This window comes from Indicator indicator, chromosome 1, assembly GCF_027791375.1.
Source record: "Indicator indicator isolate 239-I01 chromosome 1, UM_Iind_1.1, whole genome shotgun sequence".
NCBI classification, from domain to species: domain Eukaryota; kingdom Metazoa; phylum Chordata; class Aves; order Piciformes; family Indicatoridae; genus Indicator; species Indicator indicator.
In genome coordinates this window covers 93,159,220-93,220,167 of record NC_072010.1, presented here as the reverse complement: position 1 = coordinate 93,220,167, position 60,948 = coordinate 93,159,220, and the positions used below count along the sequence as shown (strand labels likewise).

The window sequence follows — 60,948 nt, the reverse complement described above, 5'->3', positions numbered from 1 at the left end:
TGGCTCCAATCCATACAGCTGCAGCAGACTACAGTGAGTTCTTCAGAGACAACCATTCTGAGCCAGGGTTACATGCTAGGTTATACCACATGAGGAGAGGACAGCCTTTGTCCTAGAGTCCCATCATCGCAGATGTTCAGTCACAAGAAGGCTTCCATGGCCAGCACTAAGGTTATGTGACCCTCACCCAGGTGCTCTGGGTCTTGGGCAGCAAATGCTAAAGCACTGCAAGAACCATCTTCTCTTTCTTCTTCCTCTTCCTCTTCTTCTCCTCAAAACGGTCAGTAGCATCAGTAAAAAACGTCACCTCATCCTTGGCCTCTATCTCTCTCTTCAGGAACTGGAGCCCTGCCATGTTGAATCCCAACACATCCTGTAGAGACAGACCAGCACCACACAGTTGAGCACAACTGAAGCTTGCTCCAGGACAGAAGGTCCTGCACTGGGCTGCCCCAAAAAAACTTTCCCACTGGACACCATAGGCAATGTACACTGCCAGCCACTGGCCCACCCTATTACTCCAGATTTTGGAAAACAGGAAGGTGCAACACTCACCCGGGCCTCACTGACTCTCGAGATGGTGGTTTTCTTCAGATTTTCTATCACTGTCACCAACATGTGGTTGCCTGTGATCTGTCCAAAATGTATCCTGGGAACATAGCAAGCAGCATTTTTCTTATGAATATCAGACAGCCCCTCTCCCAAGCTTCTCCAAGTTCTGGACATAGCATTTTTCTTAAATTGGGCCTCTCTAGACCAGCCTTGTGTAATAGGCATGAGCAGATTTATCTGGAAATGCTCTTCTCTGAAGGTTCCCTTTAGGACACAGTAGTTCAAGGGAAGGCCTCACTGAGGCATTTGCTGAGGGCATGGGCTCTACAATGACTCCATGCCATTGAAATGTGCTGCACTGCATCCAGTCAATCCATTCCCATACACCATTTGCTGTGGGTTACAGCAATTCCTTATCTCTGGCAGAGACCACATCATTACTCCCAAGGACACTTTCCAAGAGCTTCAGACCCAGAGATACGAGGAAGCCAAAATTTCCCCCTTGCTCTCATGCTACACATGTTCACAGCAAGCAAGGTCACCTTTGCAGCTCCAGGAAACACAGTATGTTCTCCAGCTCTGCGCTGTCCCTAAGCCCTGACTCACACCACCCTTCTGGTCACATAACTGGCACAAAATTAGTTCAAGACATGCACCAGCATGGGGGGCCCAGAGGAACCAACAGGCCCACTGCTGACCAGAGAGCCCTGTTAGGCCTTCCTCAGGTCCAGGTTCTAAAACCAGCAGATCTGTCTGTGCAGGTAAAACTCACTTGAGCAGGAAGAGGAGAGCTCGGCACAGGAGTTCAACTTCTGAACCCAGCTGAATGTATTCATTGAAGAGTTTGAGCAGGTCAGGGACATAGGAGAAGGGCAGCACTAGGAGAGACTCTTCCAACTCACTGAGGAAAAAGCAAAGGGACAGAAGCATTAGCTTCAGCAACTGCACTGCTAAAGATGTGCAGGAAACACTTCCATATAGGTAGGCTCTGCTATAAAAGCTGTGCTAAGGATTCATCACTGTGGGTCAGTGCATGTGCAGACTACAACCCAGGCCAGCAGACGACATCTGTGGCATGGGGAACAGGCACACAATCTTCCTCTTCACACAGCTTCCTGAAGCTGCTCTTCACGTACATACGCATCTGCAAGCAGCCAGCCCACACGCACGAGCTTCATCCAGCACTCCCCATGAAATAAACCATTCCCATTCCCCAGTTCCATGCACACTCCAAAACAGGCTGCCAGTAGAGCTCCAGACTTCTCAGCACTGCCCACACCCAGCATCAGAGACTGTTCCAAGACCTCAGCCAAGTCCTGGGCCCAGAAATACAATAATGAGTCACCAACTCGTTTCAGCAATAAAGCTCTTGGGACTCACCTTGACTTGACCTTCTTGAAAACTTCTAGCACATATGCAGAAGGCTGTAAGAGAGGAAAGATATCAGCTGTCCTTATCAAGAAACATGCCAGGACTAATGTGTGCCTTGAGGTCCATTTCACACAGGTAAAACCATGCAATTTTTTCTTGTGAGATGGGCAGATCAAGCTGAATATAATAGAGCAAACCCCTTTGGCTTCAATCAGCTGCCAGTCTGGCAAGTTCTCCCTCCCCAAAACATAAACCCAGCCTCCTTAGGATAATCTAACCTGGTGAAGAAGACTCTGAAAAATCTGATTTATATTCAACCAGAAAATCCTCTCATATTCACTTGTACACTGGATAAAAAGCTTGGTGAAACAGACAAGTTAGACATAGAAAGCTTTACACAAACTCAACTTCCAAAAACTTAATTCCTGCCGCTCCTGTTTGGCAGATGCAGCACAGAGCTGGGAATCGCCAAAGAAAAATGCCTAACTCCTAAGTCAAAGGATTTCATTCACTTCTGTTCAGTCTATTCAACTTTTAATTAAATTCACCTCTAGTAATGGAAGAAAGGACAGAAAAGGTCTTGTAAGGTGATTGCAAGTGGTTAGGAGGAGGATAAAAGGGAGAAAAAAACCAGGGATCTTCCTAACAGTAATTAAAAATGCAGTCTAGGAATACCCCTTGGAATAAATCAGAGAAATCAAAACTGATCTACTCAGAGGAGAGTATTTTATCAGTGAAATCCACACATCCATGGATGTATTATGAAAACTCTCAGAATTTAGTGAAAACTCTTGTTTGACAGGATGACACAAGTGAGAAATGCACCAGCTCTAGCCAGCAACACCTGGATGCTGAACTACCACGCAAAATATTCTCCACATAAATTCTCTAAGAATAGAAACAGAACCAGTAACTGCTGCCCCAACGCCACAGAAATAAACCTGCAGCAGCTACAACACAACCCTGCCTCGCTCAGACCTGCCCTGATGTGCTTAAAGCTGCACAGGCAGTGATCTAGGGTCAGGAAGCCTTCAGGTACTTCCAGCTCCTGCTTCTTGACTCAAGGCAGCATAGTAGGTATGCTGGGACAAGTGTTCCACAAGCAGAGCTTCTCCCAAGAAAGAGAGTAAGTGACATGAAGTACTTTTGTTCATGGTCTGACATAGTGAATGCTCATCAGATAACAAGACAAGTCATAGCTTGCAGCTACACTTTCAGCTCTCAGCCAAACACCTGGACTAGCAGATGGTTCCAAGACACAGTGACTTTCAGCCAGTTTGCTGATGATACAGAACTGGGAGGAGTGACTGACATCTTGCTGGGCTGTGCTGCCATTCAGTGAACCCAGTGTTTTGGCTCAGCCAGCAAACCAACCAGCCCCACTCCAGCTGAGAGGGGCCCACAGTGGCCTGGTCATTCTACTTACTGTGATATTTCCATAGGCACGGAGGATGGGATTGACAGGAAACGGAACCTGGAGACAAAGAAACGGTTAGAATGAGGCAGGTGTGCGTGTACAAATATGTATTCAGAGAAAACCTGGTAGAACCTCTCTCTACTGTGGGTTTGAGTGTCTTCCTGCAATGCCCACACTTCTGCCCTTCCCAGATCTTCACTGAAGGCCTCATTTGCAGCCACTATATAATCTCAGACTTACGTGACTAACTCAAACACGTATGAACTTTCTTCCATCTACATGCAAATTCTCCCACTTATATCACAGCCCCAGATTTAGCAGGGAGTGTCAAGATGAAAGCAAAGAGGTGGCTTTGGGATGAATTTGCAGCAGCATGCTCCCACAGGGACAAAACGGTGGCTTTAAACATGAAGATGGTTGGAAAGAACAGACCACCAACCATGCCCCATTGCACAGTGCCATTTTGTTCTCCGAAGGATTTCAGCAAATCTCTGCTATTTCTAGCTGTCCCAATTTATCTGCATGCTAAGCCTTTCCACCTGAGCTGGAAGAACACACCCAACACATCTTGGGATTGGTACATTTCTAAGTCTTTTACCTCTTTTCCTGCAGCTTTGCATATGGCCTTGTGTTCCTTTAGTTTCGCCGTTTCTTCTCTGTACAGCTCGACAGCTTCCATGATCCGCTCAGCCTGTGCAGGATAAGAACAGCACATCAGTGACACAGAATCACAGAATTACCAAGGCTGGAAAAGACTTCTGAGATCATCAAGTCCAGCCTATGACCTAACCAAGACATCAGCTAAACCATGCCACCAAGTGCCACATCTAGTCTTTTCTTTAAAGGCCTCCAGTGATGGCAACTCCACCACCACCCTGGGCAGTCCATTCCAGTGCCTAATCAGCCTTTCTGTGAGGAAATGCTTCCTAATATCTAACCTAAACCTCCCCTGGCATAACTTCATGCCATGCCCTCTTGTTCTGTCACTAATTGCCTGGGAGAAGAACCTGTGTGATGGTTTAAAGACTTTTTAATTTTTCTTCATAAAGTTCAAGCAGAGAAAGTGAAATAATGTAAATAAGTCACTATTGGGTGTAAGAAAGCAAAATAATGATTATTCTAAACACTTCCATTGGAGAGAGAGAAATGTTTAAGTATCTCTACTCAAAATAAGGCTGGGGAGTTGGGCAGTCTTGGTTCTCACCTTGTTCGGCTTCTGTCTGTTTCTTCTTTTCTGGCTGAAGATAACATACTGACCTTAACAAACTAAGCCTAACAGCCTCTCTGCTTCTTGACTCTGCCTTCTGCCAAGGAGGCCTGGGGGGATTCCTTCTGGCTGGGGGGGAGGCCTCTTGGGGGAAGCAAAGGGGGCTTGGTTGTGTTTTTCTGTTGATTGTACATATTGGTAAATGTTGTGAATAGTGTATATTTGTACATATTCATTGCATTTCATCATAGATTGTAGATTTGCTGGTAAATACAGCTTTCATTTGCTTACAGACTGAGCTAGCCTGGTCATTATCAGTGTGAGGGGATTTCAGCTCTCACACTGTTACAGCCTGACACCAGACAAGTCAAAGCAAAGCTCAAACCCAGCTGGCCAGAGGCGGAAGCAGAGAGGCTGATGAGGCTGACATGGAGCACCAGACGATGTCTCGCTCAAAGATTAACCTCTACTCCAGACTGCACCACTACTTTGAGCACATCAATCATGCCCTGAAGATGTCACACACCATCCACATCCTCCCTGCCCCAGGTAGTATCTGCTGGAGCTTCAGTTGTTACCTTGGCATTGAAGTCCCCCCACAGCAACCAGTACTCCTTTGAAGCACAAGCCAAGGTCAGGATATTTGACTTTTCAGATTAAGGACTTCCTCGGTATTTATAATGGGTACCAGACTTGAAATCTGCAGCCACGACATCACCTACTCCCACACCTTCCTGGTACGCCTCCTGACTCAGGCATTGCGATACATTTCCACCTTCCACAGATGCCCACGGGACTGGGCAGCTTTTCAGAGAGACACTTAGAGAACACTCTGGCTGCCTTGTACTCCTTTGGACTACAAACTCCAAAGGGAAAGAGCAGCCCCCTCTGCCCCACACATGACAGTCAGAAAATATGCAGCTACAGAAGCCTCACACCTGGAGCAGGACAGACTGCTCTTGCATGCTCTTGGAGGAAAAGGGAATTTGCCACTATGAGACTGCACAGGTTAGTCCTCTTCAGAGCAATGCTGTGACCCTGTGACAGGTCCTTCTCCTTGAGAGGTTGGTAAGACACAAAGTCATGCTGGCAGACCCACACAATCTTACCGCTTTGATGGTTTCAATGGTCTTCTTTCCTGCCAGCCCCGTCTCTCCTTGCATCTCTCCAGCCACCTACAAAACACAGTTTGCAGCTCCATCCTTCTGCAGCTGACACACACAGGCTCCCTCTGCATCCTACCACATCCCATACTAAGAAAAGCACCAGCCCCATCCCCTAGGCTGGTCATTTATCTGGAGAAATACTGGATTTCCCAAGTGCACAGCTCTTCCTCAGGAACAGAGGTACCGCATTAATGCTGAGCTCCAAACACAGCTCTGCCAACAGAGGTTGAGTGACCCGATCAGCAACACAACCCAAGCATCTGAGCAAGAGGGATCAGGTTTCCCCACCCATCCTGACTACAGGGACCTGGAAGCAGCTATCAAAAGGCAGGCCAGCCTTTGTACGCTGCTGGTGTGGACCTGAACTGGGAAGATAGGAAGGGGAACAGCACAGCAAGGTCCGCAGATACTGTGTAGCAGTTTGACGAGCCCCACAGGCTCTCCTGAAGTTGTCCATAGGTAGTCAACTGTGCCACTAGGCAACCACAGCTTCAGCAGCATCTTCTCCCCTGCACCTCCCCAAACCAAGGAGATTGTCAGTCCTCTCTGACAACTCTTCTATGCCTCCCACAGAAACAGCTCTTCCAGACTTTGTACAGTCCAACACTCAGATGAGGCAACTCACCACAGGCTGCTCTTCCTTTGCCACGCTCTCTTCATATTCAGCTTCTCGTTCCTACAGTGGGTAAGAGAACACAACATACAACATATTGGCACATGTGAGCAGCAAGCAAGCAAGGGTACAAGTCCCTCCCACACTGGTCAAGCAAAGGAGCCTTGCAGCGTTGTACAGCCCACTGCCAAAGCAGGACAAATCACCAGAGATCAACAATGCCAGTGCAAAACGTCTACTTGTCCCTGGTCCCAAGCCCACAGAAATCTCTCAGATCACAGCAATCTCCCAGACAAATCGAGGTCTCAGCTCTGGATGCAGGGGATAGCCCTTAGGCAGCCCACCAAGCTGAGATAGAGACAACGGTAACTCAACACCACACCTTCCAGTCTGGCACACATCACGAAAGAAACATGCATGGAAAAGTCCCAGGGTTGTCCTAGTGTGCAAGAGAAAGAGCTTCCCATCAGGTAATTCACTGCTAGTGTATTCATGCCCACCTTGTTACTTGACCCAAAACAGACTGGCACCTGGGAAAGGAGCTGTCTCTATCTCTCCTTTAACCACCATCATTCCTAGCACACCAACCACTGGGCAGCAAGATCCTGCCTATAGGTCACCTCAGCTCACTGCAAACAGGCTAGGACAAAAAAAAAATCCCCCCCAGTTTATTGCAGGTTTCTCATCCACTCCTGCTTCTACACATTTCTACATCCTTCCCCCACTGTTTCAAAACTGCTTTAAGGGGAGAGCCAGATTCCTCTGAGGGACAGTAAAAAGACAAGAGTTAGAAGTTATTCCAAGGGAATTTCCAGTTGAATAGGAGACAATCCCCGCAGTGGTTCAGCATAGGTGCTCAGGCAGCCTGGAAAATCTCCTTCCTTGGAGACCATCATGTATGAAGACAAGTCTCTGAGCAGTCTGATATAGCTTTAAGGTTAACCTGCAGTGAGCAAGGGGTTGGACTCAAGATCTTCATCTTGAATTCCTCCTGTGAGTCTGATTCCTCACAATACTGGCTCAAATGGAGTAGGAAAGGGGTTCTTCCAGCATCCCTGGGCTACTGAGACAGAACGGACCTCTCAGTTGCCAGAGAGCAAATCAAGAATAACTGCATGCTCTCCATCACTCCAAAACAGCCACTTGCATTGAAAGGAGCACGAGAAAATAAGAGAAGGTCAAAGACTGTTGCCAACAGAATTGCAGAAAACCACAACTACAGAGGACAGACTGGGAAGCAAGAGAGAAGCAAAACAGACAGCAGTTCATCCAGGCATCTGCAGTGCAGTACAGACAGACAAAGAACTCGCAATATCTGCAGTGGTGCCTTCAGACAGCTCAGAGCACCAGTACCATTGTGCAAAAGATGCCAGTCCACCCTGGGCACCTCAATACCAAGCTGCAGTTAGTAATCAGCAAGTCTGCCAAGTGTGGAGCCAGACTCTTCCACAGCGAAAAATACCTGCTGGAGAGAAAACAGCTCTGGAAGTTGTATTTGACAGAAAAGACGTGACTCTCACCATCTCCCTCTCCTCTTCCAAAATAAGTGGCTCCCTCGTCCTTTCCCAGAGGCGCAGGGACTTGTCATGGGATGATGACACCACGTAGTCTCCATTGGGACTGAGTGCCAGACACCACACTTCCTTGTGATGCCCCTGCATGACAGAAGAGAAAAAAGTTGTGAACATGACCCAGCTCCCAACCCCTGAGGGACAGGCTGCCCATTCAGGGATAATGCTTCAAGAGTCTCCATAATCTCCTACCTCCAGCGTCTGGATGTGCTCAAATTTATCTGCATCCCATTGCTTTATCTTGCTGTCCTTCCCAGCTGTGAAGAAGAGATGGGATTTTGCCACAAACTGCAGATACATCACACTGGAAGGAAAAAAAGCTCAAATTCACTCACTTGGAGAATACTGCAGACCTCCCCGACTCCGTGCTGGACAAAAGTGTTAATTGCTGGACCACAACCCTGGAGGTAAGACAGTCCCCAGTCCAGAGATGCTGTAGGATTTGACTAACCTGTCATCATGGGCAAAGAGAGAGCGGTGACAGTCCCCAAAATCCAAGCCCCAAATCTTCACATTCCTGTCAGCAGAGCCAGTTGCAATTAGAGTCCCATCCTAGAGAGCAACAAGCAGACAAGAGTGTGGGCAGCTGGCTGGCAGCCCCAAGAGGAATTGCTGCTGAACCAGTGATAAAGCAGTGCTGAGCAGACAGGTATATATGGCTCTTGAAAGATGCCCTCCTGATCCCTTTACGTCATCTAACTGAAGTGGATCATGCTTATGGTATCAGCACAACCCACTGACAAGTGAGCACCCTGGCTGTCTTCTGAACTTCTGCAGGCATAAGACCTTAGCTGTATCCTGAAATTTTTGGCTTCCAATCAGTCTTATTCCAAGGACACTCCAGAGCAAAATGCAGCCCAAGAATGAACAGGCATGAAGAGGCTGCTTCACCTCAGCACCTGCTCTCTTCTCCCACTAACAAGAATTGAGGCTCCTCTCACACAGCTGGTACCTTTAGCAGGGCAAGCTGTACCTCTTTCAGAGGAGTGTGAGGAACCACCACAGCATTTTGATTTCCACCTGCTCACAAAACGCCCTGGGCAGTTCTGTGATGACTGCTAATCTGTGGCCTCTCCCAGTGAGGGCAGGACTGTGGGATAAGGAGGGCCTTTTGCTGTGTCCCATCAAGAAACTGCTAAGTCAGGAGCAAGGAGGTGACAAGAAACCATTATCTCAGAGGCCTTGCTGCCAGCAGAGGTTCTCACAGTCATCTGTATCACCACAGTCCCATCTAACATAAAGCCCTAATACTTACATAGGAGATGTCCATACACAGCACTGGCAGCTTGTGTCCATACAGCGAGAGGAAAAACTGAAGCAGAAGAAAAACATCTCAGTTATATATGCTGGGTAGAGATACAAGAAACTCTCAAGCTCCAGGCTAGTTCTGCTCTGCTTCAGGAGCTTTTTCTAGCACTGCCCAACTTTCAGTCTCACCCTGAACACTGTTAGCAGCAGGGCCATGATCACAGAGAAACACACAGAATAGTAGGAATTGGAAAGGACCCAGTGTCCAGAACTGGACATAGTACTCCAGGTGTGGCCTTACCAGAGTAGAGAGGGAGGAGCACCTCCCTCGACCTGCTGGCCACGCTCTTCTCAATGCACCCCAGAATACTCTTAGCTGCCTCGGCCACCAAGGCACATGGCTGGCTCATTGCTGTCCACCCAGTTCCCAGGTTTTTCTCTGCAGAGCTGCTTTCCAGCAGGTCAACCCCTAACCTGTGCTGGTGCAGGGGATTGTTCTGGGGCAGAACTTTTTGAGCTTCGTGAGGTTCACCTCTGCCCAACTCTCCATCCTGTCCAGATAAAATGATGGCAAAACTGGGAGAAGGTGAGAGCATCCAAGCAAGATGAGCTAAACTCCAGTGCTAATCACCACCGTTTAGAGAGTTTACCTCTGTTTCTTGTTGCTGGTCTGTCTTATGTCACTCCCTAACATCCATGCACTAATACACAACTCATAAACCCACCACACACCGCTCACAAGGAAGATGTTTCTCCCTTAAGCTTTGCCTCTGCTATGCTTTATTTAATCCCAGGTGTGGCACATCCATCCCCATCCTTACAGCGCCTCATAGCTCTGCAGTACCATCACACCCACAGGGCTGAATGAACCTTACCACCTGAAGGTTCACAGCACTTTCCAGATGGAAAATGCATCCCCTTCCCTGCGCAGGCCAGTCATGATTCTGACAGCCTTTCTAGCAAAGAGGCATCTGAAGTGGGATGCGTGGTCTCTCTTTGATTCTTACAAGTGTCCTGCAATAAACAGACACTTTTCCTATGTATTCTTAAGCTTCCACTCCCTGTCCATTTGGCCTCACAACCCATTTGGCCACACACCTTGAGTGTATCAACGTAGAAGATCTTCACAGTGCAGTCCAGTAAGGAAACAGCCAGCAGCTTCTGGTTGGGGCTGTACCGCACGCAGAGAACATCTTCATCGAGCTGCAAAACGCGCACGTGTTTCATGCAAAGCCTGGGGACAAGAAGAGGGGAAAAAAAACAAGTGTTATCCCAAACAAACAAGCTGGGAAGAGGCACGAACACAACTCTCACACTGCACCCTGGGAAAGCAAGTTAATTCTAACACACAGCAGCATCTCATTCCTCCTGACAACCTGAGCAAGACTAAAGCTGAATACAGCCTAGAAAGGTTTATTTTCTTACCTCTTCTGTACACTGCTCTCATCCTTCACAAGCTCAAACTCCCAGAACTTGACACATTTATCAGCACCTCCTGTCACAAAGCCATGCTGCAGGGAAAACCAAAAAATAATTATTGTGAAACCAGCTCTGCTGTAAACCAGAAAAGTTCTAGAGCAAGGAGTCAGCCACACACAAGGAGGCTTATGACATGCCCCTCATTTCTGCAGTATTAGTGATTAGGTGGACGCCACCAGAAGCACTTGCTCTGGCTGGAGCACACATTAACCATTGACTGAACAAGAACAAAAATGTCAAAACTAAAAAGTTTAAACCAATAAAAGTAGAACATTCAGAGGCTTTGGAAAGGAAGTCTAAGACAAAGATTCCAAATGCAAATCAAGACATGGACTGAAACTTTGGGACTGAAAGCAGTCATCTCAGCTGCAGGCAGCTGTGAGCAAGCTGACACTGCTACTTCATCACACACACCTACACACCTTGCCACCACCCCACAAGCACAGCCTTCTAAAGGAAGAATGCTTCAGCGTTATTCCTTTTGCAGTAAGAACACAAATAAAATCTGTCACACGTTTTAATCTGTACCACAGATAAATCTCAGGCAAGTTTCTACTTGTTTTGATTTGCTATAGTTTTGATTCTACTAAAAACCACTCCAGTTTCTAGTGCAATGAGACCATAAATGACAAAGGCCAACACAACAAACAGAAGGAAGTGAAAATTGATTGAAACCAGGATGAACCTGAACTGTGGCAATGGAGAAAAACTGGTATGAGGAGTGAAAGACACAAAGAGATTTCTATAGCCAGATGTGTCGGTGTGAGCTGAAATTCCCCCCCCCCACCGACAATAACCAGGCTAGCCCAGTCTGGAAGCAAATGAAAAGCTGTATTTACAAGCAGAGTCTAAAATCTACGATGAAATGCAATGAATATGTACAAATATACAAAATTCACAACATTTACAAATATATACAATCAATAGAAAAGCACAACCGATCTCCCTTTGCTTCCCCCCAAGGGGACCCTCCCAAAGGGGCCTCCCTCTCCCAGGAGTTTCCCCCCCAGACTCCCCTGGACAGAGAAGCAGAGTTTGTTAAGCAGAAAGTTGTTAACTTAGCTGCCAAGGTCAGTACGTGTTATCTTCAGCCAGAAGAGAAGAAGAAACAGCAGCCAGACAGCCCAGCAACTGCCCCCACTGCAGAACGCAGAATGTGCAGGTGCCCACTTTGTTTTGGGTAATAGTTCTTAAACATTTCTATCTATCCAATGGAAGTGTTTAGAACAATCGTTATTTTGCTTTCTTACACTCAATAGTGACTTATTTACATTCTTTCACTTTCTCTGTTCTGAACTTTGCAAGGAAAAATTAAAAAGACAGTTTCAAACCATCACACCAGAGTGGTTACGCTAAATAGAGTGAATGTGCATGTAAAATGGGAACATTAAAAACAACTTAAAGTATGTATTTTCCGTAGTACTGACCCATTTATAGAGGCAAGCATGACTACTGTTAAGCAGCAATGGTCAGTAAACATGAGCTCAGTAAACATTCCTGATCTGCTGTGATTATGGTACATTGTTTTTTCCTGGACATATTACAATACAGCGATGAAAAAGTGCTCCAGAAACTCACAAAGCTGTCAAGCCATGACTACCTAATGCCAGACATTATACAATATCTCAGATCTCTCAAATCCAAGACTTTTAAAAAGCATAATGAGGCACTCTCTAAACTATCCTTGTCCACTCTTAGCAACTTTGGAAGTACTGGAGGAGATCTAGGGACAAACTAATGTAGCACCGTAATTCAGACAGAAGAAACAGGCAGGCTTGGTCAATGTAGCCATAGTCAACAGAAGTAATAGGGAACTGCAGTTTCTCTCCAACAAACAAAATAAACTGAATATGGAGAAAAGATATTATTAATTAATAATAAAAAATAATTTGACTGGGATTATCAATTTCCTTAAGATTAAAGCTGTAGTTGATAGCAGTAACTGTGTTGCTCAGGCAAGGCATACCTCTTGGTCTGCATGGTACATTTTCATTACAAAACTAGGATAATATTGAATCATAAAATTGTTTTGATTGGAAAAGACCATTAAGATCATCAAGTCCAAACATTATCTAACTCTACCAAGGCTGGTGCTAAAACACGTTTCTCAGCACCACATCTCTGCATTTTTGAAACACTTCCAGGAATGGGGATTCAACCACCTCCCAGGGGAGCCTATTCCAGTCTTTGAGAATACTTTCAGTGAAAAGGTTTCTTCTAATAGCCAACCTAAACCTCCCCTGGTGCAGCTTGATGCCATGTGCTCTCATCTATCCCTTGTTACCAGAGAAAAGAGACCAACAGTCACCTCACTACCATCTCCTTTCATAATTCAATAGAGCCCATACTTGTTAGACTAAAGAAGACCAGTGAAGAGGTTTCAAAGCTTCATTTTAAACAAGAATCATCTAATGACACTATGCTGCTTACAGACTTTATCAATTACTAGAAAAATAACCAATTAAATATATCTAGATAATGTCAGAGCGATTCAATCTATCTGAAAGAGGGCCCAAAAAGCACCAAAACGTTAATGTGTATGTTAGGAAGCAAGAATCTGAGCCCCATGTAAACAATTTCTGTGAAGCAGTGCCCCAAAACAGGCTTTGAAGGACAGAGTGGATTATCTGAATATTACACTCTCAATGTAGAGCTATCACCAAGAGAGATAATTTAAGTTCTTGTATGGATTCAAAAGGTACTGGTGCACCTGGCACTGGTATAATTCCTATTACACAGTGCACCCAAATTCTGGAACTACCAGCAAAAACAAAGAGACTCCAGTAAGTATCACAAGCACAATTAAGAGTCTAGAAAGCACATCCTGCAAGGACAGAATTTCATCCTAATGGACATCAGATAGACAGGGAAGGTGATTTGGTCACTTCTTGAGTGCCACACACACACCCCCAAAAAAAAACAAAACAAAATACATCACTATTAAACAGGTAACTTCAGCAGACAAGCAGCAAATTTAAGGAGGAGGATAATAAGCCATTGCAGCAGCTGGAATGCACCCACAAGCTATGTACTGCTACACACACAGACTTTATCAGGGAAGTCCAATTGTTCTCAACCATGCAGAAATATAAGGCAATGCAGATGGCCCCACTCAGCCCAAATGGTGATTGCCATGTACCACACAACTAGAAAGGTATTTCATCAAGCTGTGTGTGTACCCACAGTTAAAGTTCTTAGACACTACCAGCTGCATCCTCCACCTCCCAGAATGAGGAGACCCGACACTCCCACCAGTAGTGCAAACAGCACTACAGGGAAGGAGCTACATGCAAAGATGTGCATCAGGTGATACTCAGCAGGGTGGCTAAGTTACCTGGTCTGGGGAAAGAGCAATAGACCACACCGCTCCATCATGAGCATCCAGTGTCTCTATCAGACTCCCAGAAGCCAGGTCATACAGCTGCAGCTTCCCAGTCTGTGGAGAAAGATAAATCACAAAGGACAAATCAACCCCCCTTGCCTTCACAACACACAACAGCTCCTAGCAGAAGAGCACCCCTGCCACCCACCTCCCAAACAGTCAGCCTCATTAGATGGCTATTACAAACAGATAGCCAAACTCTGAATCTCCTTTAGGGGTTTCCCAAACTCTCCCCAGGTGTCCAGGTCAAGCCACAGGAGCTACACAGAGCCTGGGAACAGAACAGAACCTGACTGTCAGAGATGTTTTTCCACCTCAGTGACGTTTGCAGAACAGAAGGAGACTGTTTACCTTGGTGCCAAGGATGACCTGTCGGTCTCCTGGGACAAACAGCGAGCAGAGCGCGTACTCGCAGTCCATCGTCCGGATGCACTGCAAGGTCGATCTGTGGACAAAGGCAGAGCCCAAAACCTCATCACACACAAGATCTGGCCCACTACGTGAGAATCACAGAATGGTAGGGGTTGGAAGGGACAACCTCCAGACATCATCTAGTCTGATTCCCCTGTTAAAGAAGGTTCACCTAGAGCAGGCTGCACAGGAACAGCTGGGTTTTGAAAGTCTCCAAAGGAGACTCCACAGCCTCTCTGTGGTCCTCTGGCACCCTCAAAGTAAGAAAGTTTTTCCTCATGTTTAAGGGAAACCTCCTGCGTTCCACATGCACAGATTGCATTGGGTTGGAAGAGACTCTTCAAAAGTCATCTTGTCCAACACCCCTGCAGTGAGCAGGGACACCTCACTTCCAATGAGATTAGGCTACCCAGGGCCACATCGAGTCTGATCTTGAATGACTCCAGGGACAGGGCCTTAACCACATCCCCAGGCATCCTGTTCCAGTATTTTACCACTCTCATTGTAAAGAACCTCTTCCTTAAGGTCCAACCTAAACCTACCCTGCTCCAGTTTAAAACCATTTCCCTTCACCCTGCCTCTACAAGCCCTTCAGAACAGCCCTTTCCCAGCCTTCCTATAGGTTCCCCTTCAGATATTGAAATGTAGTTGTATGGTCTCCTTGGAGTCTTCTCTTCCCCAGGCTGAACACTCCAAATTATTTCAGCTTGTCTTCAAAGGAGAGGTGCTTCAGCCTTCTGATCATCTTCGTGGCCCTTCTCTGGACCCACTCCAACAGGTCCCTGTCTCTCTTGTGTTGGGGGCCCCGTAGCTGGAACAGTACTCCAGATGAGGTCTTACCAGAGTAGTGGCAGAATCACCTCTCTAGATCTGCTGGCCACACCTCTTTTGATGCAGCCCAGGATGTGATTTGCCCTCTGTGCAGCAAGTGCACATTGTTGGCTGATGTCCAGCTTCTCATCCACCAGTACCCTCAAGTCCTTTTCTGCATGGTTGCTCCCAATTTCATCATTCCCCACCCTGTACTGGTATCAAGGGTTGTCCTGACCTAGGTGCAGGACCTTACACTTTGCCTTATTGAACCTCATGAGATTCTCCTCAGCCTACCTCTCCAGCCTTTCCAGGTCCCTCTAGGCGTCCAGTCCTTTAGTCTTCTCAACTACAGCACTCAGCTTGGTATCATATGCAGACCTCCTGAGGGTGCACTTAGTCTCGCTGTCTCTTATCATTGAGGATGATATTGAACAGCACCAGTCCCAATAGAGACCCCTGGGTGACAACACTTCTCACCTGTCTCCATCTGGAGATTGAACCATTGACCACTACCCTTTCCTTATCCACTGAACAGTCCACTCACCAAATCCATCTCTCTCTAGTTTATAAAGGATGTTGTGGAGGACTGTGTCAAAGGCTTTACAAAAGTCCAGAGAGATGACATCTCTTGATCTTCCCTTGTCCACTGGTGTAGTCATTTCATTGTAGATAGCCACTAAGTTGGTCAGGCAGGACTTGCCCCTGATGAAGCTATGGCAGCTGTCTCAAATCTCCTCCCTGTCCTCTGTATGCTCCAGTATAGCTTCCAGGAGGATCTGCTCCATGATCTTTCCCAGGCACAGAGTTGAAGCTGACAGGTTGGTAACTTCCAGGGTCCTCTCTTTTACTCTTTTTAAAAATAGGTGAATTGTTTCCCTTTTTCCAGTCTCCAGGAACTTCACCTGACTACCATGACTTTTGAAACATTATGGAGAGTGGCCTTGCAACTACATCAGCCAATTCCTTCAGAATTCTGGGATGCATCTCAAATTTATGTAAGTTCCTCAGGTGGTCCTAAACTTGATCTTTTCTTATGATGGGAGGCACTTTATCCCACTGGTCAGCACCTAGCAGTCCATTGACTCAGGAGGGGGATGGAGCAAGACTGCCAATGGAGGCCGAGGCAAAAAAGTTATTGAGTACCTCAGTCTTCTCCTCATCTGCTGACACCAGCTCTCCATTCCCACTCTTCAGAGGGGGAACACTCTCTAACTTTTCTTTGCTGGTTGATATACAGAAGCCCTTCTCCTGTTATTCTTTGCATTCCTTGCCAGATCCAGCTCTAGCTGTGGCTTAGCCTTTCTGATGCCATCTCTACACAACCAGGTGTTGTTCCTATACCCCTCCCAGGTTACCTGTCCCTGCTTCCAGTGCCTGTGCAGTTCCCTCTTACTCTTTATTCTGACCAGGTCTCTATTCAGCCATGCCAGTCTCTTCCTTTCCTTGCCTGATTTCTTACACATGGGAATCGAGAAGTCTTGTGCTCTAAGGATAACGTCCTTAAAGATCTGCCACTTTGCTTTGGTCCCCTGTCCTTGAGGATCTTCTCCCATAGGGCCGTACAGACTAACTCCCTAAGGAGATGAAAGTTTACCTTCCTAAAATTTCATGTCCTGACTCTGGTCCTTGCCTGTCCCATAATCCCTTACAACTGCAAACTCCACCAGTGCGTAATCACTGCAGACAAGGCTGCCCCCAGTCTTGACATCAGTGAGAAGTTTACTTGCATTTGTGACCATCAGGTCCAGTACTGCAGTCCCTCAGGTAGGACTGTCTATTATCTGGCTCATGAAGCCACCACCAAGGCACTGCAGGAGTCTCCTCAATTGCCTACAGCTTGCCACGCTGTTTTTCAGGGTAGCTGATGTCAGGGTAGTTGAAGTCCCCCAGGAGGACAAGAGACTGCAAGTGCGAAGCCTCCTCTAGTTGGAGTAGGAAGATTTCATCAGTGGGCTCCCCTGGATCAGGTGGTCTGCCACAGATGCCAACTACAAGGTTCTCTTTGTTGCCTTTTGTCCCTAAATTTATCCATAAGCTTTTGACCTGTTCATGGCAGTTCTATTTTGTACCCATGTTCCCCTGTCCTAAAACTGGGCACCAGTGAAAAGACCCCAGTCCCATCCTCTTGACCCCCACCCTTTAGATAGTTACAAGCATTGATAAGATCTCCCCTCAATCACCTCTTTTTCAGGCTAAACAGCCTCATGTCCTCTCAGCCTCTCCTCATAAGAGAGGCTCATCCCCGTTGCTCTCTGTTGGACTCTCTCCAACAGTTTCCTGTCTCTCTTGAACTGGGGAGTCCAAAACTGGACACAGAACTCCAAGTGTGGCCTCACCAGTGCAACAGAAGAGAGGGAGCTGCTTGCTGTGGATCTTCTGGCCATACTCTTCTTAATCCACTCCAGAATACTGTTGGCCTTCTTGGGCACAAAACCACACTGCTGGCTCACAGTGAACTTGTTTTTTAACAGCACTTCCAGGTCCTCCTTCACAGAACTGCTTTTCAGCAGGTCAGCCCCTGATCTGTACTGCTGCAGGGGGTTATTGCTCACCAGGTGCAGGACTCTACACTCGCCCTTGCTGAACTTCATGAAGTTTCTCTTTGCCCATTTCTCAGCCTGTTGAGGTCTTGCTGCATGCAAGTGTCAGCCACTCCTCACAGTTCTGTATCATTAGCAAACTTGCTAATAGTACCCTCTGTCCCTTCATCCAGGGCACTGATGAGTATGTTGAACATGATTGCACCCAGTACTGATCCCTGGGGAACACCACTAGCCACAACCCTCCAACTCAATCCTATACCATTGATCACAACCCTCTGTGCTCTGTCATTCAGCGAGTTATGACAGTAACATGCTCCAGAGGGGCCTCAGCCTACAGCTATCTTTTAAACTGGGGCTAGAAGATACACCACCACCCTGTGATGACCCAAATGCCATCCAGCATTACTGCTGAGAACATTGACCACAAAACCATGTCACGACATAGCTCAGCATCACAACTTATTGTTGTAATGAGCAAGGACAGAGCTCCAGTTCTCAAACAGCAACTCCTGTCATTCAGGAGAGGAGAGCAGTGTAAGATAGCACACCTGAAAGGAATAGAGCTTGAAATCGCACCACTGGGCAACCACCAGAACATTACTCTAGATCAGAACAGCAGCCTACTCAGTCTAATATTAGATCCTTCAGAGAAGAAGCCAAGAAACCCACACGCTCCCTAAAGAACAGGCAGTAGCTAGTTTAGGTTAACGGTCAGTACCACTTATTAAAAAGGAGAAAAACCCCAAAACCCCAACAAAATATAGTCTGTATTACACTGCTACGTGTGACCTTTGCATTTAGGGATTTGGTTTTCCATACTTGCTACTAAACTCAGCCTCTGTGCTGCTTTACAGCAAACTCTATGAATTAGTTACATAGCTTTAGCTCTTCAGCTTCTCAGTTTCCCTAGTAAGGAAAAAAAGTCAAATAGTTTTCCATTTTCTTCCTTTACTTCATTCACTATTTCATATTTCTCCATCATCCTTTCTTCCTTATCACTGCCTCTGAACAGAACAATCCACAAGTCCTGTGAGACTGACACACATAGGGCAGGGGGGCTGACAAAACTGGACTGCATACCTGTTCCAAATCTTCACAGACTCTGCAGCTGCTGAGAGAATGGCAATGTTGTCAGAGCTAAAAGCCAATGTCCTGACATCACTGCGGTGGCCTCCAATGGTTATCTTGGATGCACGGACAGCCTGTGGGACCTGTACTGACAGGTTCAGGTTGTATGACTCAATGACATTGTTCTGGAGCAGCAGTACGATCTTCAGCTCTCCTTTTGGAGAGAGAATCAAGTCGAAGGACCTATTTTATCAGACAAAAATCAGAGCTGTACATAGGGGAAATAAAGACAAAATGTAGGAGGGATCAAGCATCAAATACAACTGAGAAGACAGAGTGCATGCCACCAGCAAGTGCACACTAAAACACAGAGGTGTGTAAAGGGACCACTTGTGGAAGAGGTGTGAACGGACTGGAGACCCTGCTAGGATTCTTGCCAGCTCCAAGCTGTACAGATGTGGACGGGGAAACTAATCCTACACTCCCTATACTGAGCTGTGCAGGCATGCTCAGGTAACTGCATAATGTCAGCTCAGACTCTACAACAGGCTTTCCACTCACTTGATTTTAGAAGAAGCTTTGATGTTAGTGACCCGTTGAATCTCCTCCTGCAGGCTCAGCTCCACACTCCTTTCAGGCTCCTCCTCAGAGTTCTGTCTAGAAACGTCAAATAATGGAGAAGAGTCAAATAACACAGCTAGCTAGCATAGAGAACAGCATAAGGAAACCACTTAACCTGCTGAAAACAACCACCCTTTTATCCATCAGTGCTGACTATTTAAGAACAGAGTGAGACAGTGAAGTTCAAGCTGTTACGCAGACTGCTGAAGAGAAACTGCCTGAACAAAGAAACCTCTTCTAGAGCCAAATCACTTGAATGAGGCATGCCAGAAAGACAGATACAAAACTGACAATAGAATACTATGTTTGACAGGGGGATCAGCTTTTGTCCATCTATTCACAAGAAGTCCTCAGCCACTGCCAAAAAGTATCTCCAGATTTACATGGCCTGTGCTTCGGTTTCTACCCTGGAGCCAGACCTCTCCCTAAGGGCTGTTGTGAGGCTCCTGTTAAGACCCAGGATATCCAAAGAGCCACTCAACACAAAGTAAATATTAAGAAAGCTCTTATTAAGAAAGCCTGGATCTCTGCTTGCTGTAAAACAGGAGATGAGGTATCAGAGTCACTCTGACGTCTTGGATGAAGCTCTCATTCCTGTATGCCCTATCAGGAACTTATGTGACGCACCAAGAGGTGTAAATATGAATGTCAGATAGAAGCAAGTGGCTCTGAAAAAAACATTTATGTTCACTCCTTTGCATACATTAGCTTTTTTCACAGGGAAAAAACACAGAAAGGAAGGCATTTCCTTAGTCCCCAGAAGCAAGCATTGCTCAGACAAGGATCAAGGATACACAGGAAGAGTAAGCCCAAGACACAGGAACAGTAAGCCCAAAATACAATAGACAGAATGACCAGTAGCTTGGAGTTCAACCACCGTGTCATCCTGCTGACAGGCTTTTCTAGCAGTTCTCTTGACACACACAGCACCCAAATACATCCAGCAGACTGCTTACTTGGCTTTTTTCTTCGCTTTCTTCATTTTCTTTTCCAATTTTTTTTTGACTTCCTCCTCAGAAAGGACAGAGAACACTTCCAAAATAGCATCTGTTCCCTAGAGGCAGAGCAAACAAAGTCAAAGGCATGCAAAGTCCTGGCTGGCCCTTGCAGAAATTATACAAATTCTCTAACAGCCTCCTCTACAGCTCGAGAGTAGAGGCCCCCCATTACTCACATGGCAGGCCAAAATCTTGCCAGTTCGGTCCGTGGCGAGAGTCACTACTCGGTCTCTCCCTTCCCGCATGATGGACCCAACTTTGCTGCACTTTACAAGGCGCTATGGGGAAACAATGAGAAGCATTTTGGTCTGAAAGGTCAAATGAACTTCTCAAGCAAACTCAGAAGCCCATTGGCAAGGGAAACAAAGAGCAGAAAAAGGAGAAAAAAAACCTACAGGGTCCTGGTAGAACAGCCACCAAGGATAATCTAGGGACAAAACAAGCATTTGTGTGAGCTATAGGCTTGTATCCTTATTCTATTGTATTTTAGGGGAAATAACCATTGATTGTCTCAGTGGAAGAGTAATTTTTTTGGCAAACCATAGTCATTTAAGAGAGAGAGATGAATTTTTATGCTACAAAGACAACAGAGATCAGCTCCTCTCTCAGAAAAGCATAGGTAAGAACAAAGACTCTTAAATGCGGCTGAAGGGAGAGAATTCTCTGGAGAGGAAATTGGAACAGTACTTAAGAAGGTCAGGTATCTACCATAACTACATAAAGTAAGTTTGACATCTGAGCTGGTCCCCAGAAAGTTCCACCAGAAAGCAGATTCAGTTAAGTCTCCACCAGCAGCACAAGTGGGAATGGCTTTCTGCAACAGGATCTCATACACTGTTTCATTATGGTGCAGCACTGAACTCAGCAGCTTTTCACCAGCTAGTAACTATTTTATTCCCATGCTGTTTAATGGAAGATCTCTGTCAGCACTGTCAAACTTTAAGGAATTGCTAGTCCTCCCCAAACAGAAGGCAAAGAAATAGCTTTCCATGGAGAATAAAAGTTTGGCACACATACTTCTGCTGATGTTTTGCAGGTAGATGAGACAACTTCTGCTGAGGAAGATGTTACAAAGCAAGACATGAATTGCCATGTTTTCCTCAACAGGCTAAAAATGACATTTGGGGTATAAACCCAATACATAGCAGCAATGTGTGAGCAACTCTAAAACTCGTGCTGGCTCTGCAAGCAGCACCATGCAAATGGTCTTAGAGACACCATCCCACAGACAGTGTGGGAAAGCTGAGCTTACATCTTCAGGCTGCTCATCCAACTCTAGGGTCTCATCCTCTTCAGTGTTTTCTTCTACTCCAGGTGAAGATCCTTTGCTTTTCTTTGATTCTGGCTCATCAGGGTCTTTTACCTATTCACAGACACACAAAAAACCCCAGAAGGAGTATTTTAAACCACAAGAGCTACAGTGTTTGGGTTTTTGTCTCACACTTCATTTCCCTGGAGGAACAAGTGGTTAGCAAACACTGCAACAAAGAAGTAGCTTATAGCATGATTTTAGACACCAAAAAATTGTGTCCCCCCCTGCTTATCACAGAATATATCTTTTTGGAAGAGACCTCAAAGATCATTCATCATTTACCCATACGACTGTCTTCTCTAGTGCTAAGCCAGATGGCAGGAAGATCTGATACACTCTGGAAATACTGTTCTGGAAGTGCTCACAGCTTCACTTGGAAGCTCACAACATAAAAAACAGCCAAGTCTACCCTCAGAGCAGTTTCTGGATCTCTCAAACAGCAAAGACACTGCTTTGGTTCTGTTTCCCAGAACATCAATTAGATTTAACATATTCCAGTCCCCTCTTAGCTCAAAGACAAGTAGCTGGACTAGACTGTGAGGGGATAGAGAGGGAATACCTTACCTCCTGGATGTAAGCAATATTCCACACCCTCAGCTCACTGTCACCACTCCCAGTGATCAGACGCTTCTCTTCAGATAGCAAAGCCATCCCCCAAACCTGTGCAAAGGCACAATGTGAAGAATTAGCTTATGGTGTCTTTAATTGTCATACCACCAAAGAAGCATCTTTGATTTATTTAAATGGCAATTAAGAGGAGATTGGATCTAGCCAGGACCTTTTCCAGGGACATTTGTATTGGAATCATCACTCCCTACATGTTGATGACAGCTCCTGGAGAGTTTGAAAGTTTCTTGCCTGCCTAATGACAAGCGAAATAGATTACAGTGCCAGTTCATAATTCCTGAGAGCAGGAGTTGCCGGGAAAAGCAGAGCTGGTCATGACAACCTGAAGTCCCTGCACCCAGCAACTCCCCATACATCCCCTTTACCTCAGTACGGTGTCCAACTAGAGTTTTGAAGCAGTGCTGGGTATCCAGATCCCACCATTTCACCAAGGTGTCTTTGCCACTGGAAGAAAAAAGAAAAAGTTGAGACATGATGAAAGACTGCCAAAGCTTGTATACTTAGAAAAGTGGTAGATATACAAAAAAATCTAAACCATGCCACAACATTATCACAGAGCAGCTGCTCAAACACTGAATTCTCCAAGCATTCCCATATGATTTACACTAGGTGATCCTGCTCTAGCAGATGGGTTGGACTGGATGATCTGGGGCACATCATGAAAAGCGTCCAGCAAGTCCAGGGAGGTTCTCCTCCCCTCTTCTCTGCCTTAGTGAGACCACATCTGGAATACTATATCCTGTTTTGGGCTCCCCAGTTCAAGAGAGAAAGGGACCTACTGAAGAGAGTCCAATGGAGAGCTACAAGGAAGATTAAGGGACTTGAACATCTCTCCTATGAAGAAAGACTGAGAGACCTGAGGTTGTTTAGTCTTGTGAAGAGAAGGCTGAAAGGAGATCTTATTAATATCTCTAAGCTGGTGAAGGGTCTGGAGAACAGGTCTTGTGTGAGGAGCGGCTGAGGGAATTGGGGCTTTTTAGTCCAGACAAAAGCAGTCAAGGGGAGACATTCTCACTCTCTACAACTCCCTGAAAGGTTGGAGTGAGACAGGGGTCAGCCTCTTCTCACTAGTAACAATTGATAGGATGAGTGGAAATGGTGTCAAGTTGTACCAAGGGAAGGCTGGATTGCATATTAGAAAGAACTTCTCTGAAAGGGTTCTCAAATGCTGCAACAGGCTCCCCAGGGAGACAGCTGAATCCTCATCCCTGGAGGTGTTTCAAAGATGCAGAGATGTGGTGCTGAGGGATATGGTCTAGCACCAGTCTTGGTAGAGTTAGGCAATAGTTGGACTCAATAACCTTACAGGTCTTTTGCAACCAAAACGATTCTATGACTCTATTTGGACTCAAGCACCAGACTTAAGAAATATAATGATGTGACAAAATCATATTCTGACATGGTGGTGGGTCTGAGTATCACAGGCCAAGAAGGGAAATACAAATGGCAGTAGCACCTAGTGTAAATTGCAAGTAAAACCACAGCTGCTTTCCTCATTGACCACTACACTTACTCTGACTCACCTGGTGACCAAGAGGTTCTTCTCCTTCAAGAAAAGGACTTGAGTGACTGAATCCTTGTGTCCTCTCAGCCGATACAAGCCACTCTCATTGATGACATCCCACACAATGACATCTGTATCCTGGAACAGAAAAGAGAGTCTCCCAGGGACTGGCATTTGTTTCTGCAAAACACCTACCTCTGAGACTGAAAAGATTTCTCAGCTTTCTCACTTTGAATTTTAATGCCAGGGATGACAAATGCAAATGACATTCCTTCCCCAAAGGTGCATAAATGTAGCTCTGTTGTGGCTTGACTGGCTTTTGCTGTTCCTGATCTCACAAGCTTCTTTACCTCAACAGCTCTACTAGGACCCTACTCCTGCCCTGTCTCCTCCCTGACGCTCTCCCAGCCCCTGGCTCCCCAACTCTGATGCCATCTCATTGCCATCCTCTGGCTATCGGCAGAACCCACACTTCAGACATCAGACATTACAGTGCAGGTCAATGCTCTCCACAGAGCGTCTCTGAAAGGACTCTCCCCTAGATGTGCAGTCCTCACCTTTGAGCCAGATACCAGCCGGCCACCCAAATGGTCATACTGCATGACTGTAACTGCAGCCTTATGTCCATTGAAAGTGACATTTGCTTCTCCACTTAGAAGGCTGAAGATACGGATTGATCCATCTTCATACCCAACAGCCAAGTGCAACCCATCTGGAGAAGGGCAGAGGCAACTGACCTCCTGCTTGAGACCTTTAAGGATAAGAACCTGCAATTTTTAGGAGACAGAAACAAACATAATGTTGATAAACGACATGTCAGAGCCAGATACGTACGCAGCAGAAAGAATATTCTCTGCTCTTCTACTGAGCTTCCAGCTGAGTGCTTCTGACACTTCAGAAGTTCACTTTTCAGCTTCCTGCACCAAAGAGTGTCATTAGCTCGATTTTACCATGGCAGACAGCAGGTAGAAGAGAAGTAATTTATCATCACTGTGGTGGTAGGCCATGACACATGGCCCAGTACATATCCAGACAGGCCTCAAGATTTCTAGACAGGTCCTTTCTCTCCCCTCCTTCCTGCCACAACAACAGGGCAACGCGGGAAAGGAACAAAGGGGACAGGACCTTGCCTGTCTGGTTAACGATGCCCATCTGGGGTCAGAGCAGGTAAGCTCCCCCAGATACGAGGTCCTGGCCTCTGCTTTTTATGGTCATAACCTGGCAGAACGCTTTCCATTGGGTGGCTACATGTTAGCTTTAATGCCCCTAACTCAAATCTGTCTTGCTCACATCTGCTGAAGCCTCGCCTCACTTCAAGCCTCGTCGTCTCGAGTGTCCTGCCTTGCTTTGGGCGTCTGATCCATAGCCCTGGGATAAAGCCTGAGCCTCGAACTGGATTACAAACCGACGGTTTCTGGAGCCTGTCAGCAGAGAGAGCGAACTAGGGACCATCTCCAAATTCCCACTCTAATCCTTGTGAGTAAACCCTGGCCTGCTCATATTTTCCTAAGGGTTATTGGTTGGCCTTTGGTTTATAAGTGGGTGAAGCTATTTGTGTCATAGCTTTTTCCAGTCTCTGAACTCTCTAAATTGTATCAAAATTGCCACAAGCATCCCGGAAGAATTCAGGACCGAATAGAACCTGTAAATAATTCTATCAGTTTTTGTACATAGTTTTGGGGTGGGGTTTTGGGAAAATAAAAATAACTATATTTTATAATTCCCACCTCGTTAATTTAACCCCAAACTAATACAATCACCAAACAGAAAACTGGTGCAGAATGAGACCCGGAACTCTGAAGTCCACATTTCTGCCCCTGTATTTTAAGTGCCAGAGAGCAAGGGACATTGGTTGAGAGTAAAGGCTCCCTCTTTCACTGCACTAAAACTTGAAAATAACAAAAACACCTCCAAAACAACATGCCATCAGCCACCATCTTAGTGGCTGTTAAAGCAAATCCGGAATTCAGTTGGTAGTGGACAGTAAGGAGTGGCTACAATGTTTTCAGAATCTAACAGAAGGAAGCATGCATTCAAGTCCTTAAACTTCCAGCTCACAAACCCCATATAGGATACAACATTCACATGGGAAAAAGAGTTCCACAGCAGAAACAAACTTCACAACACTCCTGTTTCCTCTCTACACACTACTGCTGGTCACCAGCTAAACAGGGAACAGCTGTCACAGAATCGCAGAAGAGTAGGAGTTGAAAAATACCTCCGGAGATAATCTAGTCCAACCCCTTGGTAACACAGGTCGCACAGAAACATATCCAGGCAGGTTTCAAAAGCCTCTAGAGGCAACTCCACAGTATCTCTGGGCAGCCTGATCCAGCCCTCCGGCACCACTTTCCTTATGTTTAAGTGAAACCTCCTGTGTTCAAGTTTCCAACCTTGTGGCAGCAACTCCTCTTCCCCAACTGAGGTACCAAACACGAACCTCAAAGGATCAGCAGCGAGATTCAGCCAGCGCGTACCCACAGCTGCAGACTCGCTCCACAAGCAAACCTCGAGGTGTGCTCAGGCTACAGAACAGGGGAGAAGCTGCAGAGACGACACTGCCCTTGAAACGCAACCCCTAACACCAACAGTTATGCATGTGACAGTCCAAAAGCGCCGCGCACTGCAGCCCCCCCGCTCCTTATCAGCCCTGTCACCCGCCTCCGGGGAGGGCTGCCTGGACAGTCCCGGCACTCACCTTCTCTCCTTTCCGCGTATCCCAAACAAAGACGTGCTCGCAGGCAGGCACGGCCACGCAGCGGCCCCGCTCACCACGCAGCGTAACGAAGACCACGTTAGCCCTGGCACTGGCCACCAGCCCGAAGAGTGCGGCCGGCCCGTAGCGCAGATACTGCCGCGTGAGGCCCATAGCGGCACCGAGGGAAACGCTGGGCTGCGGGGGGAAGGGGCCGAGAAAGCCCCGGGCCGGCCTGTCCCGCCGACGCGGCTACTGCACCGCCTGCCACACGTGCGGAGCAGAACTCCCCGCACCGCCGGGACCGGAAGTGCGTGCATGGGCAGAACGGGGCCCCACCGGAAGTGAGGGTGTGAGGCCGGTGGGCGGGTAGCCCTTGGTAGGGCCACGCCGGGGCAGGAGCGGGGCTACTCCCGGAAGCGGAAGCGGGCGGCGGCCGCACCGCTTTTCTGGGTGATGTCGCCAAAGCGGTGCCGATTGAGACCCTGTGGCCGGGCGGGCCAGGCAGCGGTGGCACGATCTGCCGGTGAGTTCTTGCTCGCCGTTGCTGCTTCTGCCGGTGTTTCTGCGCTGGGGGGGCTGCATGGTAATGGTGGGGGAGGAGAGCGAAGCAGCTGACTGCTCGCCGGCCTCGCCTCCGGCGGTGCATCTTACCGGCAGCTGAGGTGCAGGCGGATGATGGGCGTGAAGGGCTTCGTGCTCCTCATCTGCCGCTCGCTTTTTTTCCGCCTGCTGAGTCTTCCGTCCCTGAGGGGATGCCTGTGCCGTGGGGGACCTCGGGCAAAACCTGGGGAGAATGTCAAAGTGGAACTTATGTGCATCCCTTTTTGACTGTCTGCCTCTTACTCTTGTACGAAGACCCCTGGTTTTGGCTGTTAATCATAAGAAAGATGCCGTCGTAGATGAGCTTTTGGGTGGAACCACTCTAACCACTTCTTGTTTGTTGCCTCTCTCACGGTTCTTCGTGGTGAGAATTCTATTTAGGTGCTCTTATGGCTGTTTTGGAAGTAGTGTCAGCTTTTATTACCCTCCGTTTGAGTTTAGATGGTTGGTTGGTTGGGGTTTTTTCCTAGCTAATGAATTGCCATTTGTGAATGCTATATTTTGAATTTGTTATTGGTTATGGGCCTGTAAAAAAATATTAAACAGTAGGTATGTATGTGGCAAACTGAAAATAGCAAGGCAAGCAAGACCCTCTACTCAGCACTGGTGAGGCCGCACTTTGAGTACTGAGTTCAGTTTTGGGGCCTTCACTACAAGAAAGATACTGAAGTGCTGGAGCCTGTCCAGAGAAGGGCAGGAAACTGGTAAAGGGTCTAGTGAACAGATCTCGTGAGGAGTGGCTGAGGAAATTGCTGTTGTTTAGTCTGGAGAAAATGAGGCTGAGGGGGGAGACCTTCTCACACTCTACAATTCCCTGAAAGGACATTATGATGAGGTGGGTGTTAGTCTTGTCTCCCTCATAACAGGGAGATAGGTTATGGGGGCATGGCTTCAAGATGCACCAGGGGCAGTGTAGGTTGGATATTAGAAGAAATTTCTTCATAGAGAGGGTTCTCAAATACTGGAACAGCCTCCCCGGGGAGGTGGTTGAATCCCCATCCCTGGAGGTGTTTCACAGATGCATAGATGTGGTGCTGAGGGACGTGGTTTAACACCAGACTTGGCAGAGTTAGATAATGGTTGGACTCAATGAGGCCTTTCCTAACTGAAATAATTCTGTGATTCTATGAAGTCACTTAAGTGAGTACATTTGTGCTAGCTTAATGGTATAGTTTAGTAGTTACAATGAAAATGTAGAAGCCTGAGTATTATGTGCTGGCAATTGAAAGGCATGTGTCAGCAAGTTTGAGTCTTAATCTAGCAACCAGTGTCATCTCGGTTTTAAATAAAGAAGGTCAGATGGCAGAGTTCAGTCTGCAGGCTCACTGGGCCAACATTCAAGTGTACAACTTTGTTCTCTTTCTTGGAAAACTTATTTGGGTGAATGGGTTTTGTGCCTAAGTGCATGACTGTAATAACTAAGGAACTGTAAATTCTTACTTGCAGTGCTTCAGAAGTCACTGAGCTGCAAGGGCTGTATCTGAGGGGAAGGAGGGTGTTTTCATTAGAATGTTTGTATGGGTGTTTTGGTTTTTTTTATTTATAGATCTTTGGGTTTTTTGGGGGTTGTAGTGGTTTAGGACATGATTTGTTGTTTTTTGTTGGTGAGAAGTTGGTTGGTTGGATTTTGGTTTTTTGGGTGAGGGGGCATGTTTTTAAAGTATAACCCAAGGCTAAACCAAAATCGCAGAAGAGGTAATCACAGAAAACATCTGTTTGGAAGAGACCTCAAAGATAATCCAGTCCAACCTTCAACCCAGCACTGAAGGGTCAATACTAAACCATGTCCCTAAGTGCCAGGTTCACACGCTGCTTAAACACCTCCTGGGATGGTGGCTCCACCACTGTCCTGGGCAGACCATTCCAATGTTTGATAACCCTCTCTATGAAAAAGTATTTCCTAGCATCCAGCCTGAATCTCCCCTGTCACTTGACCCCAAGGAGAAGAGGCTGCCTCCTCCTCGCTCCAACCTCCCTTCAGGTAGTTGTAGAGAGCGACAAGGTCTCCCCTCAGCCTCCTCTTCGCCAGACTGAACAACCCCAGCTCCCTCAAACGCTCCGCACAGGACATGTGCTCTGCTCCAAGGCCTTCACCAGCCTTGTTGCCCATCTCTGAACACACTCCAGAACCTCGATGTCCTTCCTATAGTGAGACTACAAATTTGCTTTTTGTTTAATCTTTCTGAAAAAAATATTTTTTTTGCCTCAAGTCCTTTGTACACTTGGGAACTTGTGTTCAGCATTTTCAAAGTGCAAGATCACAAGCCAGTTGGACCAATAGAGAACATGTTTGAACTGTTTGAAAACATTTGTCTGACTGCAAGTATTTGCATTGCCTTTTTGCATAGATGTAACAAAGCAGAAATTGGAAGCAGTTGAGATGAAAATCTGTTTTTCTGTTTGCTACTAGCTGTAGTTACATTACAGTCCTGAGAAAGGGCTGGCTCCACAGGAATTTTAGAGAACGGTTGGTGACCTTGTCTTATTTTCTTCCTTTAAAGCACCTAGAAGACTCCAGTGAGAAGTGGAGTGTGTCAGATTACCAGAGGAGAGGAGTTCTTTTTTCCATCCCATGGATCCCTTGGGTGCTCCCTCCCAATTTGTGGATGTTGACAGTCTGCTGTGCTGGACTGATGCATATGAGGATACACCGATTGACTCTCACCAAAATACTGCTGAAAAAGCTCAAGTTGATGTTAGATCACCTTTTCCATACAGGAAAGACATCAATGCCAAAATAGTCTTATGGTAAGTTCCACATGTCCCTGGTGTGTTTGTCATCACTTTTCCATTTACTGTGTGATACAATTATTGCTGTAGAATAAAGCCTTCAAGCCCTCTTTCCTTGAATCAAACGTTACATGGTCTGGGAAGAAAGTTAATCTCTTTGTTCACTGTAAATCTTCAAGTCTGAGATTTGCTCGGTTACAAACTGCATGTTCATAGACGTTGCTTGATGCAGCAGACTGGAGCTGTGCTGTTTACTGTCATGCTGTACACTTAATACCAAAAACTAATTGTGCCCATTGATACTTTTTTTTTTTAATACTAAAAAATATATTTGCTGTCTAATAGCTTTTTTCCTTTCTTTGCTGGTTTTAGTCTACTTTCATTTTTCTAGTGTAGATCCACGATTTCTTTTATGTGGGCCTTGCAGCTTGCTTTGGGTCCTTTTTTAATATTTTTTCTCCTTCTTTCTCCATTCTGTGTTCTATCTCCATGATTTTCTACCAAAATTTATCGACAGAGTACAGTGTGCTGAGATGAACTTACTCCATTGGTTCTTCTTCCCTGTAACACAGATATTTGAACCTGCTCTCTAGATGAGTAACAATTTGTTAATCAATGTGAAGAGAGAAGGATTTCTCAGGGATACAGATTCAGGGATCAGCCTGGTCCTCTTTCTGGTTAATACATGTAGGAAATGGGACTGTTCCTGGATTTCCTGAACCTGACTAAGTAAAGAGAAGTAAAAGGTTAAATATTTCTTGTGACTTGGGCTTGGGTGTAATAAATGTGTGCTGTTACTTGAATCTCTCCCTGTGTGTGGGAATCATTTGTTTCCCTTTCTGTGCTCTTTGATCCTAAAATCTCTAATGGCTTGCTGCTGTGACAAAAAACAGGTCAGAGTTCTGCTACTCTGTTGTCTCTTGCACATCACTTCTTTGGTTATCTTCTGCATGTCTGATCCTTGAACAGCAGAATGAAATTGCAGGTTCACGAATTCAGAACTAAAGCAGTGAAGCTGTGTTTAGCTGCAGCGTCACTCTAGATTCTCAGAGGTATGAGGAAGAGCAGTAGCAGTAGTAGGGTGCCCTGAGTAGTCTGTATACAGACAAACAAACAAAAGGTACATTGAGAAAACTGTTAATTTTGAAAGTAATGCACCACAAGGACTGTCCCCTTATCTCCAGGGGACATTAGATGTTTTTTGGAACACATCTGACTTCCATCAGTTCAGCATGTTGCTTCACATACTCTGCTATACAAACTGCACTACTTGCAACTAACAACACTGTCTTTGTTCCATATGTCACTAAGTTACTGTTGAGGGTGGAAGTTTTTAAGGAAGCAGAATCGTTTAGGTTGGAAAAGACCTTTAAGATAAGTCCAGATGATGTGTTGTGTGCCATCCTTCTTCATCAGTTAGAGGCAAAGGATGATTCTGCATGGAGAGCATGTTAGGATATGCTATGCTTTTTGGGCACTGGAGTACTGTTAATGATTTTCCTTTAACTTAGCATTTCCCTGCTTGCCAGCATTTAGTTTGGAATATCCTGCTAATCTTCCATTTAGCTCAAAATAAACCGTTTTCTTGTTTCCTCAGGAAAGGAGATGTAGCATTATTGAACTGCACAGCCATAGTAAATACTAGCAATGAGTCTCTCACTGATAAGAATCCAGTATCTGAAAGTATATTCATGCATGCTGGGCCTGACCTGAGGGATGAACTCCAGAAGCTCAAAGGTAAGTGGTCAGAGATGTTTGTATTGTATTGAAACCTACTGTCCCTGCATAGTACAAAGGATCAAGATTTGGACAAAAACTAAGATCAAGGTATAGCTGTTTTGTTGTGGTTTGGGTTTTTTTCCTGACATCTGATAGTGATGTGAAATACAAACCAATCTAGTCTCTTCTCTTTTTGCTATTCAGATTCTAGATTGTTGAAAATCTGTGGCAGATATTGGAGTCAATGAGCCCATACTTTGTGGTACAATAATTCCCATTGTTATCTGAAGCCACTTAGAGTGCTTAGCTTATCAGAGCTTTTACTCCAGGGGCCTGTCTTGTATGCACTTTGCTCTTATCCTGTTCAGTATGTATGCACTGTAGAAGACTGGAACTAAACCTGACCATTGCAGAAATTAAGTAGGTTCTAATGTATCTTCTTTCAGGCTAATAATAATAATAATAATGAATAGCTTCATAAAACACTGCATATCTACATAAAGTCTTAGTGACTACTTAAATTGTCCAATTCCCTTGCCACTTCTGCACAACAAAAGAGTTTATTAGTAAGTTACAAGACCATCCTTAATGGAAGGCCGTTCTGGAAATGGATGACATTTGCTTTACCTGGATTCTTCATTACCACAGTTTATGGCTGTTAATGAAATTTAGAAATGCTCAGGTTTTATTTCCAATCCCCTTTAGATCCAGACTTTCCTTATCTTGTGTGTGAGAAGCAGAGCTCATAGTAATTCAAGGTAATACAGAAGTCTGATATAGTTTGCAATTAAGAATTCACATTGCTAAGAACTGTGATGCTGAGCTGAATTTTGAGACCAAACTGATCCTTGAGTAGTACTGCTCACTCTCTTGGGTAACAGCTCTATCTCCTTATTGTGTAGTTAAAAATGGATAAAGAGCCATATTTTTACACAAATTCTCAGTAGTTTAAACTACAATTGACTAGATAGTCTCTGGTTTTATAATATTTTGCTGATTCATCTTCATGGCTTCTTATGAGCAACCTGGAAGTAATGAGGGAGGAAGAGTAACCATTCCATAGGAGAGGGAAAATTTAGTGTGTCCTCCAGGTGGAAGCAACTGTTACAATACAGCAGATGTTACTGAGTAATTAGAAGCCTGCTATGTGTTCTATGACACTTCTAAAATAAACGAGGGTGTCTTTTGTGTACTGAGGTGAAGAAAAGGGACAACGTTTCAAGGAGTCCTTAAAATATGAGATCAGTCAGCTTTGTAGGGAGTTATTTATCAAAGTTGAGCTTAGCTTCTTAAATTTTCCCTGCTGAGTTAGATGTAGTTTTGCATTCTCCACCGCTGTGGTGACACTGATGTCTTCTCTCTGTAATGCATTCTGTAGGTTTCTGACTCCCAATACAGGACAGTTTCCTTTTAATCTTGCAACAAGAACTTTTCAGAAACCATTTTTTCTGTGACATCAGTTCTAGGCTCCCCAGTGCAAGAGGGACTAGAGAGTGTCCAATAGAGGACCGTAAGGTTGATTAAGGAACTGGAAGACCTGTCTTAATGAGGAAAGGCTGAGAGACCTGGGGCTGTCTATCGTGGAGAAGACTGAAAGGAGATCTTATTAATGTTTGTAAATACCTGAAGAGTGGGTGTCAAGAAGAAGGTGCTAGTCTCTTTTCAGTGGTGTCCTGTGATAGGACAAGGGGCAATGGATACAAACTAGAACATAGGTAGTTCCATCTCAACATGAGGAAAAAATTCTTTACTGTAAGGGTGGCACAGCACTGGAACAGGCTGCCCAAATAGGTTGTGGAGTCTCCTTCTCTGAAGGCTTTCATGACCTGTCTGGATACATTCCTGTGTGACCTGCCCAAGCTGATTGTTCTTTGGCAAGGGGGTTGGACTTAATCTTCAGGAGTCCCCTCTGGTCCTTACCATTTTATGACACTCTCTTGCTCTTGCAGGCGGGTTGGACCTGATGATCTCTTGAGGTCCCTTCCAACCTCTGATATACTGTGATACTGGCATGTTATGTGGAAAAGGAAAAAGAGGCTGGGTTACAGCTTAAGCTTTTTTGCACCCTTAATGTGTACGTCATGGTAGCAGAAGTAGAAAGGGCCTTACTTAAGTCAGTTTATGATTATTTTGTCACCTATGCCTCCTTTTCGCACCATTTCCTGTTTAAATTTGAACTGTTTTCGTTAGAGAATATTCTTGGGAAGAAGTGAAAAATCTATAGTCTTTGTTCTGAAGCTGTAAAATGAGTGCAGTGGTGATTTTCAGTTAGTTCTCTCCTGCTTTATTCCTACTGCTTGGTATATAGTCATATTTCATAGGCTGCAAGAAAAATCATAATCTTACAGCATGTGACACGCTGACCTTTCAGAGGCCTGTGCTTTCTTTAAGGCTAAGCTAACTCGTGGGTTCCTAGGAACAGTCTAGGTTTGATTAACACAGAAATACTACAGCCAAGGGTCTAGGCTTGCAATCGTTGTTACAAGCTTGCCAATCCACACATTTGTTTCAGTCTAATAAAGACCTTCTGTAACAACAATTCATAGTACTCTTCCAGCTCCAATGGAAGCTGGAAGCAGGCTTTCTCTGCTGCACACTTTGTATAGAGGATTCACTCTCCATTTGAAACTTGGAAAGCAGCTGTTCTAATGTTTGAAATTTCATTGAATAAAAAAAAAAATGATCTGGACATTTTCCAGGTTTGATACAGACTTTGACCTGTGCAGTGCACTCTTCCAGTCTCACTTCACCCTGTATCTTAAAATAGGAACAATACTTGCTGCTCATTGTAGTTTTGTAAACATCTATGTAGAAGGCATTGGGAAGTACTGTGTGATATAAGTGCAGGTAGAGATTACTGACTGTCTGAATTTCCTAGTTCCTCTGCTGAATTCACAACTGTGTCTTAGTCAAACTTGCTTCATTCTTTTTTACAAGGCAGTTTTTCTTACAGGCCTTTGCTTCCTCTTTTCAATTTGTGTAACTTGGATGGGCCACAGAGGAAGAATAGTGAACTTGATATCAAATATTAAGTGTTTTGGGTTTAGCTTCTACTTTTTCCATTATTGTGCATATTTAATTGCTTTCTTGAGCTGAGGTGCCTTAAAGGATGTGCAGTAACTTAGAAGAAAATGCTTAGTTTTTGTACGCTGATACATTCTGGAAGAAACAAAGATGGAGCTCTGTAGAAGTTAATAATGTGATTGATTAGATCAAAAAGTTTAGAAGATACTGGCTGAAAGGCAACATGTTGCCATCAAAAAGACAAGCCTAAAGTTTTCAGTAAGAGAGATTCTCAGCCTGGAATGCTTCTTGCTGTAAAATATACTTTCATGCATGCTGATAGCCTGCCTGAGCACTACAAGGAGCAAAGTGGAGTGGGAGAGGTGAAAGCTCCTGTTGAGTGGGCACTTTCAAGACTTAAGCCAAGCTGCTGCAGTGTTGCTGCCTAAAAGGTGGTCACAGCCACTCATTCCTGTATCATTCCTTTTTGTGGGTACTAGCACAACCTGTAAGACCAGGTTGAAAGCTTCCAGTGAAAGTAATAGTTTTCTGCCAGATGAAAAAGCTAAAGTGCAGCTGTGCAAGCAGAAGAAAGAAGGTGGAAAATTATTGTCTTTGCAAGTGGGGAAGGAGACTAGTAGCACTTCTTCAGCTGTCCAGAACTGTAGCAGACTAGATTTGGGTGAGGAAGGGGAGAGATAGCAGACATCTCCAGGCATCAAAGAAAATCAGGCTTCAAACACAGTAGCTGTTCCTGGATTTTAATGTGTTGACAAACTGAGAGGAATGGAGTGGTCTATGGATGCCATTGAGGGTTCTGGCAAAGAGAAAAATGACAAGAATTAAGTATGAGTAACTTTCAGGGGATAGCTGAAGAGCAGTTGAACACAAACAAGGTAAGGATGTAAAGTATGCTAGCCTGGAATAAATGATTCTTAAGTATGTAACTGGAGGGTGCTGTGAGCAGAACAATTAAATGTGTTGCTTGAACTTCATTACCTTGAGACTAGACATGCCTGTCAAGAACATATAATCTCCACGAGGATCATTCTTCTGCCTTGTGGACATGATAAAACTTGAAGAGCGAAGAAAACTACCTTGTTCTGGGAGAATAGATCAAACACAGTTTTGTTCTATGTTTTAATAGCTTGGTGAGCAGCTCCTGGGATTTATAAAGGAGACTTGTAGTCCAATTATAGAATTGTTTTGGTTGGAAAAGATGTTTAAGATCATCGAGCCCAACCACTAACTCTACCAAGTCTGGTGCTAAACCATGTTCCTCAGTACCTCATTCTCTGTGTCTTTCAAACACCTCCAGGGGACAGGGATTCAACCTGGGGAGCCTATTTCAGTGTTTGAGAACCCTTTCAGTGAAGAAGTTTCTTCTAATAGCCAAACTAAAATCCAGACCTAGTTTGTACATTCAGAAGGACTTTTATTGCTGGTTGTATAACATTTGTGCATCAGCTCTTCTGCATATTATTAAATCATTTCTCCCATGGCCCTGTATGTAGCATAGTAAGCACTGCAATTAAGACAGCATTTCTAGCCATTGCAGGTTTGGCCATATATGCATAGCTTTAAAATGGAGAGGAATGAGCACAGTTAGCCTGAATGTTAGAAATATTTCTTCACTGAAAGGTTATCAAACATTTGGATGGTCTGCCCAGGGCAGTGGTGGGGTCACTGTCCCTGGAGGTGTTTAAGCAGCGTGTGGATGTGGTGCTTAGGGACATGGTTTAGTGTTGACCCTTCGGTGCTGGGTGGGGGGCTGGACTGGATGATCTCTGAGGTCTCTTCCAACCAGATGTATTCTGTCATCTCACCTCCTCTGCTCTGCTAGGTGGTATTAAGGAGCTGTTCTGAGACAGTGTTTTAGACATCAAATATTAAAGATAGCAGTCTGACTTCTATACATGGAGTGCAGTGGTCTGACACTGGAGGAAGTTAAGGGCTTGAATACTTACAGCTTTCTTATCATGACATTGGCATTTATCCTCGTGTTTATTTTTTTCTTTCAGGGTGCAGGACTGGTGAGGCTAAACTCACCAAAGGATTTAATCTGGCTGCACGTTTCATCATTCACACGGTGGGGCCCAAGTACAAAAGTCGCTATCGCACAGCAGCCGAGAGTTCCCTGTACAGCTGTTACCGCAACGTCCTGCAGCTGGCAAAGTAAGTCCACAGCAGCTGCCGTGGGTGCTTGCCATCTGTGGTGTCTGTCCTGGATACTCAGGTCTGTACAGAGGCGAATGGATGTGAATACCTTCTCAATGGATTTAGTAAAAGACATCAGAGCGTTAGAGGCTGCAGGGTGCACTTCCTGCCTTTGGTTTACCTGTGTTGCTGTGCAGAGATCTGAGCTGGTTCAAGTCCTGAAACACTGTAGCTAGAACTGTGCAGCATTCGGTTACTCTGAGAAGAAGCATCATTGATAAGAGTGTTGGGTTCTGTGCTGTGAAAGCTTTAAATGAGCTTACTCAAGCAGCAGTTTCATGTGTTTCCACAGCCAAATGGACCTGTCCACAGACAGATCTGCTTGCTGATCAGTTCAGGTATTTGGCCTCTCTGCCTTCTCAAATTCTGAGTCAGGGTGTAAGGTTATTGCTAAATCTACAGTTGATGCAGAAGGGTTTATAGGTTTTCCTCTTTCATATGTGGTATTTTCTACTTCCTTTTAGCTAACTGGGAATTTTCTTTCTGTTTTTCTGTGTTCTGTCCTTTATTCTGGTCTTCTCTTGTGATGGCTGTCACAATGGTAACAGCCGTAACAAAGACCTGAATAAGAGTGATGTCATAAAACATACTTAACAGTTTCTTAGGATTGGGAAGATCAGGTCTTCCAAGTCGGGCTGTGCGTTACAGCACAATAGCAACTGTGTCATAGTCAAGATTACAGCTAAGGTTTCTAGTATCTGCCAGTTTTGTTCTGCCTCAGAATCACAGAATAAATAAGGTTGGTAAAAACCTCAAGGATCATCAAAGTCCAACCTGTCACCCAAGACCTCATGACTACTAAACCATGTCACCAAGTGCCACGTCCAATCCCCTCTTGAACACCCTCAGGAATGGTGACTCCACCACCTCCCTGGGCAGCACATTCCAATGTCTAACAACTCTCTCCTCAAAGAACTTTCTCCTCACCTCGAGCCTAAACTTCCCCTGGCACAGCTTGAGACTGTGTCCTCTTGTTCTGGTGCTGGTTGCCTGGGAGAAGAGACCAACCCCCTCCTGGCTACAACCTCCCTTCAGGTAGTTGTAGACAGCAATGAGGTCACCCCTGAACCTCCTCTTCTCCAGGCTAAACAATCCCAGCTCCTTCAGCCTCTCCTCGTAGGGTTCAGCCTTGTTGCCCTTCTCTGGACACATTCAAGTATCTCAATGTCCTTCTTAAACTGAGGGGCCCAGAACTGGACACAGTACTCGAGGTGTGGCCTAACCAGTGCTGAGTACAGTGGCACAATGACTTCCCTGTTCCTGCTGACCACACTATTCTTGATGCAGGCCAGGATGCCATTGGCCTTCTTGGCCACCTGGGCACACTGCTGGCTCATGTTCAGCCAGCTGTCAATCAATACCCCCAGGTCCTTTTCTATCTGGCTGCTCTCCAGCCAAAATTACCAAGCAAAGTCAGGCCTGGATTGAAACATATTAAAAAACAATTTAAATTCTAATAATTCTGCTTCCTGAATTGTGAATATCTTTCAGCCAATCTCTGGAGTAACTTTTGGCATTTGTAAAATTGCCTACCAACTCTGAGCTTGCTCTCACTCCTCTGATGACTGCTGGTAACACCTCTGCTTTAGTCTTCTAAAAATGTGTCTCTGCTGGAAGAATCTTTCTAATCTTAATGTATGTATCACTCCATGCCACTGATTGTCTAATCATACCTAGGATTGTATAAGCTGCATTGCTATGTGACCTCTAACTAACAAAACAAGTGGTAGGTCAAGTGAAGGAACAGGAGAATGTTTGCAATAAAGAGCACCTTCTTCTCCCCTCCTTCTCCTCGCTGTCAATCCTATACAGGAAGGAAGGTATTTTGGAAAGGATTGCAGGGAGAACTTCTTCATTCAGGATATGAGAAACTGCAGGAACAACGTAGCTGAGGTAGAAGGAAAAAATCGGAGAACAAGCACAAGAGGAAATTATGGAATTATTAATAATTCCCTCCTTCTCTGCTTAACTGTGGTATGTATACATCTTGCCAGGGAAGAATCCTTCTGCAAAAATGTGAAGGAGGGTTGCTGCTGCATAGAGGCAGGAAAAATAGTGCTAGTGTTATCTACTGTACTGTCAGCCATTTGTTCTTAGATATCTGACCATCTATTCATTCATTCTTGTTTTTTCTGGGTTTCAGGGAACAGGCAATGTGCTCCATAGGATTTTGTGTCATTAATTCTTTGAAAAGATGCTACCCCTTGGAGGATGCAACCCACATAGCACTGCGTAAGTTTGTCGGAAAGTGACATAATCTGGATGTCAGTATTCAGCAGACCACTTATCTCTGGCAGACAACTCTTGATGTGTGGAAACCCTTTTTTTTAGGGGGCTGTAGTTTCACAGAATCATTTTGTTTGGAAAAGACCTCAAAAAGTCATCAAGTCCAACTGTTATCTAACAAGTTGCTAAACCACTTCCTTCAGGACCACATCTCTGCATCTTTGAAACAACTTAAGGGATGGGGATTCAACCACCTCCCTGGGGTGCCTATTCTAGTCTTTGGGAACCCTTTCAGTCAAGAAACTTCTGCTCTCCAACCTAAACCTCCCCTGGTGCAAGAATTTGGCTCAATTTTGCAGGGCCATAGAATCACATTCCACAGACTGAGGAATACTTAGAAGCTAAACTCAGACTTTTTTGTATCCATCTGTAAATTAAGCAACCTGAGAGTGGAGGTGAAACTTCCAGTATGTCCAACAAGCCATTTGGTATGTTAAACTACCGCTTTATCCACACTTGTATACAACCTGTGGAGCTATTTTCTATGAGATCTCTTTATTCTGTACTCTCCTTCACTTGTAGTTGTGTGTGTAAATGTCTCCTCCTGTTTTGCTACCTATATTTACTCTTCTTCCTTGCAGGCACAGTTAGAAGGTTCCTGGAGATTCATGGAGAGTCTCTGGAGAAGGTGGTGTTTGCAGTCTCTGAGCTGGAAGAGGTATCTCTTTGATGTTCATTCTGCCAAAATTAATGGCCAGTAGTATTAACTCCTGTGTTGTAGAGGTGAATTTGGATTACTCTTTCAAATCTCATAAACCTTAGGTCCCACAACATCCTCTTGTCTCCTACTAGCATACCATCCTCCTGTTTATACTCTTAGCCATCACTTCAGACAGGATCTTTCCACTCCCACCTTCTGTGTTTCTGAACCATGAGCAGAAGCTGATGCTGGAGGTTATAGCATTCAATTGTGCTGGATGGTATGTGCCAGCCAGAAAGGAAATTCCTTGTACAGATTTCCTCCTTGCACAATGGTACATCCCTTCTACTTTAAAAGGGCCAGTTTAGCATGCCCACAGGTCACCTAGAAACATCCTCATCATTGGTTTCTGGCTTGTTGGAACAGCAAGCCTGACACGTAATGATCTGTATGCAGACAGGTGCTAGCAGTCTGAATATTGACTTCTCTTGTATATCAGACTGTTCCCAGGCACACTGAGTTCAGGTTCTGTGGCATTCAGATGAGAAAAACTAACTTGTTGGGAGTTCCAGAATGGCTAATCAGTTGGAGAGAATGCATGAAGTGTTAGAATGTCCAGTATAGATTTTCACCTTTTTTCTCCATGTAGGGAGGGTTTCCCCTTGTTGGGTGCTTCTCTTTCCCAGTCAGATCACCAAACGTGGTCTGTGTAGTTGTGAATTTTGATACAAACAGGCTTTGATGAAGTCTGTTACCCTTATATATTGTAACTTCATTATGAAGCTGAAGTATCTGCAACCTTCCTGAGCTCAGGCAGCTTAAAGCAGAATCCTCTCAAAGTCCTCTGCCAGTGTGGCAAAAATAAGAAGTTAACCTTGATAAAGGTTATCTGCCTTTATTGCTAGGTAACAACTCAAATTAAGCCATTGTGGGAAGTGGTATTCTGCCTCCAAACTGCAGAGAAGGATCCTGCTGCAAGGGCAGATGTTTTTAACTGAAAAGCAAGAATGGGTGACAGACCCTTCACCTTTTTCTTACTTGTAGGCCACTTACAAGAAGCTGCTGCCTCTGTATTTTCCAAGATCGTTGGAAGAAGAGATCCGATCCTTGCCTTACCTCCCTGCAGATATTGGCAATGCGGAAGGGGAGCCTGTAGTGCCAGAGCGGCAGATCAGGATTAGTGAAAAGCCAGGTGTTCCAGATGGTGAGTTCCTAACTCAGGTTTGGAATAAGTATCCGTGTGAGTGATAGTCAACAGAAAACCAGAAAACACGCATACGAAGCAGGCTTTTTACCCCCACCTCATCTAAAGCAGGCTATGATGAAGACAGTAATCAAGCTGCCTCAAGTGTTCCACAGCATTAACTTCTGCTTTCTGCCTTGTTGTGTAGAGTGTTGTTGTTAAAGGCTGTGGTAAATCTGCTGTTAAGTCTTTTTCTTTCTTTGGAGGAAAGATGAGGTAGTTTATTCTCTATGCAGATTTTCTCCCAAAGTGATGAGGACCTTTCCAGGCTTTTTTTAGAGTCTTGTGTATCCTGTAACTTAAGAGAGCATTGTTGTTAATTATGTGCTAGATAAATGTTGCTTATATATTAGCAAATGTTGTCCCAAATGATAAGATTCTGTTCACACTAGCAGAAATGACCTGAAAGATAGAGCTAGATCAAGCCAGAGATCAGTGTTTGGTATAAGGCTGCTAAAGTTCAGTGAAAAAAGTCTATTGTGAAGAGATTGCCTTGATGTCAGGGTTGAGGAGGTAAGATGCGTATGGCAAAACAATTTAGTATATAAACGGACATAGCTGGCACGTTCTGCTGTATTTATTAAGCAGTGCTGTGAAAGTCCTACATTTCTTAGTGTGAAGAATTAAACCATAAAAAGCAGATAACTTGGAATAAAAGGCTGAGGGAAGGCCTTCTCATTCTGCAAATACCTGAAAGGGGGCTATAGTGAAATGGGTGTTGGTCTCTCTCCCTAGTAACAATAGGACAAGAGGAAGTGGTCTCAAGTTGCCGCAGGGGAGATTTAGCTTAGAAGAAACTGAAAGGGTTCTCAAAGACCAGAATAGGTGCCCCTGGGAGGTGGCTGAAATCCAATCACTGCTATTTAAAATATGCAGAAATGTTGTGTTGAGGGACATAGTTTAGCATCAGGCTTGGTAGAGTTAGATAATCTTTAGATTTGAGGATCGCAATGGTGTGTTCTAACCAAAATTATTCTATGATCATTCTGATGTTGTTAGCAGCAAGTGAGTCTGTGCTCTTGTATTTCATCACACAGTAAACTAGCATAAAAATATCTAAAATTAGTTTATTGCCAGCTCTACAGCAATTGTCCAAGCTGTGACAAGGATATAAGAAGTGAGGCCTTTCTACATCACAGCTTCTAAACTAAATGAAGTTGCAGCATGCTTACTTTTTCCCTTGTTAAAGTAGGACAGCTGTAAAGCCCAAGTCACTCTCTCCAGACCCTGCTTTTTTGAGAGAGTTAACCCTTATCCTGTTGTTGCAAGCTACGACTTGCCCAGTTAGTTTCCAGTACATCCAAGTTATTAAGGGAATCCATAGTTATCAGTCACTGCTATAATCTGTCAGTGGTACTGGTGAGATATCAGAGCCACATCATAGGACATTTTGGGGTTTTGTGTTGTTTTGTAGCAGGATGGCTGAGCTGGCTCGCTGAGATACATGGCAATTCAGCAGCATTGCTGTCTTGTATGCAGCTTGAACATTTTGCACTACCTTTGTTTCTACTGCAGATGCTTCAGATGAAGAGGGTCTGGAGGCAGATTTGTCTTTCATTGGTTCCCATGCTTTTGCCCGCATGGAGGGAGATGTTGATAAACAGAGACGCCTCATCCTTCAGGGACAGTTGTCAGAGGCAGCCCTGCAAAAACAGCATCAGAGGAAGTGAGAATTTCCTTGTCTGTGTCTCAATGTTTTGTGTAGGACCAGCCCTTATGATTTTGTAAAGCCTGATCTGGCAACAAAATACAGATAAACCCGGTGTCACGCAAGGTCGTTGTGGGGAGCCTCTTCAGCCTGAAGATAGAAGGGAAAGGGCAGTAGGAGAAGGGGAGCTACTGATGAATGTGCTAGTTCTGATGAACCCACTGTACCTACTGCTTCCCACTAGCTGCCTTCTCTCTTTGCCACAAGATGTCACTCTCTGTCACCACTTTTTGTAGTGGAGTCACCTACTGCTGAGGCTCTCGGCAGATAGCACAACTCTTTCATCTTTCAAAATATACAGATAAATAGATGAATGCTGAAGGTGGGTTTTCCTCTTTTTTTTTTTTTTTAATCTTTTTTTTCACCCCCATTATTCCTAATGCACATGGCCACTTTCTTTAGAAGCCATTTCTATGATGGAGTCCTCTAGAGGCCAAGCATAATGCTTTTAGATGAAGCACTAAGTTGTTCACCATTCAGAGAGGGGAAAAATCCCTAATGCTTTCTTTTTTCCTGCTTTCTAACGACTACCATGGAGGTATTTAACTTCTGGGATCTGAAAAAAATGAGATCTTTTGAGCCCAAATGTGATGCCACTGTAGTTACTGCTTGGTGCATATTCATTGTCCCACTGCAAATCATTGATTATATAACTAACCAAAAGATTAAGTCTAAATCAAAAGACTAAGACACAATTACTTTTTTTTTTCCCCAACATTTAACAGCTTGACAGTTGCTACACAAATCAGAAAACTACAACATTAGAAAGAGGATTCAGTTAGAGCTTGTTTGTCCTTCCCTTCCCATACACTTTTTCAGGCTTCTAATGCTATTCCAAAGAGTATTAGATCTGATCAGATTTTTATTTTTTTCCTAACTTTCTAGTTATAATCGCTGGCTGTGTCAGGCAAGAGCTGAAGACCTTTCTGATATTGCTTCTCTTAAAGCCTTGTACCAGACAGGTAAGTTCAGGGTAACAATGACTTGTGTGTGTTGTCTTCAAGTAAAAAATACAAAATAAAAATACAGTTGTTTCTTTGGTCTTGACTAGGCAATAAGTCATGTTATTACATGATTGTATTTTGTTAGCATATAGAACTGGGCAGAGTCTCTACAGCAATTCACTCTTGATTTTCAGGACTCCCAAGCTACTATGCTTTAACAGTCTGAGGATACATGCATATCCTGAGTTATCTATAGCTTTAGGTGTAAAGCACTGCTGCTAGATTAAGCCAATGCATAAAGCGCTTTGTAAGAGCTAATTCAGATCAAAAGAACTATCTGATGAGACAAAACTGAGGGGAAGGGCTGACACTCCATTAGGCTGTACTGCCTTTCAATGAGATCTAGACAGGCTGCAGAGCTGGGTGCAGGCAAACCTCATGAAGTTCAATAAGGACAGGTGCAGGGCTCTGCACCTTGGTGGGGATAACAACAGGCACCAGTACAGGTTAGGGGTTGCCTTGCTGGAGAGTGGCACCATGGAGAAAGACTTTGGAGTCCTAGTGGACAGCAAGTTCTCCATGGGACAGCAATGTGCCCTTGTGGCCAAGAGGGCCAATGGTGTCCTGGGGTGCATGAAGAAAAGTATGTCCAGCAGGTCTAGGGAGGTTCTTTTCCCCCTCTGCCCTGGTGAGACTACACCTGGAATACTGTGTCCAGTTTTGGGCTCCCCAGTTCAAGAAAGACAGAAAACTGCTGGAAAGAGTTCCAAGAGAGCCACAAGAATGATTAGGGGACTTGAGCATCTCCCCTATGAAGAGAGACTGAGAGACCTGGGGCTGTTGAGTCTGGAGAAGAGAAGACTGAGAGGGGATCTGATCAATGTGTATAAATATCTGAGGGGTGGGTGTCAAGGGGAGGGGGCCAATCTCTTTTCAGTGGTGCACTGTAATAAGACAAGGAACAATGGATGCAAACTTGAACATAGAAGGTTTCACCTCAACACGAGGAGAAACTTCTTTACAGTGAGGCTGACGGAGCACTGGAACAGGCTGCCCAGGGGGATTGTGGAGTCTCCTTCTCTGGAGACTTTCAAAACCCACCTGGATGCATTCTTGTGCAGACTACCCTAAGTGATCCTGCTTTTGGCAGGGGATTGGACTTGATTTCTGGAGGTCCCTTCCAACCTCTAACATTCTGTGATTTTATGCTAGAAATAAACCTAAGTTCTTTCAGATGATTCATGTAGAGAATAAGCAGTTACCAAAGTAACTTTTAATACAGCTTTCTTGATCAAAATACCTTGCTTTATTTCCCTCAGGTTAACTATGTGTTGCTCTCCCCTGTATGTGTCTCCTAGTACTAATGGCTGAGAACCATGGGCAGCGCATCATGCCACCTTGAGTTCAATAGCTAGGGAGAGATTCAACAACCCAGTGGAGAGTTCAGTGGGAAAAAATAGCTGCAAGGTCCTTGCAGCTTGGGAAGCAGAGATAGATTCTTCAGTTTACTTTCATTCTTTAGGCAGCATCATACTTGGATGTAAAAACTTGCTGTAGTTCCAGTGACTCTTCCACTCACGGTGCAGAACATTAACGAAAGACAAGTATCCAGGCTCTCAAAAGTGCAGCTGTGTTTCTGCAGAAAAAGTCTGTTCAGCACTTTGGCTGATAGCTTGAGACTCCTGACAATCCAGGGCTGCAGGAGACCCATAAGGTGTGCTCTGGAAATCTTTGCATTAGAATTCAGAACCTGGTTTGCGGGAAGAAGTTCACTTTGGTGGTAGAACTGTAAGTAAAGGGTGGTTGTGTTTGGTTGTTTTTTTTTTTTTAAACAGAAACTATGTTATTGCATGAGATTTAGGTAAATGTGGAGTACACAGACAACATACAATTGCAGTCCTTTAGACTTAAATTTCTCAGGTGTGATGTATGCATTTTTTGGATCAGGAGAGCTACTGACATAGTGAGAACAGTAATTAAGTGTATTTCATAGAATTGTAGAATCATAGAATGGTCTGGGTTGGAAGCTCCAAAGGTCATCTAGTCCAACTCCCCCCTGCAGTCAGCAGGGGCATCCTCAACTAGATCAGGCTGCCCAGAGCCCTGTAGAGCCTCACTTTGAATATCTCCAGGGATGAGGCCACAGCCACCACCCTGGGCAACCTGTTTCAGTGTTCCACCCCCTCAAATGCAATAACCCATTATCCAAGAACCACCAATCACCTACTGCTCTATACACTAAATCATCCCATTCCCCACAACCATACACATCTTCCAAAGACCACCTCCACTCCCACCCCAACAATACACCCCCCCCCCCCCCCCCCCCCCCCCCCCCCCCCCCCCCACACTTCCCCCCCAACCTACCATTCCTTCATCTTACCTTACACCCAATCTCACACCACAACACCCTTCATACACACCCCCCGCTCCCACCTACATACCACCAATCATATTACTCACCCCCCCAGCACCTAAATAGTCTACCCACATTGGCCATTCCCTGATAATATCTCAATCATCCCCCAAAGACTATCCACCACACATCATCTACTTTCATTCCCACCCATTAATCCCTTTACCCCACCACCCCCCACCATTCCTACAACGATCCTAATCTCTACAATCCAAAACTATAAAAAAATATTACTTATACTCAACCAGTTTCCGCCCATATCACGCTATTTAACTTAATTAGTACCACACCCATACCCCACAGTCAATCCCATTCCCCCTTACATTAAAATACCACCACTATCTACTTATGTTCCACATCCATAACCTTCAGTCACTCGACATTACACTTTACCAACCTAGAAACAAAATGTACAATTCAACACCTCAACAAACCTCACAACACATACTCATCCCCATACAACCAACATCACCCAAATATGTGACATAATTTATTAAAAAACCCATCTCACCATTCAAAATAAAAAAATCAACACCTAACACACTATGGTACCATTTGTTTTCTCAAGAAGGAGACTGCCAAGGCATGAAAAATTGAATGTAGTGAGTCAATTTATTTTGTCATTGGAATGGCAATCTGTGAGGTCAGCTAGACAAAAAAAAGACATCTAAGTTATTGCAGCTGAGCTGAACACTTGAAATGTTCACCTTGCTTTTGTAGGTGAAACCTAATGCCACCCAGCCTCATGCTTCCTGATGTGTGAATAAATTAAAGCATGCTAAGATGTAATACAACTGAAAGTTTTCTCTGCAAATACTGCAAATATAAATAACATTTCTTCCTGTCTCAGGCTCTTCTGTATTTCATCCACGTCATGGATCATATTACAGTGAAGGAATATGTCCTGGTGTACTTCCATACACTCACAAATGATTACAATCAACTAGACTCTAATTTCTTGAAGAAGCTGTATGATGTTGTTGATGCCAAGTGAGTGTCAATAGGAGAAGAACCCTTTCTGCTCTTCACTCTGTGCTAGGGCAAATGTTTGCCATTCCCTGTGTCTGGCTTCCTATTTACGTGAGAGTTTTGCTGGGGCAAAGATCTAAATAAATACAAAAGAGAAGGAGAGGCAAGACATATTTTCTTTTCTTAAAACAATTAAACCAGGAAGCTCTGTCCTCTGCAGTCTCCCTTCTGGAGCTGTTGGAGAGGTGTACTGGGTGTATAGTCTGTCTCTTTCCAGAGGTGGAGTTTCTGTAGCCTGGCTGCTTTAAAAGCTGTGAGGGAGGAGGCTTGGGTAACACTGGCAGTCATAATTTATTCTTTAACTGTCACTGTCCACATGAGACTGCAGGCAATGATGTCTTTACCTGAAAAATAATCATTCTGCCTTTTTTCCCCTTTTCTGGTATCTGCCCTTGTATTACATCTAACTTTGTAAAATTACATCACAGACACTTAAGCAAAATGACAGCTGAGCTGCATGGGTGAGCTTAATCGGAAGTCCCTTTTAAATACTTTTTTTGCCTTTCTCCAAACCAGGTACAAGAGGAACTTGAAGGCACTGTATTTTGTCCACCCAACATTTCGCTCAAAGGTGAGGTAAATAATACGAAAGAAAAGTGTATTTTGTGTGTTGGTGGAGTAGCATGTAAGACTGCAGTGTGAGGGACATGGAGGTGTATAGAAGACTTCTAAAATCAAGCAGTATCTTCTGGATCCACAATCAGAACTTGAAATTCATCCTTATCTTAGATCTAGATATAGTCTTCCAACCTTAGTGATAAGCTGAACCTCAGTACAGTGCAGCTGTTTCTTGCATGTGCTCTTAACAGAGAGAGGTGGAAGCTTTGGATCTTGTTTCTTTCAAAGAAAAAACGTTCTGTCCATTTTTCTGCTGTCTAGTTGGCAGTGTGAAGAACCATGACCAAAACCTCTGGAAGTTCCTTCTTCTGTAGTTAATTTCCTGGATGTTTCCCCTTTTCTTGCCCCACAAGAGATATTATTGCATGTGTTCTGCATATCACTTAAGAGCCGCCCTAGTAAGGGCAGAGGGCAGTGTGATCAGCCAGGATTAGAGAGTGTAGCAAAGAAAGATGGGAAGAATGCATTTGTGATGGAGTACAGAAAAATCCTGTTCTGCCTTCAGGAGATGAAAAACTGAACTCATCAAGCAGTAACATGCTGTCTGTGGACCAACAGAAGATGGTGCTCACTCCCTTCATGTGCTTCACGCTCATGTTGCAGCAGTATATTCACAGCTGAATTGTGTCAGCAGCAGCGCTTCCTAAAATTTGTGTTTGTCTTATTAGAACAGTTAGAAATGTGATCTTCCATGTTCACATCAGATTAACCTCTGTGTTTATTCTGCTTTTTGCTGACATTGATCAAGTTTGGGAATATTTGTACATCTGGGGAAAAAAAACCAACTCTGTTTGCACATATTCGGCAAGAATTTCTTTAACTGCTGAATTTCCAGAGTCTGTCCTTTGCGTGTTTACAGATGGGACACCATGAGACTTTGAGCTTCACAGGATGTCAGGGGTTGGAAGGGACCTCAAAAGATCATTTAGCCCAATCCCCCCTGCCAGAGCATCAGGGCGATCGTGTATGTAGATGAGACAGAGGCTTGCCAACAGCATGCCTTCCAGTTTATGTCAGGATATTAATTAATTATTCTCATAAGGTACAGGTCTGAGGTCTACAATTGGTGCTTCCAGCTCTTATTCACAAAAATGTAGCAGCTAGCATAGAACATTACTAAGGTCACAAAGCTGAGTGGAAAAATAAAAAATCTGAAGTACTAGTGGTTTACATTCTCAGCAGCACTTATCCCCCTCCTCTCTTCCAATACATTTCTATTTGGTTGAGAAAAGTGAATGTTTTTTTTTTTTCATTTCACTCGGCTTTGCCCAGTCCGTTACCATGTTCCTGTCCCTTTGGGAACTGCAGTGAGACTCAGCAGATCTGTTGGGCAAGCAGATGGTGGGAAGCAGGGAGGGTGAGAGACCTAGAGTTCTCTAAGTTTCTGGAAATGGAATTGGTTTGTATCCCATTCTAGCAGCACAGCTGGAGGAGAAAGAGGAGGCTATGTGTTCATGTCTTGCTGCCAAGTGTGTTCCCTAACTGAAAGACAAGTGGGATTGCTGCTGGCTGTTGTAGAGACCATCAGCTTATGAAAAATAATGGGAAATAGGCAGCAGAAAGAGCAGGTGGCTGCTAAGAGGGAATTAGTTTTCCCTCCTCCTCCTTTTTTGGTTATTTCAGGGCTGTTGTCCACCTGGACGATTGCTAGCTCAGAAGCCACAAATATCTTCAGAAGTGTTTGGCACATTGATCTTCCGATCTGGAGCACTGACTTCCTTCCCTAGAAGTAGGGAAACACACCCCTTGTCTCAAAAGGAGGTCTCAAAAAAGGAGGAAGACTTGCTGCATAATCATGCAGCTTCTCAAACACATTGTCCTTGCACGTAAATCTCATTCTTCACTCCGATACAAACTGTCTAGCTGCCATCTCTTAGAGTTGCTTTGCTTATTTCTGGGCTAAAAGGGATCAAGAAGCTTTTCATCATATCTCTTGGAAATTCATGTGCCCCTAGGAAACAAGCATGGTTTCAACATACTTTGTGGTGCCAACCATCATTATTTGGTTTCTAGATATGAAACTGGTTTAAATTATGTGTATGAGCCAGCAGTGTGCTCAGGTGGCCAAGAAGGCAAACAGCATCCTGGCCTGCATCAGGCATAGTGTGACCAGCTGGACCAAGGAAGTGATTGTGCCCCTGGACTCAGCACTGGTGAGGCCACACCTTGAGTATTGGGTTCAGTTTTGGAGCCCTCACCACGAAAAGTGCTGCAGCAGGTCCAGGTACAGACAGTAAAACTGATGGAGGGTTTGGAGAATGGGTCCTGTGAGGAGCAGCTGAGTGAACTGGGCTTGTTTAGTCTGGAGAAAAGGAGGCTGAGGGGAGACCTCACTTCAACTTCCTGAAAAGAGGTTGGAGACAGATGTGTGTCGTTCCCTTCTTTCTAGTAACAAGTGACAGGATGAGAGGAAATGGCCTCAACTTGTACCGGGCAGGTTTACATTGGACATTAGGAGAAATTTCTTTACTGAAGGTGTTCTCAAACACTGGAAGGGGCTCCCCTGGGAAGTGGTTCAATCCCCATCCCTGAGAGCATTTCAAAGACACAGAGATGTAGTGCTCAGGGACATGGTTTAGTACCAGAGTTGTGGTAGTTAGGTAATGGTTGGTTCAATGATCATGAGGATCTTTTTCAATTGAAACAATTCCCTGATTCTGAGGATAAATGCCTGTCTAGAATACGTGAGTTTGGGTATGCAGGGAGGAGGGTTCATCTGTTAGTCTGAAACGTGGAGTAACTGAAGCAGGATGTGTCACTGCACATTTTTTTTGTAGACTGATCCTGCCTTTATTCATGCATTGACGTTAACACGTTAACATTCTTGTGATGTGTAAAGAATTTGATTCTCTTGTGCTGCTGAATTGAAACCATTGTGATGAAATCGCAGCATAGGCAACAGCAGTTCTTTAACTGACAGCAACTTTATATTATGGGCTGTGGGGGGGAGAAGGGGGGAGGGGGAGGTAGTTACAGACTGGTAACGGAATCACAGAATCTTTGGGGTTGGAAGGGACCTCTAGAGATCTAGTCCAACCCCCCTGCTAGAGTAGATTTACCTAGAGCAGGTTGCACATGAACACTTCAAGGCAGGTTTTCAAAGTCTCCAAAAAAGGAGACTCCACAATCTTTCTGGGTAGCCTGGTCCAGTGGTCTGGCAGCCTGTAAGTAATGAAGTTTTTCCTTAAGTTCAAGTGAAACCTCCTGTCTTCTAGTCTGTACCCATTGCTCTATCAATCACTGGGCACCACTGAAAAGAGCCCAGCCCCATCCTCTTGATCTCCACTCTTTAGATATTGATAAGCAGTGGTAAGATCCCCTCTCAGTCTCCTTTTCTCCAGGCTAAAGATCCTCAGGTCTTTTTCTTTAAAATGTTGTATTCAGGCAGATCACTTTGATTATTTCAAACTCCCACTTACTTCAAGGGTTTTCTTGTGGTGTTTCTTTTCTGTGAACTTAGTCAAAGCTATCAAACATGCACAAAATGGTCAAGATTAAAGGGTCCCCTTGGAGATCATCTAGTCCAGGCCACCCCTGCTCAGGCTAGGTCAGCAACACCTCTTTGCCCAGGGCTATGTGAATGGTCCCTAATAGGAGTGTTTGTGACCTGTAGAACATTGTTTTTCTTTCCCTTCAGTCTGACAGGAAAAGACTAGATAAGATTTAAATTTGGAGAAGGCAAGTTGAAAAATAAAAGCTTGTGCAGTGAATCCAAACAGGAATATTTTCTAGCTTACAGAAGTATCAGTGATGTTTTACTGGCCTTTGCAAAACAGAAGTTCCTTATCCTGTTTACATCCAAAAGAGAGAGAGATGTGTATACTTAAAATAAAATCTTGTAAAGTAAGTTGGTCAGGCTTTGATGAGAAATGTGGTCAAACAGGACACACTCAGCCAACCCAAAGCAGAGAGGAGATTTCAAGAGGACCTCTGAACAGCTGAAGGGCTCTCTCCAGTGAATTGCTGTGATCACTTCAATGCAATTTGTTGATAATGTTTCTGTGGGATATAGAATCATAGAATTATTTTGGTTGGAAAAGACTTTCAAGGTGTTGTGGGTTTAAGGCTGGGTATCTTAACCAGAGTGCAGCCCTCCAGAGGGACTAGATATAACCCAGGAAGTGGACACCAGACAGTGTAATCTTTTGTTATTTAATTCCTATAATCCTACATCTACTCCCATATATTGTCTGTTCAGCCCTTTCTCTCCCTGGGCATTGTAGTGGCTCCTATCTCTGGTTTGCAAGGGAGTAGGGCTTTGAGCTGGTCAAGCTAATTTCTTGCTGCACAATGCAGCCTAGGTGGGGAGGGAGTCCTTGAGGCCTTCTGGCCTGCTGCCTTTAGTGGGGGGGAGCAGTTGTCAGCCTGATCAGGGGCATTGAGGCCTGGCTGCGGGGGAGGTTTTGGACGATGTTGGCCTAGTGAGTTTTTGGTAAGCCCAGGATGGAGAACTGGGAGGAGGCTGAAGATGAATTTCGTGTATTTTGTTGTTATATATAGTTGTGAATAGTATTTCCATTTAAAGTTCCAGTTCTTTCCAATCTTATGTGGAACATTTTCTTTTACTCTTTTAGGGAGGGGTAAAAGAGTTTCTGTCTGCTCTAAAACTACAACACAAGGTCATCGAGTCCAACCACTATCTAACACTACCAATGCTGGTGTTAAACCATGTCCCTCGGCACCATATTTCTGTGTCTTTGAAACACCTTCAGGGATGGGGATTCAACTATCTGCTGGGGGAACCTGTGCCAGTCTTGAGTCAAGAAGTTTCTTCTGATAGCCATCCTAAACCTCCCCTGGTGCAACTTGAGGCCATATAAAGTTAGGCTATGTTTTGAGCTGGCTAAACTCACTGTGAGAATGTGCCCTTATACTGATGGTGCTTTGAAGACAAACAGCAAAATAACTCACTTTAGAAGGGCAGCTTAAATGGGCACTTGGGAAGGAGTGAGTGTAGAGGCAGAAAACTCCAGGCAGTGCTTGCTAGCAGTCAGTAGTAGGTAATTCTTGATCTTGTATCATGAGTTAAGTTGAATATTTGCTGCTGTTATTCAAAAGCATCCTGCCTCATGCTAGCTTCAAAATGAAAGTGCTGGCTGGAGCAAAGTATTATGGGGCTTGAAGTTCAGATTGTAACATGAGGCTTCCTGTTCTGGTTGCTGCCTTTGGATTCTGGGATTTGGAGTGTTGGCTCTCTTCTGCTGAGATGGCAGCAGGACAGGGAGGGATGGGGGAGTACCTCCCTGGCTTGGGTTTTTAGCTTTCTTGCTGCTGCTTTCTGCTGTGCCTTTTCTGCAGATAGGCTAAGGCAATTGTGCACTGTATTATTATTATCTCATTTATTCAGTAAACTCTCAGCTGAACTTGGAGGGTTTTTGTGTGTACTTTTCCCTCGCTTCTGTGTGGTAGGGAAAAGGCTATGTTAAACTAGCACACCTTGTTGTGTTGCTGCTATGATTATTAGTGTTTCAACTGTAACTCCAGCCTGCTGAACTGCAGAGTATTATGCTGAACTTGAAGGGTTTGAAACAGCACCATCTTTACTTGGTTTTGTTGGAATTTATTTTCAGGTCTCAGCATGGTTTTTCACAACCTTTACAGTCTCAGGGCTAAAGGACAAAATTCACTATGTTGAAAGCCTTCAGCAGTTATTCACAGCCATACCCCCAGAACAGATAGATCTCCCTCCTTTCGTCCTCGAGTATGATGCCAGGGTAAGTGATTGCATGTAGCCAGCATGTGAGTATTTGCTCCCAAATGTAGTTCTTGTGCTTCTCTCATTCTGCTCTGAAGGAGCTTTAAAGGGACTGACTTCCACATCTTAAGAACAAGAAGAAAGAGAAGGTTCCTGGAGCGGTCTAGGTGTTCTTCTGTAACTATTTTCTTAAATTAATTCTTTCTACATTAGTCCAAGTAGAGGGCTTAGCTAGGAAGCTGAGTCCTGTGTGCATAAAAGGCAGACTGTGTCTTTCTTCAGCAAAGAACTGTAACATAAAACACTGAAAACCAGTGGACAAGGTAAAATGTGCTACATACCTGCTGCATACCTTACACTGACTGCAAAAAAATTCTGTTTCATGTTCCTTGTCCCATGTATCAACAAGCACACAAGAAGAGGGGAGAAAAAGTGGGGGGAAAAAAGTGGAACTGTAAAAGGGAGCCTTGCCTTTTGTGTTCATCCTTTCTGCTCTTCTTCCCTTCTCCATCCCAGATCTCTAGCCAAAAGATGGAATTAATGTGGCTTGCATTGGCCAAATCATTCTAAAGAGGAGGATGTGCTGGAGCTCTGAAGTAACAGCCAGAGCTGGGTGTCTAAGCAACTTTTTGGTTAAAACCAAGGCAAATCAAAGTTCTGTTTTTGCCTAGTACCAGCACAGTCTTCTTCTGGGTGAATTGTGGCAGTCACTATATACTTGTGGAAGACGAAGCCAGAAGTACCTGTTTGGTTTTTGGTTTGTTTTCTTTTTTCTTGCCTGTGTCATCCATTGCACCAAAGTGTATTGGAGAAGACCTTTATTTACCTGCTCTCTGTTCTTATTGCAGGAAAATGGGCCTTACTATTCTTCTTACCCTCCATCCCCTGACTTGTGATCTGCAGTCCTGCAATGCTGCTGGTTTCCTTTGGATCCAGTGGACCTGATGCCTGCCCAACCTGTGCATTTGCCCATGTACAGAATTCAGAGAGAGGGTTTTCCTCCCCCAGCTCTGGTATTTTTTTACTGATGAGATATTTTCAAGCACTCAAGCAATCAGAGAACTTTATGCCACTGTGAACTGTACAACTATTTCAAATATATTTATCCAATGTAAACATTGATTTAAAAATCACTAGGTGCATTTCATTTTGGGGTGGGTTTTATTTGCTTGGTTTTGGTTTGGTTTGTTGTAGGTTGTTTTTTTTTTTGTTGTGGTTTGGTTGGGTTTTTTTAACTGTGGCATTTCTTTCTGAACAGACTTTCTCTTTTCTTAGAAGTCCATCATATCCTGTTCTTAACTACAGCCATTTTCCAGCTCCATTTATAAAACCTGTTTCTTACTGGTCTGTGCAAATACTGTGCAGTACCAGCCTGACACACTGGTCATATTCAGTCTCTGTTTCACATCTGATTATTTTCCCTTTCTGTTAGTGCTGATTACTTTGGTCTTGACCCAGCAAAACTATCTGGAATTGGGAATGCCATGTCTGCAGGCTGAACAAAACACTACAGCCAAGCCAAGATTACTGCAAGGCTTGCTACCGTAAATGCTAGGTGAAGGAGGAGCCTTGGTAAAGCCCCTGACAGGTTTTATTGGATGATGTGACGTGTCAGGATGCCACCACCCTCCCAGTAAGAATAAAATTGAAATGCACTTGTGGTTTCTTTTCTCTAACTGTAGTTATGTTCCTCTTTGATATGGGCAGATATTTTTGTATGGTAAATCTGCCTGCCATCTGCCTGAAGTATGTGTGGAGGGGAGGGGTGAAAGGTGACTCCAACCCCAACCTCTGGTGACAGAGGTTGTTTCTTGGAGGTACCAGTGTTCCTTTTATTCCCTGCTACACTGACACTGATTTTTGACAGATGTGATACATGTAAGAGGGCTCAGCCACGGGGTACTTACGGAACTGGAGGTGAAAAGTTTTTCAGACAGCCAATGGAAAGCTGAGAGAGGTGGGAGAAGGCTTCCATAACCAGGGTGGTGGTCCCAGATACAGAAGGCTGGAATCCCTGGTAGGAAGAATGTCACAACAGTAGCAAATAGGAAAATGACAGTGTGATTTCCGTGTTTTCATGCTAGCTGCTTTCCTGCCCTACTTGTAGGCTAGTGGCCCTTTACCAAACTTCAGTTTCTCTTTTTCTATCACTTCTGCAATAACTTTTTTTAAGTTAAGTAAGCCAAAGGTATCAAGAGATACTTTAGCAGGTGCTTATTCATACCCATTGTGTTGACTGGAAAGAGATATCTTTCTCCTCTTTAAAGATACTATAAATTGCTGGGATTAACAGGAGAAAAAATCTTGATCTTGGTTGCCTAATTGCATATCACAATTTGTGTTTGCAGTCAGCTTGCCAAAGCCTAAACTCTGGGAGTGCAGTGAAAGATGAGCCCTACTGAGTCTCCTTTCACAAGCTACAACACAGGAAATTTCATTTAAGCATGAGGAAAAACTTCTCTTTGCTTTCAGGATGCCTGAGCACTGGACCAGGCTGCTCAGAGAGGTTGTTCAGTCTCCTTCTCTGGAGACCTGAAACCTGCCTGGACACATTCCTGTGCAAACTGCTCTAAGTGATCCTGCTTTAGCAGGGGATGGGACTAGATGATCTCCAGAGGTCCTTTTAACCCCTGCCACTCTGTGATTCTTTCCTACTGTGGCCTTCTGGCTTAATGTCACGTTCATACTCCACGTAACCTCAGCATGCTGGTACGTCGGTTACAGAGTAAGATAGTCACTTGGCTGAGGTTTAACAGCCAGGCATATGCAATGTATAAAAAGCAAGTGGGTTTGCTTTTTAAGTGTCCCTCAGGGTCCTTGCATGATTCCATTATCAGATCCAAGGTGCTGCTCAAAGCTGGAAACTCTAGCACAATGGAAAACCAGCTTGGAGTTAATACTTGGGAGTGTTGCACCTTCTGGTCAGTTCACACATGATTCTTCTGAACTTCTCTGATGGTTTTTGAGAACAGCAGCAGCCTATACAGAGCAGCCACCATGTGTCCTTACCTCCTTTTTTTCACCTAGCTGTTAACAGCTGCCCTTGTCTAGTGACTTTTATAGCCAGCAATGAATTTTCCATGCTTCTTTTAACAATTTGTATAGCTTTCCACCCACATTAACCATCTGCTGTTTTTCACACCCCTGACATTTTCAGTGAGGCCGTTGTAGAACCACCAATGTCCACTTAATGAGCAGATTAAAGGTGACTCAGAACATATTGTGAAAACCAGAACTCTCAGCTTCACAGTTTTTAGATGGTTTCTGTCCTTTTAGCCCACAGATGGCCCAGAGTCATAAAACTGAAGGAGTTCCTCTTAGGACTCAATCTGCATGTTTTTCAAACCCTAGTCCAGTCATTTTAAGAAATTACTTGGCTCAGTGAAGTGTGAATGTGCTTCCAGAGCTTTTGCAAAGCAAAAAGGAGATCTTGGCACTGTGCATCTTATTGTGTATATTTTTCCCTTGAAAGATTTGGCTTTAAATTTTTTTTTTTCCTTTCCTTACCCAAGTCTCACAAATCTCAGTGGCAAGACAGAACCTGCATTGTGCTGCAGAGTTTTCGTTGAAATCTGGAGTTGTGGTAATTCACCATTTTTTTTTTTTTATTTAATTCTTTTTTTAATGAAGGCTTCTAAATGTGGCATGCCAGTGAAAAAAAATCAATCATTGAAGTGCTCAGGATATTCATTGTTATTACAATGGTTGACTGTTTAATTCTAATATGTAAAAAATTAGTATTAAACTAGCTGAACTCCCTTTGATTTAGGCTGAGATAAACACTGACATGCCCTGGTGAAGGGTGGATGCAATGATTTCCTGTTGGAAGAGGTCAGGGAGGCAGTCTGTGCATGTCATAATTCTGTCTGCATTTCAACAGCCCTACCCAGTGCAGCCACTGTAGAATTAAAAGTTCTGATCAAGGTTTTATTGCCTTGCTCAAAGCTATTTCACATCTTCTGCAGGACCATAAACGGGGTGGGGGGAGGAGTGGTCTGCCTCAAAAGAGGAGAACTGTATTAGTGTAACGATGAATGCCCTTGTTACCAGTCTAATGCCCTGTGTGATGCTGACAGCAGAGTGGCATTGCTGACAGTGAATCTCAGATGTGTTGCTTAGGCACTCAATATGCAGCTAAGAAGTGGTGGGGGTTGCTACAACCTCCAGCGATCATCTAGTCCCACTGCCTGTGTTAAAGCAGGTTCGCCTAGAGCGCCTTGGACAGGAACGCATCCGGTCAGCTTTTGAGTCAGCTCTGGAGAAGGAGACTCCACAACCTCTCTGGGCAGCCTGGTCCAGTGTTCCAGCACCCTCACAGTAAAGAAGCTTTGCCTGATGTTCCAGGCTGAAGAATCTCGGGTGTCTCAGCCATAGCCCTTCTGAAAGCAGCCTATATTCCCTTGCTGAAACTGCAGTTGGATGTCTTAAGAGTCAGAGTCTGTCAAGCTGACATCTGACTATGGGCAGGTGACTCAAAGTATCTCAACCTACCTGCTGTCATTTGGCCAAGTCAGAGTTTGAAGCAATTGCCACAGCAGTGAAAGGTCAAAGTATCTGGTGGCTTCTTCTCCTGTTGTGTTTTGTGCTTCTTTCTTAACCTGATGCTCTTGGGAGTAGGAAGTGGCAAACAGAAGTGGGCAAGGTCAGAATCACTTTTTTTCAGGCTACTGAGCTGGTGTGAATTTGCCATGTACACTTCAAACTGAGCTGCTCTTTTCCTGTGCATTCCTGCTTACAGAATTCTAGAATGAAAACTGAGCTGCTGACTTTGGCATCTTCTCTTCTCCAGCAGTAGCCTAAACCCCTGTTTTTCCTGTCACATGTGCCTCTGTGGCCTCAGCTTTGCACTAAGTGAGGCCTTCTCCCTCGTCTGTCCCATAGCACTTCTGTGGCTGTAGTGCTGCAAAGGATTAGCATCCTGCTGCTGAGACCAGACACTCCATGTGAAATTAATTTAGATGGTTCTGCTATTCAGCAGGCTGATAGCAGTCCTTCTTCTTTGTCAAACTGAAAAATAAGAGCAGAGAGAGTTACCCCTTTCCTTGGCCTCTCTGGGATGTATCTCCTATTACATCTGAGACAGAGCAACCAAATGAATAGTCCCTATGTGAAACTTGTTTGCACCTCTAAGCATATTACAGAAATTCCTGGATATGTTGATTCTGGCTAAATAGGAACTGATCCTAGTGACTTCTGTTAGTAAGTGTGGTCTTGGGAGGGTAAAGGAAGGGTTTCAGCTGTTTTGGGGGAAGAGGGTAAGAAGAGAAGTCTACCTGGAACTACTCCACTTGTGGACTAACATCTGTTACTCCTAAGGCAACTGGCCTGCAGGATTTTCTTTAGTCTCCCCTGGGAAAGGAATCAGTCCTGAGTTAAAGGGGAAAATGACTGAGTACATAGACCAGCAAAATGCAGTTTCTGCACTAGGCTAAGATGAGGATGTGGATAAGCTAAAGTAGCCCTGAGCCATACTGGAGCAGTGAGAGGCAAACAAACCTGCTTCAAGGTGCTGTTCCCTTCCAGTGTTGACTGAGAGAAAGATGTTTGATTGCTCAGTATTGGGATACTGAACCTACTTATCTTGTATGTTTAAAACTAAAGCAAAGCATAGGGGGTGGTGGGGAGGGCTTTCCTCATCCAGTGCACAAGTTGATGGAGTTCCCTTCTCCAAGAGAAGGGGAAAACATGCTGCATAAAGGTTAAGAACGGCAGAGATTAAAATGCTATAGCCCCAGGCTTGCTGCAGCATGACCCCTGCCTCCTTTGAATACAAGGTGGATTTCTGATAAGTAGTCAACCACTTGACTCTCCAGTCCCCCTCAAATACTTGAAATGGTAAACCATTCACAGCATGTATAAAGGAAAAAATGCCAAGATTCCTAATGCAATTTAGACATAGCTATGGGGGAGGTGGCTTTGCTTGGAAGGACATTATGTACAGAAACGAGGGGAAGGGGATTTTATCGGATGATCCATGGCAGCCTGTCCCGCCAGCACGGCATCTGGTTTTAATCGGCTAATCAGATCCTGTTTGAAGCCCTTTTTCAGCTGTGTTTCCCTTGAAAACCAGATTCCTTGTCCAGATGAGGCAGGACTGCTTGCAATTACAGCACGGTTAGCACAAGGGCAGCAAAGCCCAAAATGTTATCATGTGCTCAACACTTTCACCAAAATGTTACAAGGAGAAACCCTTACTCTGGGGAACCATAGGATCACTTCAGTTGGAAAAGACATTTAAGACCATCTAGTCCAACCATTACCTAACTTTACCAAGGCTAATGCTAAACCATGCTTCCAACATGCTAAACCACCAGATCTCTGCACCTTTTAATCCAGGGATGGGGATTCAGCCACCTCCCTGGGGAGTCCCTTCCAGTGTTTGAAAACCCTTTCAATGAAGAAATTTCTCTCACTGTGCAATTTAAACCTCCCCTGGTGCAAACTGAAGCCACTTCTTCTCATGCTATCACTTGCTACTAGGGAGAAGAGACCAACCCCCACCTCACTCCTCCTTTCAGAGTGTTGTAGAAATCAAGCTTTTCTCTCAGCCTCCTTCTTTCCAGATTAAACAGCTCCAGTTCTTTCAGCCACGCCTCACAAGACCTGTTCTCCAGACCCTTCACCATCTTCCTTGCTCTTCTCTGGACCTGCTCTGGCACCTCAATGTCTTCCTTGTAGTGAGGGCCCAAAAGTGAACCCTGGACTCAAGACATGGCCTCACCAGTGCTGAATAGAGGGGCACAATCCTTTTCCTGGTCCTGCTTGTCACACACATTCGGAAATGTGGTGCTAAGAGACATATTTTAGCACCAGACTTGGTAGAGTTAGATACCAGTTGGATTTGATGATCTTAAAGGTCTTTTCCAATTGAAACAAACTCACACCTACCATAAAGCAACACTACATGAAACCAGACAGATGTATCAATGAGTAGCCAGTATTGGGGTTACATGCACAGCCTGCAAAACATTCCTAGTGCTGTCCATTACCACACTGATTTCTGAGAGAGAGGTGTTGCAACCCCTCTTTCTAGTTCTCACCAGAAGGTTTGCAGAATAAGGAGCTCATAACTTACATGCTTTAAAAGGTTAATAACAGCAGCTGGCTGCTGTAATGACTTGGAGACACTTAGGCATCACAAGTAATTTGGCAGGAAGCACTGAATTTACATCACCCGAACAGGTCTGCTTATTCCTAAGTAAGACGTTACCCTGTCTGCCCAGAAAGAAGATTTCAAAGGTGGCTTTGCATTTTCAAAGACTAACAAACATCACCACAAGAAGAGGGAAGGTACAACATGGCCGCTTGAGTAAATCAGTAATGGCAGTAAAGGAAACGCCTGGCTGGCATTCATTAGCTCTGCTCAGTCTCTGGTTCACTAATCCATTGGCATCCTCATCGCTGGATGTTGTCATGTTGGGTTTCCGATGGAGCATTGAGCCCCCGTGTCCCTGCTGGATCAAACACAAGGGAAATGGCAAAAGCATGCAAGAAGAAGT

General features: G+C 44.6%; 2 protein-coding genes across 2 annotated transcripts; one reads left to right on the top strand and one right to left on the bottom strand.

Moving 5' to 3' along the window:
- Positions 1 to 202: 202 nt before the first annotated feature.
- On the bottom strand, positions 203 to 26,772 carry WDR3 (WD repeat domain 3). Its single transcript, XM_054381497.1, has 26 exons — positions 26,602 to 26,772; positions 24,461 to 24,670; positions 23,923 to 24,041; positions 22,765 to 22,843; positions 22,337 to 22,432; positions 21,713 to 21,823; positions 20,637 to 20,738; positions 20,419 to 20,516; positions 19,403 to 19,498; positions 18,854 to 19,084; positions 14,358 to 14,451; positions 13,959 to 14,060; positions 10,571 to 10,656; positions 10,244 to 10,379; positions 9,153 to 9,209; positions 8,349 to 8,449; positions 8,090 to 8,201; positions 7,847 to 7,981; positions 6,339 to 6,389; positions 5,657 to 5,722; positions 3,939 to 4,031; positions 3,350 to 3,397; positions 1,933 to 1,976; positions 1,325 to 1,453; positions 556 to 649; positions 203 to 373 (listed from the first exon to the last, which is right to left on the bottom strand). The coding sequence occupies exons 1-26, from the start codon at positions 26,770 to 26,772 to the stop codon at positions 218 to 220; spliced, it is 2,817 nt and encodes a 938-aa protein (XP_054237472.1). The 3' UTR covers positions 203 to 217.
- A 2,993-nt stretch (positions 26,773 to 29,765) lies between these two features.
- Positions 29,766 to 54,510, top strand: GDAP2 (ganglioside induced differentiation associated protein 2). Its single transcript, XM_054388828.1, has 13 exons — positions 29,766 to 29,949; positions 31,529 to 31,668; positions 36,675 to 36,828; positions 39,014 to 39,102; positions 39,738 to 39,814; positions 40,841 to 41,000; positions 42,555 to 42,705; positions 43,633 to 43,709; positions 45,439 to 45,479; positions 46,958 to 47,097; positions 47,653 to 47,707; positions 53,325 to 53,468; positions 54,298 to 54,510. The coding sequence occupies exons 1-13, from the start codon at positions 29,774 to 29,776 to the stop codon at positions 54,343 to 54,345; spliced, it is 1,452 nt and encodes a 483-aa protein (XP_054244803.1). The 5' UTR covers positions 29,766 to 29,773; the 3' UTR covers positions 54,346 to 54,510.
- Positions 54,511 to 60,948: the final 6,438 nt, after the last annotated feature.

Excerpts from the sequence above, each read along its gene's own strand:
- GDAP2 (XM_054388828.1), top strand. The coding sequence starts at position 29,774 with ATGGATCCCTTGGGTGCTCCCTCCCAATTTGTGGATGTTGACAGTCTG. Across the intron at positions 39,103-39,737 it reads TGCAACCCACATAGCACTGC|GCACAGTTAGAAGGTTCCTG; the intron begins GTAAGTTTGTCG and ends TCTTCCTTGCAG. Across the intron at positions 47,098-47,652 it reads TATGATGTTGTTGATGCCAA|GTACAAGAGGAACTTGAAGG; the intron begins GTGAGTGTCAAT and ends TCTCCAAACCAG.
- WDR3 (XM_054381497.1), bottom strand. The coding sequence starts at position 26,772 with ATGGGCCTCACGCGGCAGTATCTGCGCTACGGGCCGGCCGCACTCTTC. Across the intron at positions 24,042-24,460 it reads GGCTGGTATCTGGCTCAAAG|GATACAGATGTCATTGTGTG; the intron begins GTGAGGACTGCA and ends TTTCTGTTCCAG. Across the intron at positions 374-555 it reads CGAGAGTCAGTGAGGCCCGG|GATGTGTTGGGATTCAACAT; the intron begins GTGAGTGTTGCA and ends CTGTCTCTACAG.